Source organism: Narcine bancroftii, chromosome 3, assembly GCF_036971445.1.
Source record: "Narcine bancroftii isolate sNarBan1 chromosome 3, sNarBan1.hap1, whole genome shotgun sequence".
Taxonomy (NCBI): Eukaryota; Metazoa; Chordata; class Chondrichthyes; order Torpediniformes; family Narcinidae; genus Narcine; species Narcine bancroftii.
The window spans coordinates 176815862-176887950 of record NC_091471.1 but is presented as its reverse complement, the minus strand read 5'-3'; the positions used below and the strand labels follow the sequence as shown (position 1 = coordinate 176887950).

The 72089-nt window shown below is 40.3% G+C and overlaps 3 protein-coding genes across 4 annotated transcripts in view; all 3 read left to right on the top strand.

Annotated features, from left to right (window-relative positions):
• LOC138757886 (janus kinase and microtubule-interacting protein 1-like) overlaps nt 1–9419 on the top strand; it is a 255095-nt gene extending 245676 nt beyond the window's left edge. For both annotated transcript variants that reach the window (XM_069925953.1, XM_069925955.1), the window contains 2 exons: nt 2877–2939; nt 9098–9419. In XM_069925953.1, the coding sequence (XP_069782054.1) occupies nt 2877–2939; nt 9098–9271 (237 nt within the window). In that variant the 3' untranslated portion in view covers nt 9272–9419. The remainder of the gene's footprint in view (nt 1–2876; nt 2940–9097) is intronic.
• A 29244-nt stretch (nt 9420–38663) lies between these two features.
• On the top strand, nt 38664–60122 carry LOC138756730 (janus kinase and microtubule-interacting protein 2-like). The gene is made up of 5 exons (XM_069923117.1): nt 38664–38789; nt 39304–39381; nt 45628–45831; nt 59634–59699; nt 60018–60122. The coding sequence occupies exons 1-5, from the start codon at nt 38664–38666 to the stop codon at nt 60120–60122; spliced, it is 579 nt and encodes a 192-aa protein (XP_069779218.1).
• A 7004-nt stretch (nt 60123–67126) lies between these two features.
• LOC138756729 (myosin-11-like) lies at nt 67127–70176 on the top strand. The gene is made up of 2 exons (XM_069923116.1): nt 67127–69699; nt 69943–70176. The coding sequence occupies exons 1-2, from the start codon at nt 67417–67419 to the stop codon at nt 70174–70176; spliced, it is 2517 nt and encodes an 838-aa protein (XP_069779217.1). The 5' UTR covers nt 67127–67416.
• Nucleotides 70177–72089: the final 1913 nt, after the last annotated feature.

The window sequence follows — 72089 nt, the reverse complement described above, 5'->3', positions numbered from 1 at the left end:
GAACAAGTGACCAAAAACATAATTCTGTCAAGTTGAAATCAAAAGATTGTTCTTGTAAATGAGTGGGGACTAGTTAAATCAAAAAGTGAATGGGGGAAATAAAGTCTGTCCTTTCAAAAGCTGGAATTTTACGAAAAGTGTTGATTAGGGAGAGAAGATGCTCCTTGGTTGAAGTGTTCCAAGAAATAAATGGCCACCTGATAAATTTGAATTCCAGCAGTGAGGAGGGAAGGAAGGTGGATCCCTGATTTCTTTTTTATATTTATGATCATTCCCCACTCACTCAAGACAATGATTTTGTTTTGGAAGAATTGGGACAGGCATGGCACAAATTTGTGTGAGGATATGCTATTGTGCAATTCACTCTCTTCCACAACCAATCTCCATGTCCCAGTAAGCATACATAACAAGCACATCCATCATTTGACCAAAGGTTTGGGCAAAAGGTAACAGAGATGTCCAATTTGAACAGGGCCTTGAATGTAATGCATGTTCTGATGCTGTCAGAGTAGTCTCACACATACTTGAGAAGCACTGTAGCCCATTGTATCTATGCATACTACCTGGTATCCCTTGTTCTCATCAGATATACCAGTACTTGGCTCTGAGACTTCTTGATAGTTATCTAGATACATTTTGTGTATTGTTGCCTTCACCATCCACTCAGGAAGCCCACTCAGATATCAGTTGCCCTCTGAGTGAAACGAAAATTCCTTGCATCCTCTCTAGTCCTTACTTTTAACCTTTCGGTTACAGCCACCTCGGTTACTGAGAATACAAGAAACACTCACCTTTTCTTGGCCCCTCTTCCATACAGTCCATATAGTAATGGACACTTCATAACGGAAGTGTCTATCCCAGCAATATCCTGATGATAATCCTCTGCGTACTGCACACCAGAACTCTATCTGTGTCCGAAGCGATGTTTTATGTTGCTGTAACATTACCTTCCTGCTCTTATATTATTGCTCCAGCTAATTAATTCAAGTATCCCATATGCCTTCTTCATCATCAGCTTCAGAGATCTTTGGATGTACACCAAGATCATTCTGTTCCTCAGTACTGCTTTGGGTCCAGCCATTCATTATGTCCTGACTTTATTGGTTCTCCTAAAAGAAAGAAATAGTTGTTTCTGCTTTGGGATTCAATAAAGTGTGCATTTTACAATGGCCATATTTTATAATGCAAAAGTGACTGTGTTGATAAACTAAGAACATACACCTTCCATGTAGTAAATCATTGCAAAGTATAGTATAAGAGCAGCAAACAAGATTTGATTATCGCATAAGAAGTGTATTGTTGGCTGGGAAGCTATATAGTAATAACAATGAGTGTTCTCAACCGTCACAATTCATGTCCAAAATAGGGGATAGAATCCTTCCACTGCTCCTGTTCACAAATGTATTTCTGATCTATACATGTTTGATGAAGGAAATAGAATATTTATTTTAGTGCATGTAAACTCTATAGATTTAATTCATATAATGAGATATTTTATTGCATCAGTTCCCATGGTGGTAAAATGGAGATTTTTGTTTATTAAACTCTGTCATACTCTTCTCTTCATCAGCATGGCTAATCTGTTCCAGATGCTTGATGTTCATTTATGACATTTGCCACAGTAGTGATGGATTGGTATTGGCTGAATGGCAGCTTGGAATGTATCATTGCTATACAAAATGGAGTGCTTTTGCATCTTGGCATCGATGCCTTAAGTCAATAGGGACATGCATATTTAGCAGAAATTCTGTTGATGTTGTAAACTGTTTAAAATAATTATATTAATTAAGTTGCACATTGGAACCCAGTTTCCTAATTTTGTTGAAGTATCTTTAATTTTCTTTTTTTTATATTTTGATTTGGCTTGTAGAAACTTTATTTTGCAAATGTGTTAAATTATTTTGGGTTATGTGTCATGTTTTCTTCCTCCTCCACCTTCCTCACTACTCACATAATCCCCAAATTCTCCCTCTGTTTAATTGGATGTGTAAGTAGAGCTCTTCATTGAAACCTAAATAGCACTCAAGTGCCTCTAAAAATAGCTTCACTGATTAAAGTGCCCCTTTGTTATTTTCTTTCTCTAATTAAAAGCAATTTTAGTTGCAGGAATTGCAGATCAGGGCAATTTAACTGGTTGTAGTTACAGTGTTTAGCCATCATTTCTAACTCCAACTAGCCAGGTGTATTGAGCTCAAACTAATGTAAAACAAATGGATTTTTAACCTGCTTTAAGCCTGCTTTTAGCATCAAATGTAGAGTTTGCGCAAATTAAAGTTGTATGGTAAAATGATTTTCTTGTGATTGCTATACCTAGTTAGATCAACAAAGAGACTTATGTTCAGAATACAATGATGAAGTTATTCTACAAGTTCATTACGACCTGTTGTATTGACATTGTGCTGTGTAATGTTAACATTCACTGTTCTTTCAAGAAATTGCTATGCCTGCTAACATAAGTGAAAAGAAGCTTATGTCCAAACTTAAAAGTAAAAATACCTCTTTGGTCATAAGCACATACGTATGCATATTGGCACACTTTGTGCAAACTGTCCTCCACATGTCTGTTCCAACAACTCTGGTGGATAGGGCAAGAGCAGTCAGTCACATAACAATTCTCATGCACAGATAGCAGTCAAAGGAATCTATACTTCCCTTTCAATTTCTTAGATTTTGCATGTTAATATCACACAGCTCAATTTCAACCCATGAGTAGTTTGGGGAACTTCCTTACAAAACATAATGACCATAATTTTTTCTAATGTTTCTTTCTCTGCACCCACAATTATATACAGCTCATCTTCTAAGATTTTATTTTGTCGCACAGGAATTTTGTAATGCATTTTCTTTCTTGTTTCTTACGATTTTGTATATTTTAGGATTCAAAATGGGTGGAAGATAAACAGTTACTTTTTAGAAGCAACCAGGAACTGGTTGAAAAGGTAAATGATGCAATAGTAGTATTTTCACACATTTCATAAATTCTCCGTCTCTCCCTCCCCTGCCCCCACATAATTCCTTGTGTAAACAATTAGCATCATGTTAACTGCCAGAGTTAATTAATGGAAAAAAAAAGAGGGGATAATTTCTAATTCTGGCTGATGGAAAAAAATCAGCATGTTTTAGATGCTTACTTGAATCATCTCAGAATTTTTCTTGTGAAGATGATGCTTTGTAATTGTGAATTGTACTTTCTTAGGCAATGCTTTAATTAATCTGATAAAACATAAATCGTTTTGCTGACTTTCTCATGTTTGCCTGCTCCGTTAACTATTTGCAAATTAACTCTTGGCTTGAGGAACGATGCTGAGAGCTTTAGCATATGTATTTGACATTCAGTTGTCAATTATGTTAGCAGGTCTTAACCAATGAGCAGACAGCAGTGGTTTTTTTCTAATATTTTCCCCCAAACAAATCTGATGTCTCCTTGGTTTAGATCAGTGGTTCCCAACCTTTTTCTTAACACTCACGTACCACTTTAAGTATTCCCTATGCCATAAGTGCTCTGTGATTAGTAAGGGATTGCTTAAGATGGTATGTGGGTGGAAAGAAAAAGTTTGAAAACCACTGTTTTAATCGTACCTAATTGACTCGTTATGTGCACAGTTTCATAACTCCAAAGGAAATGGGCCAATGACAATTTTTCTCCTGCAAAATATTTCAGTAACTATTGGGTCTAGACCAGTGATTCTCAACCTTCTCTTCCCACTCACATACCACCTTAAGCAATCCCTAATCACAGATGGCATAGGGATTACTTAGAGTGGTATGTGAGTGGAAAGAACAAGGTTGAGAACCATTGGTTTAGATAAAATCAAGTAAATATGTTTCCCCTATATTTTATTCTTCTTGTTTTCTTTTCTGTTTCTCTTTTGTTGTGTTCCTTTCTCCTCTTATATGTTTTTGCTTTTCTTCCCCTTCCTTTCATTCCCTCTGCGCTGTGCAGCACATCTAAAAATAACCCCATGCTCATTTCTATTTGGCTGTAAAGCTATCAGCCAGGGTTTTACACACTGAATTTAGTGTGAATTTGGATTTAGTCATGTTTAAATTTCCACTGGCATTATGAACCCCCCCCATTTAGCACAATTGTGTAGTTATGGGGCAGAATGTTATTAGTGGGAAGAGGGTATGGGTGCTGAAGAGAAGGAGTTTTGAACTGTTATTTTTTTTCTAATTTGGCTGTCATTATGTAGAAAATCCTTTCAGGCCTTCCATTTATTCCTTCACAGCAGAGTGTATTTAAATGAATAAAGGTGTAGCCCTTCTCCAAACATATTAGATAGGCGTTTCAAAAGGACTGTTTCCGAATTCACTTTCTGCAGACCTGGATGTTCAGCGAGGTGACATTAGGGATATTTCCTTGCAAATAATTAAAGTGTGATTTATCATACAGAGGCAACTAGTTATGTAATACAAGTCGAGTACCCCTTACCTGAAATTCCAAACTCCTCTAAAATCAGAAACTTTTTTTTTCCGTGGTCCCAAAAGGTAATAGTTATAGAGTTCAGAAATCCCGATCGGAGAATGGAACTTGTGGACACAAGTAGTCCATTATTGAGTGTAGATTTTTCAATATATGTCTCCTTCAGTTAATTTGTACATATGTAAATATTTATATTGTAATGCGTATGCATGTATCTGTCTGAGTGAATGAGTGCATTTTTCAAATGGTGTTCCAAAATCCAAAACAATCCAAAACACTTCTGGTCCCATGCATTTCAGAGAAGGGGTGCTCGACCTGTAGTCCATGTCAACCTGAAATGATTACTTTTCTTTTACGATCTCTCTTCCAGATACATTCCTTCTTTCTTCCTCATCCTTCCCTCAGTTTCGACTTTAATCTGAAACTTTCAGAATCTTTTTTCTTCCCATCATCTTACTGGTGTATCATTCATTCCCAAAAAAAAAACTTGTTTACTTTTGTAAATGAATTTGAAATTGTCATCACTAATTGAAATAAGTGATTCTTTTAACCTTTTCACAGAAAATTCTTCAACTAAAATCTCCAACTTTAATTACAGAAAATAAAATGACGGCTTTGTACAATGAAATGCTGGTTTTGTTCTTCTCATATTAAGGGAAATTGAAGTATTTATTGTGAGTTGGAAAGGCGTGTTGGCCAGGTGTCAGTATTGTTGGAAAAGAAGAACGAATTTAAGTAGAGCTGTTGTGATCGAAGTATGTGTACCATTGTGTGGCACTGGAGCTGAAGAGGTCATTTAAAATGTGGCCTAATCTGAAGCATAATTTTGTGAATTTTTTCAGAGTAGGTTCAAACACTTTGTCTCTTTCCATAGAAATCATTATTCAGGTTATTTTAGGGGAGAGCAGACAAATTGAAGGACCACTGGCCTGAATTTGTCCTGTCAACACGCTCTCTCTTATTAATTTCACAATATATTAAGAATCCAGTGTCATGGAATTATACATCATGGATTATGCCCTTCAGCCAATGAATCCATGCTGAACCAGCTAGCATTCTAGGTTTGCCTCATTTGACTGCATTCGGCCCATATCCTTCTAAGCCTTTCCTATCCATATATCTCTTCAAATGCCCTTTGAACTTTGTAATTATATCTGTTTCTATACTTTTCTGGCAATTCATTCCAGATGAGAACCATTTTCTGAGTGAAACAGTTTCCTTTCTAGTTCCTCTTAAATCTCTCCCTCCTCACCTTAAACCTACCGAATATACGCGTGTAATAGTCAATACATGTACTGTAATAGTCAAACGCTCCCCTATTTTTGGCCCCAAAATCTGGTATTTTCCATATATCACATGTAAAAGTCAACTGCCCCCCCCCCCCCCAATTTTTTGGCCCGGCTGCCCACCCATCGGAGTTTCCAATGCCCCAGTTACCTGCGCATCAGATCTCTCAATGCCCCGACTGCAGGCTCTCGCCTAGGCCCCGGCCACCGCCCATCTGAGCTCCCAATGCCCAAATACAGACTTACCATCCAGTCCCAGCCACCCACCCATTCATGCTCCAAACGTTCCTACTGTGGACTCTCGCCGAGGCTCTAGCTGCCCGCCCATTGGAGCTCTCAATAAACTGAACGTGGTCTTGCCATCCAGTCCGGGCACCCTGCCCATGCATCTGAGCTCCTGATGCCTCGAATGATGCAAGTACGTACGCAGTTAAAAGTAGTATGCGTATAATAGTCGACCCCCTAATTTTACCCCAATAATTGATCCACAGAATTTGACTATTACACATGTTTATATATGTCCTCAAGTTTTAGAATTATTTACTTGAGTCACCATTTTCATGGAAAGTGAGTGAGTGATGCACTGTTTTTATAGTTGGTTTATATTTTAATGTTATCCTTAAGTGATTCTTAGGAGAGTTTCTTTTAATCCCAGATTAATTAGACAGTAACGAGATGACAAGATAGAGACTTGTGTATTGGAAAAAAATTCCAGTGACTGGAAACCCCAGTGATGATGGGATGCAACCCAAAATCGAAATTTTAAAGGACAGTTGCACAATGGACATTTTTACCATTGAATGGTTATCTTATAAATGTGTATCCGATTTGGTTTAGAACTTTTCTGTTGACAAAGGCTAAACAATCTTGTTCAGATTTCCAGATCATCATTAGATCATCACTTTAACAGCATGAAGAAATGCTTCTCAGCATCAGGCACATCTTTACATTAGTAACATAAAGAACAGGGCAGCAAGTCTGGTTAATGGAGTAATGATATAGGTCGAGCATGATGTTATTGAATGGTAGAACAGTAATAAGGAGTTGATTCATCCCTATGGCTTTGTTTGGAAATAGCTACTCCTCTTAATAATTATTAGGTGTATTTGGACAAATTAGAACCTACACATATGCAACATTCCTTTAGTTAAGGTTCCCTCCCAAAGTGGTGACATTTAAATTATGTTCCCATTGTGCATCACTGTTGAGCAGCTGTGAGATTATGTTTCCCTCACTGTTAAATTAGACCCCGTGACAGGGTTGACATGAAAACCCATCTGGTTCATGAGTGAACTTCAAGAAAATCTGACTTCCAACACACGAGTTCCCCTCCATTATGCCCTTTGAAATGGCCTTAGAAGCTCTCAATTCAGCAGGTAATCAAGGATGGCTTTGTTTGTGATGTCTAGAACCTGTAAATAAAGAAGGTAAAAATGAAGCATTTTTAATTTCCATAATAATTTCCCAGACATTATATTTCACCTATTTTTCAAAAGCTGAAATATTACTACTTTCAGATCAAAAGCCAACTTAGACCTTCAATTAAAAATTCCATAATAGGCCAGTATGAAATGGTGTTGGGAAGGTTTATACTCAGAAATAGACGCTAAAGTGGAACCTGCATGACGGCCAATGAGTTCTCAGCCAATTCCCAGTAGATCTCGTCATTTACTGTACAGCGATCAGAGAAGAACAAATACCTTTAAAGGGAAACATCTCCCATAGTAGCTTGATGGACTGTGGCTGTCATTGAGAAGACAGAGGCTGCATGGAAAAGGAAGAGATCTCTAACATTTACTCAGTGGGATGTACAAGGCTTGGTTAATGCCAGGAGGGAGGTCTTCCACTCTAAATGCTAAGAGAAGGTCTCTTGGTTGTAGAGCACCCTCTTAGTTTGCAGTGATGTCTGAAACTGCCTCATTAGATCTCAGCAGGCTGGCTCAACCTTCATGGAGAAGAGCATTCCAGGCACAAGAGCAAGGATGAAGGTCTTCCCACAGCATGCTGCTTACTACAAAAGCCTGAGCCAACAAATACAGAGTCCTTCAGTGTTAGTTTCTTATTTACTACATTTTCAGTAAAGTACCAACACAATGTGCTCCTAGTTTTATAAAGATGTTTTCACACTGACATAGTTTACAATTTAGAGCTGCATTTGTTTGGGTGCAACTGGAAACAGGCATTACATGAATAATGACATCATTTGATGTGTGCTGACTTCAGGATGCTAAATAGATTACAGACAGAAAGTCCCATTCATTTGAGATAGGATAGCGTTGTAGCAGTTAATGCTGCTGCTTCCCAACTCCAATGAAGGATGTTTGATCCATTTCTTGAGTTGCTTCCTGTGTGGAGTTTGCATCTTATCCCCTTGCACATTTGGGTTTCCCTGAATTCATTTCCAAAGGATAATTTGCCATTGGGAATTATGTGAGTAGACGGAAAGAGAACCAGGTAGGTGGTGGGGTTGATGAGTATCTGAGAGAACATGTTGCATGATTACAGAGAAATAGGAAGGGGAATAGGACTAATGGGGGTGCTTTATTGGGAGCCAACAGGGACAAGATAAGTCAAACTGCCTCGTGTGCTGTTAAAAATCAAGTAAATATTTGTATGATTTTACCAAGAAATAATTTCTAAAGTGATCAACACTAGGTAAAGCTTTGCACAATTAGTATATAAAAAGCAGGGACTTCTCAACACAAAACCTTTAAATATCTTAAGTTGAGCTTTTGGCACAGCTGACAGTGTAATTGCAAAGCCTGGCACAAATCTGCGCAATCAAGCAATATTTTAGAACTTTCATTTGTCTCAGTGCATGCTACTTGGTATAGTTAAGAGTACTAAGTTGTTGGAAGTTCATTAATTCATCTGAGAATATGTTCATCACAAAACACCTTGTGAGTAACTTGATTTTTGTGAACTGAAAATGGTTTCTATGTATCTATGGTGAACTTTACCACATTATAGCGGTGTAGAGTGATCAGTGTTTCTCTAAGTTATAGGGAAGTCATATTCACATTTTTCAAAGTGACACCAATGCCGATTGTCACTTCAAAGGTCCCAGCAAATTTTCTTAATGGTGATTGCTTCATTTTTGATGCAATGGTTTTTACATGAGCACCAACAATCATGGAAATTTGATTATATTAGATTGTACTGAAGTTAAGTATTATTGAACTAAATTTCCCAACTTTCTGTGAGTTGCACAATCTGTCAGCAGAATCAATCTTCAAAATCCTCCAGCCATATTTATCGCTGTGATTATGTGCGCAGAAACTCTTGAGGTTATGGAGTGTAACTGCTGGTGATCAATAAACTGATGTAACTTGCAGAATGCATTAGGCAGGATCCAATATAATTACACATGCTCCTAACTCTTTCACAGATTCATAAATTGGAACTTGAAGAGCTCAGACTGCAGAATGAGATGCAAGATGCGAAGGACCAGAATGAGCTGCTGGAGTTCAGAATCTTGGAGCTTGAAGTAAGGCATCCCATTTGTAAAGTGTCAAATGGAGCAGAAGTGTATGAAACAAAAAGGAGAACGTTGGTGCAGTGAACTCAGTGTGCAGCTACTTATCAATCCCATGCTATTGAACACTGCCATTTAATAATCCATTGCTATTTCACTTTGCAAGATATGAGAGGCTCTTTCAATGCCTTTTTTGATACCAGAGAAAGTATTTGAATACATTGCAAGATTTTATCAGTCCTTTGAGATATATAGATTATAATTTGTATAAATAGATTCTAATTTATATTGAATTTTTTTTACATTTAATAAAATATTTTGTTTTTGCTATTGCTCTCATTCTTCATTTATGTTTTGTAACCTTGTATTGTTCACCTTATTTCAAACGAATGGCTTTGTGTTCACTTTTGTTATCATGCCTCATGTACCTATTTTGTTTATTTTACTCTGAAGAACCTGGTAGAAAATCAGAACTTCACATCATAACTATATTGTTCTTCACATGAGTGAAGTACATTCCACATACATTCCAGTGCTGACACTGGAGATATACAGCAAAATAGCTTGGTGCCACTGTTTAAAAAATAATGACGATACTGAGATTGCATAAAGAAATATTAAGTTCCACGACAAAAGTACATTTTTGGATATTTGGATTTGATTGGATGAGTAGTTACTTTGCAGTATATTCATCGTGTTGTTCAACGTCATTATCGGTTTTCAAAGTACTTCATCTGGCCTTTGTTTTGTACTATTGTTGCTTTGTAAAATAAAATTAACATTCATATTGATGTGAACCACATAGTTCAAGGCTGTGCAGGATCACTAACCTGAAAGTTTTGTTTTATTTTTGTTGCATGAGCTTATGTGATCTATTATTTGGCAATCATTTCGGGAACCGCTCTGCTTTTGACCAAGATTCAGCTGAAATCTACTTAGTTCCAATATCCTTGTTTTTCCATCTGGTTCATTTCAGTAGCATCATTCTTCCATGAGGAAGTTACCAAGTAAGTATGGAAAAATACAAACGAGATAATAGATAGCACTGGGTTGTGGACAACAACTGAAATGGTATCGTTACCAATTATTGTTAAATTCACCAAAAGCTTATGCAAAAATCTTGTTGAGAGCTGTCATTTGCCCTTACAGTAATGTGAGTGATGTTTCTGTAGTGTTTATTTATTTAAAGCTGTGAGCTAATCTTTATAATGTCTGTTGTACAATTTTTTCAGGGAAACTGAGAGACCTTTTCAATAAATTAATATTACATCATGTCAAAATTAGTCTGAGAAATTGGAAAACATTGTTAATACATAATTTTTGAAGATTCCTAAATCTTGTGCATTAGTTTCTTTTTTCTGTCTTTAATTCTGTAGCATTAAACTGATGAGATGTACTTCATGCTTGTAGGAGCGGGAGCGAAGGTCACCAGCTTACAACTTGCACATGTCTGCATTCTCGGAAAATGGAAGTGCCCTTCAACTCTATTGTCAGCAAGAGGGCATTAAGGTGAGCTTGATAGTTATCAGAGCCTTCATTGTGCATGGTTTGAAAACATTAACCTTGATTACAAGTGGGAGCATGGATACAGTTCAAAGGTGGCAAGATGAAAGCATGCTAGCTGAATGCATTTACAGGAGCTGCTCTGCCCAAGAACAGAAGCAGCAAGAGATGATGAAAGCAGCTCAACATCGCATAAACCTCTCTCCCCCCTCCATCAACTTCATCAACACTTCCTGCTGCCTCGGAGATGCAGAAAACCGGATGACTGACCTGTCCCACTCCAGTCACACTTTCAACTACCTTCTCCCATTGGGGAGAAGATTCAGGTGCATGAACTCATTGACCAACAAGTTCAAAGAGAGTTCCTTCCCTGCAGCTATCAGGCTCCTGAATGAATCTTACAATAGTGATCTCATGATCTATTAATTGATTCCTTCACGTTAACACTACACATTGTAATATGTTCTTGGTCTTCTACTTTGTGTGCATGTTAGAGTTGATTTGCTGGACTACTCGCCAAATAAACGCTTCATCCTTCTCCGTTGTGAGGCACTGGCTGCAATGTGACAATGACCTTGAAACTAAAAGTGAAAAGTTGACTTCAAGTCAAGTTTATTTTTATTTGATTGTACAAGTACAACCCAAAGAAACAGCATTCTATGGTCCTCGAGGCAAAACACGCAGACACATAACCAGATACTGTATAACACACATACAGACAAATAATACATATTCAGGACAAGTATTCATCTATATAAATAAACATTGTTTCATGAATAATAGAGTCACGGATGGTTAGTGTGAGCAGTTCCTTTGGTCGTTCAGCATTCTCACTGCCCATGGGAAGAAGCTGTTCCTCAGCCTGGTGGTGCTGGCTCTGATACTCCTGTATCTCTTTCCCGATGGTATCTGATCTGGTATGGGGGAGAGACTCCAGTGATCCTCTCTGCCACTCATGGTCAGGTGGCAGACTTCTCAGTAGGGGAGGATTTTGGTGAGAGTCACCACAACTCCCTTAGCTTCAACATAGCTATGGAAAAGGATATAAACAGTCAAAATGGGAAAGTGCTTAACTGGGGAAGAGCTAATTATGAAGGGATGAGGCAGGAACTAGCAAGAATAAATTGGAAGCAGATGTTTAAGGGTGAAAGCACATAAGTAATGTGGAGGATGTCTTTGCCCTCAGACAGCTCCAAGAAAAGTGCAGAGAACAAAACAAAGGACTCTACATCACCTTTGTTGACCTCACCAAAGCCTTTGACACCGTGAGCAGGAAAGGGCTTTGGCAAATACTAGAGCGCATCGGATGTCCCCCAAAGTTCCTCAACATGATTATCCAACTGGACGAAAACCAACAAGGTCGGGTCAGATACAGCAATGAGCTCTCTGAACCCTTCTCCATTAACAATGGCGTGAAGCAAGGCTGTGTTCTTGCACCAACCCTCTTTTCAATCTTCTTCAGCATTATGCTGAACCAAGCCATGAAAGACCCCAACAATGAAGACGCTGTTTACATCCGGTACCGCACGGATGGCAGTCTCTTCAATCTGAGGCGCCTGCAAGCTCACACCAAGACACAAGAGAAACTTGTCCGTGAACTACTCTTTGCAGACGATGCCGCTTTAGTTGCCCATTCAGAGCCAACTCTTCAGCGCTTGACGTCCTGCTTTGCGGAAACTGCCAAAATGTTTGGCCTGGAAGTCAGCCTGAAGAAAACTGAGGTCCTCCATCAGCCAGCTCCCCACCATGACTACCAGCCCCCCCACATCTCCATCGGGCACACAAAACTCAAAACGGTCAACCAGTTTACCTATCTCGGCTGCACCATTTCATCAGATGCAAGGATCGACAATGAGATAGACAACAGACTCGCCAAGGCAAATAGCGCCTTTGGAAGACTACACAAAAGAGTCTGGAAAAACAACCAACTGAAAAACCTCACAAAGATAAGCGTATACAGAGCCGTTGTCATACCCACACTCCTGTTCGGCTCCGAATCATGGGTCCTCTACCGGCATCACCTACGGCTCCTAGAACGCTTCCACCAGCGTTGTCTCCGCTCCATCCTCAACATCCATTGGAGCGCTTTCATCCCTAACGTCGAAGTACTCGAGATGGCAGAGGTCGACAGCATCGAGTCCACGCTGCTGAAGATCCAGCTGCGCTGGGTGGGTCACGTCTCCAGAATGGAGGACCATCGCCTTCCCAAGATCGTGTTATATGGCGAGCTCTCCACTGGCCACCGTGACAGAGGTGCACCAAAGAAAAGGTACAAGGACTGCCTAAAGAAATCTCTTGGTGCCTGCCACATTGACCACCGCCAGTGGGCTGATATCGCCTCAAACCGTGCATCTTGGCGCCTCACAGTTTGGCGGGCAGCAACCTCCTTTGAAGAAGACCGCAGAGCCCACCTCACTGACAAAAGGCAAAGGAGGAAAAACCCAACACCCAACCCCAACCAACCAATTTTCCCCTGCAGCCGCTGCAACCGTGTCTGCCTGTCCCGCATCGGACTTGTCAGCCACAAACGAGCCTGCAGCTGACGTGGACTTTTACCCCCTCCATAAATCTTCGTCCGCGAAGCCAAGCCAAAGAATGTGGAGGATGTTTAGAAACCACCTGTGCAGGGTTCAAGATAGATTTATCCCACTGGGACAAGGAAATGGGTAGGAAAAGGGAACTGTGGCTGATGAAACAGTGAGGCAACAAGTTAAGAGAAGAAGGAACCATACATTAGATAAAGAAAGCAGGAAACAGAAAGGGCTCATGAGAAGTATATGGTAGCCAGGAAGGAACTTAAGAAAGGAAAGTTCACAGCGGGCATGAGAAGGCCTTGGCACATAGGATTAAGGATAACTCCAAGGAATTCAATGAGTATGAGAAGAACACGAGGAAGGTGGCGATGGTAAAGGATAAGTGAGGCAACATGTGCCTGGAGGTAAAGGAGGTTGGGGAGGTCCTAAGTAAATACTTTGCTTCAGTATTCACAAGAGAAAAGGACCTTGAGGTCGAAATTGAATAGCCCTGTGTGCTGGACAGTGTAGAGATTAAGGAAATGGACGTTTTGGATCTTCTTCAAAACATCAAGATTGATGTCTCTGGGTCCAGATGTGATCCACAGCAGGCTATTGTGGGAAGTGAGGGAAGAAAGTGCTGGGGCAGTAACTATGATCTTTAAATCCTCTTTGGCTGCAGGGGAGGTGCCAAAAGTTTGGAGAATGGCAAATGTAGTCCCCTTGTTTAAAAAAAGTAATAGGGAGAATCCTGGGAATTAAAGACCAGTGAATTTTACGTCAGTGGTGTGCAAACTAATGGAGAGGGTTTTTAAGGATGGGATCTTTGAGCATTTGGAGAAGTCCAGTCGACTCAAGGATAGTCAGCATAGCTTTTTGAAGGGAAGGTCATGCCTCACGAGTCTAATTGAGTTTTTTGAGGAGGTTACAATTGATGAGGGCATGGTGGTAGATGTAGTCAAGGCATTTGACAAGGTCCCCCACGAGAGACTCATCCAGAAAGTGATGATTCACGGGATCAATGGAAAATTGGCTTTGTGGATAAATAATTGGTTTGCAGGAAGAAAGCAGAAAGTAGTAGTGGAAGGAAACTATTCTGCCTGGAGGTCAGTGACTAGTGGAGTGTCACAGGGATCTGTTCTGGGACCCTTGCTCTTTGTGATTTTTATAAATTACCTGGATGAAGAGGCGGAAGGATGGGTCAGTAAGTTTGCGGATAACAAAAAGGTTGGAGGAGTTGTGCATGGAACTGAAGATTACAAGAGGATATAGGCAGGATGCAGAGTTGGGAAGAAAAATGGCAGATGGAGTTCAATCCAGATAAGTGTGAGGAGATGCATGTTGGAAGGACAAACCGGAAGGCTGAATACAGGACTTATGGATAGTTAATTAAGAGTGTGGATGAACAGAGGGACCTTGGGGTTCAAATCCCTACAACCCTCAAGGTTGCCGCACAGGTAGATAGGATAGTTAAGAAGGCCTATGGGATGCTGGGATTCATTAATAGGGGGATTGAATTCAGGAGTAGTCATGTTACAACTCTACAAATCTTTGAAAAGACCACACAGAGTATTGTGTTCAGTTCTGGGCACCTCTTATTTGGAAGGATGCGGAAGCTATGGAGAGGGTGTGAGGCAAGGTTAGCAGAGCTGGGACCTTTCACTTTGAGGGATAGAAGGTTGAGAGATGACTGAATAGAGGTCTACAGGATGAGAGGCATCAATAGGGTGGACAGCCAGCACCTGTTTCCCAGGGCAGGATCAGCAAACACCAGAGGACATGTGCACAAAGTAAAGGGAAGGAGGTTTAGGGTAGACATCAGGGGCAAGTTTTTTTACAGAGTGGTGGGAGCCTGAAATGCCTTGCCAGTGGAAGCTGAAACACTGGGGGCATTTAAGAGATTCTTAGACTGACACATGAATGAAAGAAAATTAGTGTTATGGGGAAGGGAGAGTTTAGTACTTTTTTTTTAAGGAAGGAATATATGGGTCACCACAACATTGAGAGCTGAAGGGCCTGTACTGTGCTATATTGTTCTATGCTCATGGTTCTGTTGATTGACCTCCATTCCATTTCTCTGCAGCAACCGTACCACATTGTGATGCATCATATAACCATATAACCATTTACAGCACAGAACAGGCCAGTTCGGCCCTACTAGTCCATGCCGTAACAAATTCCCACGCTCATAGTCCCACTCACCAGCACCCGGTCCATACCCCTCCTAGTCCCACTGACCAGCACCCGGTCCATACCCCTCCAGTCCTCTCCTCTCCATGTAACTATCCAGTCTATCCTTAAATGTAACCAATGATCCCGTCTCAACCACGTCTGCCAGAAGCTCATTCCACATCCCTACCACCCTTTGCGTAAAGAAATTTCCCCTCATGTTCCCCTTAAAATTTTCCCCCTTCAATCTTAAACCATGCCCTTTAATTTGAATCTCCCCCGCTCTTAATTGAAAAAGCCTATCCACATTTACTCTGTCCCTTTTAAAATCTTAAACACCTCTATCAAGTCCCCCCTCAATCTTCTACACTCCAGAGAAAAAAGCCCTAGTCTGCACAACCTTTCCCTGTAACTCAAACCTTGAAATCCTGTCAACATTCTCGTGAACCTTCTCTGCACTTTCTCTATTTTGTTTATATCTTTCCTATAATTTGGTGACCAAAACTGTACACAGTACTCCAAATTTGACCTCACCAATGCCTTGTACAATGTCATCATAACCTCCCTACTCTTGAATTCAGTACTCCGATTTATGAAGGCCAACATTCCAAATGCCTTCTTCACCACACCATCTACCTGAGTATCAGCCTTGAGGGTACTATTTACCACAACTCCTAAATCCCTTTGTTGCTCTGCACATCTCAATAGCCTACCATTTAATGCATATGACCTATTTAGATTTGCCTTTCCAAAATGTAACACCTCACACTTAGCTGTATTAAATTCCATCAGCCATTTCTCAGCCCACACCTCCAGCCTTCCTAAATCGCCTTTTAATCTACAGTAATCTTCCTCACTGTCCACAACACCACCAATCTTTGTATCATCCGCAAACTTGCTTATCCAATTCTCCACCCCTACTTCCAGATCGTTAATATATATAACAAACAATAGTAGACCCAGGACCGATCCCTGAGGAACTCCACTAGTCACTGGCCTCCAATTGGACAAACAATTTTCTACCATTACTCTCTTGGCACCTCCCATCCAACCACTGCTGAATCCATTTCATTACCTCCTTATTTATACCTAATGCCTCCACCTTTTTTCCTAACCTCCTGTGGAGAACTTTGTCAAAAGCTTTACTAAAGTCTAAATAGACAACATCCACAGCTTTCCCTTCATCAACCTTTTTTGTAACCCCCTCGAAGAACTCAATCAGGTTTGTCAAGCATGATCTACCCCTGACAAAACCATGCTGATTACTCCCTATCAATCCCTGTACCTCCAAATATTTGTAAATACCATCCCTCAGAACACTTTCCATCAACTTACCCACCACAGACATCAGACTCACAGGCCTATAATTCCCAGGTTTACATTTGGACCCTTTCTTAAGCAGCGGAACCAGATGCGCCACCTCCAATCCCTTGGCACTACCCCCGTGACAAGTGACATCCTAAATATCTCTGTTAAAGGCACCACTATCTGTCCACAAGCCTCCCTGAGTGTCCTTGGGAATATTTTGTTGGTCCCGGAGATTTATCCACCTTTATCTTTTTCAACACAGTCATCACTACCTCCTCGGTTATCCTTATATGCTTCATGACCTCCCCACTAATTTTCTTTACTTCAATTGGTTCAATATTTTTTTCCCTAGTGAATACCGAGGCAAAGAAATCATTCAAAATTTCCCCCATTTCCTCTGATTTCTCACTCAGCCTACCTTCACTATCTACAAGGGGTCCAATTTTATCCCTCACTAATCTTTTACTTTTAATGTACCTATAGAAATCCTTTGGATTTATTTTTACTCTGTCTGCCAAAGCCTCTTCGTGCCTTTTTTTGGCCTTTCTAATTTCTTTCTTAAGATTCCTTCTACACTCCTTGTAGTCCTCCTTCAAACTCTCAGCTCCCTGCTCTTTATACCTCTTGTACACCTCCCTTTTTCTCCTAACCAAATTTCCAATATTCCTCGAAAACCAAGCCTCCCTATGACTTCCAGCCTTTCCTTTGATCCTCACTGGGCCAGGACATTCTTGTATATAGAAGGTTGACATAATGGTGGCAGGTAGCCTTGCCCTCTTCAGTCTTCTCTGGAAATGCAGTCACTGTAGCGCCTTCCTGACAAGTCAAGTGAGGAGATGTTGAGTGTCCACGATAGTTCCCTGGTTAAATGAACTCCAAGGAACTTGGTGCTCTCCACTCTTGGTACTACAGAGATATTGAAGAGTAGTGATGGGTGGTTGTTCCTGGTCTTCCTGAAGTCCACGATCAACTCCTTCGTCTCATCCACATTAAGACTCAGGTTGTTATTCTCGCACCATTTCATGTGCTTTTCCACCTCTTTGTAGTGTGACTTAACGTTGTTGGTGAGGAGGCCACTACTGTTATGTCTTCCGCATACTTGATGGTACTGTTGGAGCTGGATCTGGTGATGCAGTCGTGGGTCAGTAGCATAGACAGGAGCGGGCTGAACACACAGTCCTGAGGTACACCAGTAGTCAGCGTGATGTTGCTTGACAATCTGCTACCAACGTGGACAGTCTGTGGTCTTTCCGTCAGGAAGTACAGGATCTGGCTAGAGAGACTTTTACATTAAGCAAGCTCTCAAGGCATTCTGGGACAGTGTAGAATCATGTTCATCTTAAAACGGAGATGGTTAGAACTTGTGTTCTGATAATGCGAAGAGCTTTAACCACGAAGATTCAATTAATTCAATGTCCTCACTTGATATTCAAGGCCTGAATGATAAAACACACAAATGCTGGAGAAACTCAGCAGGTCAAACAGTGCCTTTATGTAGCAAAGGTAAAGATTCAGAACCAACGTTTTGGGCTTGAGCCCTTCATCAAGGTGTTTTACCCTGATGATATATTTTGGAGAAATTTGTATTTGCCTGCCACATTTTGTTATGAGCCCAAAGGAGTCAAAACAAGCTGCAATAGAAATTCACCAGGACAATGGCTACTTAAACAAAACTGGTTTTATTTTCTTAATACATAATAATAAGATCAATATTTAATTTATTACTATTAAATTAACCTAAATTAACCACCTTCTAATTCTAAGTGCACGTGTATGTAATGTTTATGTGTTCAGGAAAATTATTTTTCACTGTCCAATCATTCATTTTTCATTTCTCCAAGTTCACTGGTATCAGGCAATTTTCCACACTGTGCACAGAATTAAACAGTTATTATATTCACCAGGATCTGGTACTTTAACTTAAGTTGTTTCCACTTAGAAAGGTCCTTGTTGGTTTCAGAGAGATATTCATTAGACACACAAACTGATCTCCTTCAATCAGCAACTGAAGTGTCTTACTGAAGAAACTTGCTCCCGTTGGTTTTTTTTTTCCCAGAAGATAACCCCTTCTTCCAGGTTACCACAAGGAGTTCTTCTTTTTCCCTTATTCCAGGAGAAACACAATAACCAGCCACAACCTCTGCAATTTTCTACAGCGATTTAGAACAGGCTGAACTCAAAACCTGTCTTGAAATGGAATTTTGCAGCAGGTCTGCCAACTTGTAGCCTTCACACAAACTGCTGCAGAATACTCTCACAAACAATGGATGTTTTCTCTCTGCAAAACCATATGGCCCCTCTTAGGACAACAGACTTCAACCAGACATTTAAAATTCTGGCACAGAGCTTAAAAACAAATGAATTCTCAGTACTTGAGCCTGGACACTATTCAAACATGTTGGCCCATTTACTCCTACTTTTGAAAGCACTTCTCATTGTCTCTGCAAAGCCAACTGTAGACACAAAGACTTTTCTTTTGCATATCTCTTACAGGGCAAATGAGATGTTTGTTTGTGAAATATGACCTGTTAACTAAACCTCAAAATCTTACCCTCTTAGATATATTTTATCATAATTTTATTAACTTATTCCATAACAATTTCCTCTATTTCATTAATAATTATAATTCAAACAAACTTGCTGCTTGAATGAGCCTGACCAAGGTCATGAAGGTGCTTCATAAATATAAGTTCATTTTCCTTTTCCAAACCTGATTGAGCGTCAGTAATGAGAGGTGGAGTAACAGATATACCTGGGGTTTGGAGCAGATTCCATTGCAATCAAGTGTAGGTTTTGGTTGACAACACTGCTGTAGAATGCCATAGTCTATTTTGAGAACCTCTTTAAAAAGTATTGTTACATCATTGATTCCACTAATGCTTCCTGCTTTGCTTTGTCCAGGAGGAGGGATGATACTTGATTCCTTCCCTTCAGGTCCTTGGGAAACCTGCTTTTTGTGTTCTGATTCTCTGGAAGATTTCACATCAACTGAGAATTTGCTGGAGCTTCTTTAAACTCTTTTAAATGCCCCCCAACTGTAACTTCTCGAGGGACAAAATTATTTCCATGAGATATTTCAATCCCTACAGGATTTATCTTGAGAATGATGGCATGACATGAAACAGTATTCATTCTTAATTGTGCACAACTCACCCTGTCATGTTAACAATGGAGCCCCCCACAGTTTGAAAGAAAAAAATGCATAAATCTAAGAAAAGTAATTAACATTGAATTTTCTGCAGCACTATAAACTGAAATCAATTACATTACTTAGTTTTAATAAATTGATCTGTTCTTTAGATATTCCAGTAATTGCAAAGATCTAATTCTTTATTAGTTATGTGAATCCTTTCTTTCAGGATGTGGTAATTCCTGATCTAATGAAGAAACTTGATATCCTTGGAGATAATGGGGTAAGACATATGCAGACAATAAAGTCAGCCTGGAGCATTCAGATCATCTCTATGTATCTCTGACATTGTTTGTGCTTTTCATTCTGCTTTGTTGGTGATCTCTTAGTTATTTAATCAAAGATAAATCATGATCAACGAAATTCCAATTCTGTCACCTTTAACTTAATTCTCAAGAGCTAAGTCAATGACTACACTTGAAATGAAACACTAATATTATGGCATTGAGTTTTACAGATCAAATGTTACATGGCAGGATTAGGACAGAATTCCTTTAATTTTTTTCCCCGCATTTTCATTTCCCTCTTTTATCTTGGGTGAATTTTCCATTCCTGTTAACTTCATCCCTCAGTCCCAATGATATGTTACGATCAGGCAGCCCTGAGTTATGGACCAATGCCCAAGGATCTGGATTGAGGACTTTGGAAACTGTATTTACAAATACCATGCTAAGCATTGTCAGGTTGGTATGAAGGATCAAATGATAACTTTATGAAGCAGTATCCCAACTCCCCTGATCTGAAATTTACCCCTTAAGCAACATCATGTGACAACTTTTCTGGTTGTCATCTCATTGCTATTTCCAGGACTTGTACAAAGTTGTTTGGGACATTTCCTGCAGTCAAAAGGTAACTGCTCTTTAGCTGTTCATTAGCTTTTGGGGTGGATTTAGAAACCTAAAAAGGCTATTTTGATATGTGTACATGTGTAATATTTATTTTAACTCAGTTTATGTACAGTTTATTCCAAAGGTTCTTTTTTATTATTTCATAATTATGCAAAAATGTAATATACACAATATACTAGACTTCAACTTTTGTCTGCCATAAGGCAAACAAAAAAGTCACTATGAGCATTATCCAATTCCCCCAATAATAAAAGAAAGAGAGGCAAAAGCGAATCCCTTCAGATACATTGAATGTCCATTCAGCGCTTCTACAGCTGCACAGATTCCCATTCAAAACATTGGCAATCCAAGCTCCAGATCCAAACCTCTGATTCGATCAGCAGCCTAGGCCCTTTGGGACCCTTTCTTGTCTTCAGTGAGGTTCCGATAACTATTTGCCATGAGCCAGTCTTCAGCAGCCCGCTGCCTTGTGTGAGTTTTTGACTGCAAGTTATGAGACAAAGCAATTTGGAGCATTCATTTTGTTTTATTTCCTTGGCAAGTCACAGTAGACTGCATCTTTAAAATGTAAATGATGTTTTGAATAACGCTATTTCAATATTTTGCCTATTTTTATATTTCAGAACTTAAGAAATGAAGAACAAGTTGCAGTAATTCAAGCTCGTACTGTGCTTTCACTCTGTGAGAAGGTACACATCCAAATTATGATTGTTCAGGGAAGCAGGAGGTGCATTCATCTCTTAAGACTGTACAACTTTGTTGATATGTTTCCTGAAATAAAGTTAATGATCCTTTATGTATGTCACTAATCTCAGCACAATATCCTTCCAGTGGGTTTCTCTTTCAGCAAGTACCGCTGGTGATATTGAATAAGGATGTAATTTTGTTGCCTTACATCCACTGACTAGATTGCTGAGTCCTCGGTAGCTATGAATTATTTACATGGATGGAAATTGTTGAGTGTTGACCCAGAGGCCCATTAGGTTGCAACATGGAGACCAGGTGGTCCACAGTTGAACCCTAGTCTATGACAAGGAGGCCTGAATTCAGGTTTGCAAGGGGCTATTTAAGTCCAGAGGATGCGGAGCTCAGCATGAAGTCCCTGGAGACTGAGTCATTTTTATCAATTGGTAGAGTCTCTGGTTCAAGCATAAAGTTTCCAAATTAGTAAGTGCAGGCTGATGGCTCTCTGGATTCTCAAATTGTGCCAAAGACTGTGTACAACAAATTCTTTGAACACTGTTGAGGATGTCACCTTCTGTCTGAACAGCAGCTGGCTGACTTTATTATTCACACCTTTTTTTTTACTATGTTTCAACATATGGATTTGCTTGCTTCATGGGGTGTGATTGACTAATGGGTCATGGATTGGGCTGGGATCCTTCAAGACCAACCACTGTTTTTATCATTTCACTTCAAAACATGATGGTGTGCATCAACTATGGCTTGGGAGGCTATGATAGAATAAACACAGATGATCCAACTTGTTGCAAATTGCACTGTTACTGAGTGTTAGACATTTCTCTTTTTTAAATCTATATTACGAGACTGTTCATTCAGCTCAACATGACTGCAGTTGGGGTTGAGAGTAATTGCTGCTGTATGATCACCAGTTTCTGCAGAATGTCAGTGAAATAAATTAATCTGAAAGGCTTTCTTAAAAATGTCATTTCACACACTACCAATATGGAAACTCACATGACTGTCTACTCTATGGGCATGTATTTTCATGACTGTTTTACATTTACAACTTCAGTAATAGAGCCTTCAGTGCAGTAAAACATCCCAAGCCACTTGACAATAGCATTTTAAACAATATCTTTCACTGACCCCCCCCCCCCCCATAAGGAAATGTTACTACAATTGGCCAAGTGTTTGGTAAAAGAGCTGGACTTTGGAGGAACATCTTAAAGGAAGAGTGAAGAGTAGAAGTGCAGAGGTTTGTAGGCACCTGTGGAGCTGAAAACCAAGTTGTAGTCATGGAGTGATGTAAAATGGGGATATTAAGTCCTAAATTAGAGCAGTTTAAAGGTTTTGGAGGTGGGGGGTGGTGGTGGTGGTGGAAAGAGTTGGGAATGGAAACATCATGCAACAGGTAACAGAGGTAAAGGGATATGAAAACAACAATATTTCTAAAAATAGAGCTGTTGCTGGTGGGGTTAATGAATTTAATGAGATTAATCGTTTAACTTAGGCTGCAAGCATAAGTATTTGAACTTCGCAAATTTTTTTTACACAGTTCATGGTCAGAGGCTGGGCAGCAGAACTGAGTAATAATTGGATCTAGACACATAATAAAGGCATGGATGAGAGCTTCAGCAACAGGTTTGGTGAGGCAGCCGCAGAGTTGGGCAGAAGAGCAGAGGTGTTAGAAGTCTTTGCAATTCAGTGGGATACGCGGTCAAAGGTTGAATCTGATCAGTAGAAGACTAAGAATGCCATCTGCCTGGGAAGAGTATTGGAACCCTGAGGACATTCAACAGCTTTGACTTTTGAAAGATGCTTTACTTCTACTTGTGTGATGTCAGCTGGGCAAAGTGCAGTAGAAAAGCAAGGTCACCTCACCCTATCCTTTTATTTGGGCTTTGTCTCCTTTTTGCTATTTCTGATGAAGGGTTCTGGCTTGAAACGTTGACTATCTCTATTGCCTTCCATGGATGCCACCTGATGCACTGAATTCCTCCAGCATTTTGTGCGTTGCTCCAGGTAAATGTATTCAGTTGTTAGTGATGCCCTGTTTATTAAAATTTTCTGTGTGGCAGAACAGCTTTGCTATCAGAGGGGATCATTTATTTTTCTTATGGTTGGTATAAAGTCTTTTCCCAAATAGAAACTAATGGCATTGTACACAAGTTCAACACCAATTCTCTGAGCAAAGCATGTTGATAATTCATCATTTGTTCACTAATACGTTGCAAGATGAAGTTCAGTGCCACAAACCTCCCTTGTGTGGAATGTCTCAAGCTGCTCGCATCGACATTGTACCTCAGTTTGTTAAAAGTGCATAAGAGGTAGTCGTAATTGCTAAGAGTACATCAGAAGACTTGGTTCAATGGTGCATGGTCGAACAGAGACCTCACAGCTTCAGAAACCCAGGATTCAGTGTTGACCTTTGCTGCTGTCTGTACAGAATTAGTATATTCTCCCTAGTTGACCATGTGGGTTTCACCCAGGTACTCTGGTTTCCCCTCCCCCCCCCAAAAAAAATGTGGGTAGGTAAGTTAATTGGCTGATGCAAATTTTCCCCAGTATGTAGGAAAGAGATCAAATCTGGAGTGATTAAAATGGGATTAGTAAAAATTAATGCTTGATGGTCAGCACAGACTTAATGGGCTGAAGGACCTGTTTCCCTGAGACGAAGGGAATGTTTCCTGTCCAGCAGTATTAATGTAATCCTTTTATTATTTCTAGAGAAACAAGGGACTGTTGTTGCTAATTTTATATCGAAAGCGAAAAACATCAAATTGCTGGAGGAACCGAGCTGGTTAGGCAGCATCTGGGGAGAGAAAGGGAAACTGTAATTGGCAACTTGGATCAGTCTTGATATCCAGTTGACTACCCTTTTCCCTCCACAAATGCTGCTTGTGTTACTGTGCAGGGCACCTGCTTTGGAAGAATATGCTATTTGGGCTGTCACAATACAGACATCCTCTGTAAGTTGCAGAGGCTTTTACAGCTGGCAAGTCTCCACAACTGATCCCTCCTCCTCCCCTTCATCCCGCACCTGCTCATCAGTCAATGGTCAGTGCAACTGAATGACTGTGGAAGTCTTTGATAGTAACTTGATGACATAGAAGGCATGTAAAAGCATTAACACTTTTTCATCACGTTGGAAAGCATGCGCGTACTATCATTAAACCATTAAAAGTAACAAACAACGATCTTGCGAGAAATGCCTCTCATTCATTTCCACTGGATCTGATCATGCTCATATCATGTTTAAATCAGCTGTGGAACTGGAAATCCTTTGGAGGATCACACTTCCCAATTGGACTAGGAATGATGTCCATTGGTGCAATGTAAGGATAGCTGCTGTCATCTCTGGTCAATGTCAGCTATGGGTCTATGAGATACACATGGGTAAGTCCTACAGTTTCCACCAGGCTTGGGGCAGAAGACATCCCAGTATTTCAAGGACAGTGTTAACATCAGCAGCCATTAGTCCTGATCGAGGGTTAGCACTGAAAACATGGACAAGATTCCTGATCAACAATAAAATGGCCGTGCTTACCGCTGACTTTGATAGAAGATGGAGTGGTGGAGATACAGCCATCTCTATTGCTTGGGCTTCTCATTTTTGAAAATCATCTGCTGCCTGCTACATGCTTAATAGGATCCCAAATGTTGAGTAGTGGTGATTTCATCATTTAACAGAGGAGCCATTCATGTTAAAAGAATTCATGCAAACAACAAACCTAGAATGAAAAGCACATGCAATGTGAAATTAATTACAGTAATTGTTTAAATGTTTTCACGTAGTGCAAAATAAAAATTGGAACATGCACATAGGATTAAGGTGGAAAGTAACATTTTAGAAACTAAATCCTGGAAGCCAAACTCTCAACAGAAAGTCGTGAAGGAGCCATAGTGGAACTAAGAGTGCAGTAGCAGTCCATATCGACAAAGATTTGACCCATTGTGCTCGCAATGACTCTGATAAAGCAACCAGTGATCCTCTCTTTACTGCTTTTGTTTTTTTCTTTACCATATATTTATCCAATTCCCTCTTTAAGACCACTATGGAATCTGCCTCAGAAAGCTATGCATTCCAGATTCCAGCCAGACACTGTAAAAGTAAACTTTTTGTTCATGTTGCTTTGAATTTTCATCCTCTTTATCTTGTATCTGTGGCCTCTCCTTGATCCCGTCACTAAAGTGAACAGCTTCTCACTAAACACTCTGCCTCCACCCCTCCTAATCTTATTTACTATCAGATCTCCAGTTGGTCTTGTCTTCAAGAAAGATTTTCCCAGCCTCTCTAATGTACAGTTGTTAGCTTATCCCAGGAACTATTCTTAAAAATCTTTTTTGGATTCTCTCTTATGCCCATATTCAGATACACTTCCTGTAATAAGGCAGCCAGTATTGAATACAAAACTCCACTTGCTTCGATGAGCCCCTTCGCTCTGTCCACCACAGTGACAGACCTCCCAGTAGCCAACTATTTAGTTGCACTCCCATTCTCATACGTCTGTCCATGACCTTATGTACTCTCCCACCCAGACCACCCATAAATTGGAGGAACAGCACCTGTTTTCCATCTGTGCACTCTCCAGCCAGATGGGATTAACGTCGACTCTTCTGGTTTCTGCAAACCTGCTCTCTTCCCCCTCCCTCCTTCCCTTCCCTTTCCAGTTTGCCTCACTCCCCTTCACCTAGCCATCCCTCATCCCCTTAATCACTGCTGTCTCCTCTCTACTCCACCTATTACCTCCTGCCTTTGTAACTACACCTTACCCACCACCCTTACTCTTTTGCTCAGACGTCTGCCAACATTTTTCCATACCTTGATGAAGGTACTCTTTTGCTCAGACGTCTGCCAACATTTTTCCATACCTTGATGAAGGGATCAACATTGGTTATGTATTCATACCTTTGCTAGATAAAGGATACTATTTTACCTGCTGAGTTTCTCCAGTATTGTGTGCTTTTACTTCAACCACAGTGTCTACAGATTTTAATGTTTTATTTTAGAACCTAGGAAAGACTTGGCTGAATATCATTCTCTCTGTGCTATTGATTTTATAAAAGAGAGAGCAGTAATTATTTGTAATCATAACTGATGTGTCTGGAGGATGTGCCAGTAGAAGGAGATGAATAGGGGAAAAAGAGGGAGTTAATTAACATTGAAAAAGTGAAATAGAGAACAGAGCAATTGATGGAACATTAGTGTATTTAAGAATGGTTCAATTCAGATTTGATTTGATATAATCTGTACTAAAGCTCAAGGAACAACATGGTTTCCATCCAGGCAGCATGCCTCGCAGAAGGAGTGTTGCTTCTTGACATTATATTGGACTTAATTGGAACAGTGTAGCAGGCCAAAGACAGAGTAGGAATGGGATATGAAGCTAGTACAAAAGGAAATGGACTGACTGCTGGAAAATGGAGCGAGTCCAGAATGTCAACCTGGTTAGGATGGAAGGGTTTTGTCGAAGGGCCTCTTGTGAGCTGCATGACTCTTTTTGAAAACAACACAGTGGTAAAAGATCAGCCGTGGTCTGGAACAGGAACAGCTGGTTGAAGGGCTTATTTAGTTTTTTAAAAAATATTTTATTTATTCAACATATATATCAAGTAATTAACAATAATATACTATAGTAACATAATAGAATGTTAACAAATATATGCTGAAACTATGAGAAAAAAAATAAAATCTAAGATCTAAAAACTAAAATTAAAAACAGAAGTAAAACTACCTACTACAAATAAAACAAAACCCCCTATTATAACCCCCCTCTCCCCTAAACTAGTCTAATCCCAAAACTAATATATCTATTTCATTATAAAACAATTACAAGTAATTAATTCAGATTGCATCAGTTGACACTCAGAGTCCTCAAAAACATCATAAAATTATTATACCTTCAGGGAAAACTTCATTGATCAGGAAAATTAAATTTTAAAAATAATAATTTAAATTTCATTATTTTAGCTTACAGACAAGGGCTTATTTAGTTTTATATTCTTATGATCCAAATGCACCATGGGATTTCAGTAGTAATGGACATAAATCAGTAAGATAAACACTTCTTAACAAAATAGGGAACAAATCACAAAGAATTCTCATTAACAGTTTTTAAAATTCTTCTCATTAATTTCCTTTCCTTCTCCTCCACTGAAGGCAATAGTTAATTCTAAATTACAAGTTATGAATGTTCCTTTTTTTTTTGAAAACTTTATTTAAGAAAAGCATTAATAGAAAAACAATATACAATTCAATATAAGTAATTTTATGTAATTATATATATATATATAAATTAAAAGCATAAACACAACTGAAAAAAAAATATACCCCTCCCACCCCATCAGCCAGCTTTCTTAAGGAGAGCTAAATAAAAAGAAAAATATATAATACATCAAAGTACATCTAAATGCATATATTCCAAATACAGTAGCCACTTATTGACAAAAAAAGAATAATTATCATGCAAATTATATGTAATTTTTTCCATAACAATACAAGCTTTCAATTCATTATGCCACCGCATTATATTAATCACTGTGTTATCTTTCCATGTACTTGCTACACATTTTCGAGCTACAGACAGTACTAAACATAGAAATGCAATTTCAAATTTTTCCAGCCCTAATCCCTTTAAAGGAACCATGTAACCCATTAAAAAAAATAGATGGATCTAATGGTAACTTAATGGTATATAATTTTTCCAAAATTAACCTAATTTCTTCCCAAAATGGTTGTACATAAACACAAGACCAAACAGCATGTAAAAAAAAAGTACCAGTACATACACCACATCTAAAACAAGAATCCAAGTTACTAAAACCATATTTTTTCAATTTCTCTGGAGTTAAATATAACTGATGTAAAAAATTATAATTAACCATTCCATACCGTACATTCGTCAATTTAGTTACACTGTCGTAGCACATATCTGCCCAATAAGCTTCAGGAAAAACAAAAGCTAAATCATTTTCCCACTTAAGCTAAGACTTCTCCCATTCTGGTTTATCCATATTGTCTTGTAACACTTGATACATAACAGAAATATATCCCTTTTTTGGACTAGAAGAAATCAAAGATTCAAATTCCGTCAATACAGGTAAAGTCATCTCTCTACCATACATGTCTTTCACCAAAGCTTGAAGTTGATAATAAACAAAGAATTTTCAGCATATCAAAACGTTCCCTCAATTGATTAAAGGAAAGCAACTGTCCTAAGTCATGGATGTTCCTGAATAATCTCAAAAGTCTCTGCGAGCCAATGCCCTTAATATTGGTAGGCTATCTAAATTTTTCGGGAATACTGCATTTGTCGAAATGTGACTGTTTTTACCGAGCTTTTAAAACCCCTGATATCAGGTGGGTGTGAAGTATCCCATGACATTATTTTGAGTTCCAATGTTTATCAGTCCAGCAACATCTTTGAAATGGATGATCTGATTATTAGTGCTCCTTGCTCTACTTTGGATGGATTTTCCTAGTAGGGATTAGGACTGTAATATTTTAATTATATTAATGATATTTTAACTATTTGCTGCAAGTGTTCTTTCCCATCTACAGGAACCAAGGAGGAAAAAAAAGGAAGAGAAATGGAAATCAGTCCATTAATTGTAGGAGATGTTTGGGAGAAATTTTGCTAATGACATTAATCCTACCCTGGCTTTAGCTATCTTCCTGATTGAGACTCATGACCAAGGGGAGTTAAACATGGGGAGGTTTGTCATGTAGACAGGGTAAGTGCAGTATGGTTGTGGTTGGATGAAATACCTATTCTTCCCTAGATAAATCACCTGCAATTTGGTGTTTGTATCAGGCACCTGGTTCTCCTTGCAACCAGAAGTTAAAGATTCAGATTGTCAGAGTACACAACCGTGAGATTCTTTTTCCTGCAGGTGAGGCAGAATTACCACTTAATGGAACTACACAACGCACACATGTAAATAACTAAACACATGTAAACAACTGTGCAGTTCAGAGAGGAGAAAACAAACAATAAAGTGCAAAAGTAAGAATCCTTAACTGAGTCCCTGATTGAGTTTGTTGTTGAGGAGTCTAATAGTGGAGGGGAGGCAACTGTTCTGATCCTGGTGGTACGAGTTCTGTGGCACCGATACCTCTTTCCTGATGGTAGCAGTAAGAACAGAGCGTTTGCTGGGTGATGTGGATCCTCAACAGCAGCGTTTCCCATTGATGTTCTCAGTAGTGGTTGGAAGGGGTTTGCCTATGATGTCCTGGGCTGTGTCCACTACCTTTTCCAGGGCTTTATGCTCGACAGTATTGGTGTCCCCATACCAGACTGTGATGGAGCCGGTTAGCACATTTTCCACCACACATCTGTAGAAATTTGCCGGGATTTCCGATGTCATACTAAACCTCCGCAAACTCCTGAGGAAGTAGAGGTGGTGACATAGTTTCTTCACAATGTCATTAGTGTGTTGGCTCCAGGAAAGTTCCTCCCAGGTGGTGACTCCCAAGAACAGAGGAGTTGTGAAGCTGCAGCCAGCAGCTTAGAAGGATCCACAAATAGTGTCTCTTTAAAATCTGACTTAATCCTTTCTGACATGTTTATACTGCAAGGAGTCCTATTATGGCATAAGAAATACAAGCAGGAATCGGCTATCCAGCCCATCGAACTTGCTCCACCATTTAATGAGATCATGTCTGATCTGATGATGGGATCATCTCCCCTACCTTCCTTTTCCTCATTCATTAATTCCCTTACAATGTAAAAATTTATCCTACCTTGTCTTAAATATATTTACTGAGGTAGCCTCCACTGCATCAATGGGCAGCAAATTCTGCAGGTCCACCATCCTAAATTTACTACCCTGAATTTTGAGGCTATGCCACCTAGTTCTGGTCTCCCCACCAATCTATGCCTTTCATAATTTTATATGTTTCTGTAAGATCCTTTCTCATTGTTTTAAATTCCAGCGACTGCAGTTCCAGACAACTCGATCTCTCCTCATAGGCTAACCCCTTAATCTCTGGAATCAACCTGGTGAATCTCCTCTGCACTGCCTCCAAAGCTAGTATATCCTTCTTCAAGTAAGGAGACCAGAACTGCATGCAGTACTCCAGATGTGGCCTCACCAGTACCTTGTATAGTTGAAGCATAAACTCCCTGCACCTAAATTTCATTCCTTTCGCAATGATGGCCAACATCCCATTTGGCTTCTTGACAGCCTGTTGTATCTGCAAACTAACCTTTTGTGATTGATACACAAGCACTCCCAAGTCCTTCAGAAAGGTAGCATGCTGCAATTGCTTCCCATTTAAATAGTATTCTGATCTTCCATTTTTCCTTCCAAAGCAGATAACCTCACATTTGCCAACATGGCACTCCATCTGCTAGATCCTTGCCCACTCACTTAACCTATCTATATCTATAGTCTTTTCTTATCCTCCGCACAGTTTGCTTTTCCACTCAATTTAGTGTCATCAGCAAACTTAAATACCAAGTAAACCTTGTTCCCTCTTTCAGATCGTTAATGTATATCATGGAACAGTTCAGGGCCCAGCACCGTCACCTGTGGCACCCTACTCAACACTCAATGCCAATCAGAAAAAGACCCCTGTATCCCAACTCTCTGCTTTCCAGTGGTTCACCAATCCTCTATCCATGCTAATACATCACCCCCCAAATCTAAGCATCCTTATCTTCTGTAGATCTTTTATGTGGCACCTTATCGGACGCCTTCTTGAAATCCAGGTAAACAATGCCCATCTGCTCCCCTTTATCCACCACTTTCATTATATCCTTAAGGAACTCCAGTAAATTTGTTGAACAGTATCTGCCTTTGCTAAATTCATGCTACATCTGCCTGATGGATTCATTTAACTCCAGATGGCATGGTAGTGTTCATAACATCATGTAACATTGAATTTTCCAATTTAAGTTTTAATGTTCATATTTATTCTCAGTGTAATGTGATCCTGTCCCAGTGATAAAGATATCACAACATTAAGGTTTTACCAGCAATTCCAGACTTGCAAAGTTGTTAAGCTGAACTTTTGCTTACTACCAACCAATTAATCAAATTCCCTTGGAGAATAAATAAAAATGGTAAAATATTAAAGATTGGTTTGATGTAATCTCTTTTGGTCTCTGAAACAATTACTCTTGGCTATGGAGTGATTTGGACACTTAAACATGCTGAAAATCAGAAATAAAAAGAGGAGATGATTTAAATGCTCAGAAGGTCAGGATGAGAGAAGCAGAGTACGTTTCAAGTTAACATCTCTAATTTTTATGAAAAGTCATCAATCTGAAATGTGAACTTGCATCTCTGTCCATAGAAGCCGAGTATTTCCAGCATTTTCTATTTTTATTTCAGCTTGTCAACATCATTAATTCAGCCCCAATTTAACTGGAGCCACTTTCAGGTGGAATAGCTGGGAGAATGCGGCTCCGGAGCCAGCTGCGGGTGTGTGCAAAGCAACATTCAGGTGGCAGCACTGAAGGCGCTGTTCTGGCACCTGAAAGGTCTGCAGCGGGGAGATACGCCGCGGAGCAAACACCAGCTCCTGTCAACTGTGGCAGTAGTCCTGCCCGCTTTCAGGTGCCTAGGGGGAGCCCTTGGAAGTAGAGAATACACCTATCTGAGGAGGGTTGGGTAAATACTTCTCGAGTCAGGATTCTCCGCTTTCAGGTGGCCTCTAAACAGCCGCTTTCGGGTATTTTAGGCGGCTTTATGTTGGGGTATTCTGGCCACCTGAAAGCGGCTTTAGGCTAGGAATCAAGCAGGATGGATCCAAGCCTATCAGCAAATACCTATGGCAACCCTACCCCCTCAACAATGTGCAACTGGAACCATTTTGCATTTGAATATCTCAGGAACCTACAGCATCTGGTGTTCCTAGGCAGTCTCCCCTGCAAGTATTGATCAGTTCTGTGCTTGCTTAGCTTCCAAGATCAGACAATCCAAGGTGTATTCCCTCTCTGTCTGCCTTATGGTAGACAAAAGTTAAAGAATCTCATGTATGTTACATTCTAAGTGTCATATTACATGACAATAATGGAACCTTTACTTTTACAGCCAACCCAGTGGAATCCACAACTAATTGGAGGTCTGGGGGGCGGTGGGGGGGGGGGGGGGGGTCAAGGAATGGCTTTGGCAGTCCTTGCAATTGAAAAAAAAGAGCCCAGAACATAGGAAACAAAGGTTTTTTGGGTGGCATTTGCTGAGCTTTCTGTGCCCCAGCAAGAAAGATTGGAAAAAATACATGCACATTTTGTGCCTTCTGCAAAAGACAGTTAATTAAATTGACCTCTTGTTAAGATAGCAGTTGACTCCTAATGACATATTAGCTCTCTTTTCTGCTTGCTCAGATACGAGCTAGAGCTGAAGATTGTGGAAAAGGGAAAATTGACATGGGTTAGCCCCTGGGTGGATTTTAAGGGTTTAGCTAGAGGTGAGCGTTCTAAATTATTGCAGTGTAACTGACAATTGCTGCTTCGAGCAATGTTTTCGCTTTGATTACCCATTTAATGGAGGTAGTATTCATGAAGCGATTCTTTTTTCAGCAAACTACATGGATTAATACCTTGGTGTGAGTTAATATATTTCTCTTTGGATGAAATGGTTTCTGTCACACATCTGAAACCAAATCAACAAAAGTACTATTGAAGTATTTTTCCATGGACACAGTACATCAAAGATACTGACACAATGTGAAACCATCTTTTAAAACGCACGATGTGAAACCATCTTTTTAAACAATAGTGTCTTGGTTTCCAGCTGGGGTTCCCACAAAGAGCAGATTTATGAAGAGGAGGAGAATTTGCAGCTCGACCACGACTGCCATTCATTTGGATCATTCATCATTTAAATCATTACATCTGCCTGCTTTAGTCTCATGCCCTTGTCTGAGAGACCAGGAGACAGAACTGTTCATGTTCCTTGAAAAGATGTTCCTTTAATTTCAATCTTTTCACTGAAATGAATTGCTCTCTTTATTTGATACTAAATGTGGTGCAGTGTTACAAAATGTCTCATCTCCCCATTAGCTACTGTAAAGTGTGCAGAAACATCTTTTTCACCTTCCCCAAAGAAAGTAAGTTCAGCCAAGCATTCTTCAAAGAGAAAACAAAAATAGGTTATATTTTATATGTATGCAACTTGTCTTATGTGACATGTTGTGTTATGTCAAAAGTTAAATAAATGTTTTCTGTCTGAAATTTGGTCCAGTGGAATAAAAATACCCAATGTAGAAATGAAAAATAGCAGTGTCTTTGCAACTATACAAACATCACCTCCTTTGTTTGGTTTTCCTTGACCTTTAGCTAATTATGTCCATTATGATTAACACTGTTAATGCACTGACTTATCTTCTTTGATGTATTTTCATGAAAAAAATACAGTGGCTGAAACAGATTGAAGGCACAGAGGCTGCTCTGCATCAGAAAATGTTGGACCTGGAGAATGAAAAGGTACATATCCATGTGTTAACACAGGAACAAGATGAAACTGTGTTAGAAATCTGTTGGATCACAAAGGATGAAGTGATAGGAGATAGCTAATGATTTAATACCTGTCAAATGAGTTAAATAACACCTCACCAAATGTGTGGTGGTATGTTATTACACCACTAGGTCACCAGGTGGCTCACCAGGTGACCTTGGATATATAAACCGGTTGCAGCCCATCTCTCTTCATTCTGGCCAAGGCTTGCACAGAGGCAAGGCCAAGCTGTATATATTAGTCTATTAAAAATAGCATTTTACCTGCACTCTGTCTCGCTGGTTGCCATCAAAATGATATTCCAGATAATTTCTAGGTGATGCAGGTACATCATTGAGTCTTCAATGGTGAATTAATTTAAGTGCTATGTTTTAGCTAACTGCACTGCTATCCTGGATATAAAATGATAATTCTATTCCTGACAAGTACAAAAAGTAGATTTTAGAAAATTCACTATATTTTAAAATGTCTTGTTAGCCAAAGCTCCATTGGAAGTCCACGTACTGAAGTTGAAGTTTGATCTTCAGCAACTAGAGCACAGAACTCTAGGGTGATTCTCCAGAGTGATACTGAGGGAGTTCTGGGCTTTTATAGAAGCTTTATTTGAATGAGATGTTGAAATAGAGGCCTCATGTAGCCTCTCAGATGATCCTGTAGCATTATTTCCATAAAAAGCAGGGAATTGGTTTACTTGGTTTCCTTAATTTGCTTTTCATACACCATTTCTAAAAAAAAATCTGGTCTTTGTGATGTTGCTATTTCTCAAAACTTCCCTTGAAAAATTGCTTCATTACATGTCAAGAAACTTGGAATGTTCCGAAAGTACTTTGCAAATGCAAGGCTTCGAAGGATTTGGTTTATATACACATTGAGAGAGATCAGTCAATTAGGTTACGTAATGATACTTAACCATATAGATGATTAAAATATTCTTAGTTGATTCAATTCTAGAGCAAATGTTTTTAATAAAGGCGATGAAAATTGCTGGGTCAACACTAATCCAGCACGGTTGGCTTAGCGGTTAATGCAACGCCAGCGATCAGGACCGAGGTTTGAATCCCGTGCTCTCTGTAAGGAGTTTGTATATTTTCTCCGTGCCTGCATGGGTTTTCCCTGGGGCTCTGATTTCCTCCCTCCATTTGAAGTGTACCAGGAGTTGTAGGTTAATTGGGTATAAATTGGGTGGCATGGACTCGCGGGCCGAAATGGCCTGTTACCGTGCTGTATGTCTAAATTTAAATTTTAAAAAATGTTTAAAAATTAAATTTATTCTTGGATGGGGTGACTGATTTAAATTGGCCTCCCATTGTACATGGTGCCCAATATTGCTTTCCATTGTATCTCTCGCCCCCGCCCCCCCCCCCCCCCCCCCCCCCCGCCCGCCAAAGTAATAATTCCAAACATTTGGGTTCAGAAATCTCGTGACATATTGTGCAGTATTTCCATGCAACATTGAGGTATTTATCTGGTACAAGGTTACTTCTCAGATTTTTCCATTACACTGCCCACCCCCAGTATTTTCAATGGCATTTAATGGTTTTTTGTGATCCACATGATCAGTTCACACAGCAGTTTACGAGAAAATATACTTTTTAAAAAATGTATTTGTTTATGGAGTATGAATATCACTGGTGATACCCAGCAGTTATCATCTTGCCCTTTTTGCCCCAAACCATTGAAGTATCTAGGAGAGAATCTCACTGCTCAAACAAATTAAGGATGGCAGGCTTTCTCCTCTGAAGATCAGTGAGCTCGGTAGATTTTTGCAACAGTCCTGTCATTTCATAGCTATTATAGCCAACTTTCATTTAAAAACTATACATTAAAATTGTCCAGTGTTTGACTCTTTATCTGTCGATCAGTAGTGCAGGACTTAACCACGATATTATCCTACTTCCATAACTTGTTAGCATTGTTGCCTTGAACTTCCTGGTTTCCCTCACTCTGTGCATAAAGAGTAAGACTGTCCAAATAGTGAAAGACTTGCTCAATGCAGCTGAAAGCATGCAGAAGTAAAGGGCTTGTATTGTAATAAGTGAAGCTGAAGGTTGACCATTTGGTTTTAGTGCAGTCCCTGCACAGAATGTAATGAGGTAAAGCTCAGAAGGGAATAAAAGACAAATCTATGGATATTTAAAGGGGAGGGTGATATCAACTCCCATGTGAAATGTATGTCTACATTAAAGAGACCTTTACACAGCCCCACCTGGGTTGTGGTTACTTCTCACTATTGCCTTCAGAAAAAGATGCTCTGACGTCCAGTGCCTCTTGTTCAAGGACAGTATATTTCCAGCAGTTATCAGGTTCTTAAATCTCCCCATTTCACCTGCTACAAAAACAAGAACAGCTCTGTTCGACTGGCAGCAGTCATTTTTGCACTATCAGCCTGATGTGAATATTTTTTTTATTTTTTTATTTTCTCTTTCATATTTATTATCTTTTTACCTCTATGGCACCTTAATTAGAATATGTTAGTTTGTTTTACGTAACTGGGAAGCTACTGCAAGTCAGAATTTTGCATCTGTGCATTGTACTTGTGACAATCTCATTCATTCATTGTATTCATTCAATCATCTCACTTATGGTTTTCTTTGTAGGTTGGAAGCTATGAAGCCATTTGGGCTCCATTTTAATGACAAAATAGTAAGGGAGCATTCCTTATAAATATTCCGATTTGGATTCCTGTTTGAATCTAATGGGAATCAGCTCACTGGACAAGGTAACTGAGCTGCAAGGTGTCAAGTTAGCAGGGAGGTAAACAGAATGGGTTGAAAGCAAGGGAGGCCTCGGGAAAGCATGCACACTCCTCTTCGGCTCGTCTATATACAGGTTGGTGTTTGACAGCTGGCCAGGTGGAGTCAGCCTCCCAGGTGGTCTTTCTGCAGGTACAGAGGTCGCCCCCTACAGTAGGCTGGTGGGCACGCGGCCCAGTGCTGTGGTTGTATCACTACACTCAGCAGTTTTTCAGTCCTTCCTGGTCTTCAATCAGGCTCGACCAGTCTGATGACAACAAGGGGGAGCATCCTGATTTAGAAGGACCATAAACTGACTTTATGGCGCTGAAAAACTCTCTGGTGCTATGCATGTCTGCGGAGAGTTCCACCTGCTCAGCCTTTCTGTCACCACTTGTCCCACATTTCTTGCAGTTCTGCCTGTATTTTGGACTGCAGATGTTTAGACTTGTCTTTCTTTGAGTGCTTCTACACAGTCATTCAATAAACACTTTTGCTGATGAATGTGCACTCTTGGCACACAAAGACCGTGATCTACAGTTAATGCTGAACAAATTCTCAGATGCTGCTACACTCTTGGGCCTGACCAACAACCTGAAGAAGACTAAAGTACCCCATCAGTCTGTTCCAAACACCAACACCATAGAACCAAAAATTACTGTTGACAACACCAAGCTGACATGTAAACAGCTTCAAATATTTGGGGAGCATCATCTCAAGTGATGGGTCTTTGGACAAAGAAATTGACTCCAGGATCAGCAAGGCTAGCCAGGTTCTGGGAAGGCTTTGTACAATCAACACAATGTCCGCATCTCCACAAAGTTGAAAGTCCACAGAGCTGTGGTCATTTTTTTCTCTCCTATATGGATGTGAAGCCTGGACTCTGTACATGAAACAACTGGAGAAATTCTACATGCACACCATCCGCTCCATCCTTGGCATCTGTTGGCAAGACCGTGTCTCCAACCTGGAGGTCTTGGGTCATGCAAAGTCCACCAGCATTGAGTCCCTGATCATCAGAGCCCAGATGCGGTGGATGGGACACTTCATCAGAATGGACAACCACCATATGCCTCGCCAGCTGCTCTATAGTGAACTAAAGACTGTAAGGGGACCTCCAGGTTGTCCACACAAGTGCTATAAAGATGCTGAGAAGGAACCCCTACACTACTGTGACATCCAGCTAAGAGAATTAGAAGCTGTGGCTGCAGACAGAATCCATTGGTAAGCCCTGTGCTATGATGAAGCCTACACCAGTTTTGAAGACAGGCGCTGCCAAAAACTGATGGAAAATCGTGAACGGCATCACAAAGCAGCAGCCACAGATACTACAAAAACAGACCCAGTACCCCCATTGAGCTAGACTTTGCGCTTCCAGACTGGGACTGCAAAGTCACCTTCGTATCCACAGATGAACTGCACAACAACGCATCTTCTTCGAACCGAAGGACGAGCTAGATAGAGCAAACTCGTCCTCTGCATTTGACTCAGCAGCATGAAAAATGCAGTTTTTTTGGGGCATCCCAATGAAATGAAGATTATCGAAAAGCAACAGTTAAAAAGGATAATAAGCAATATGTTCTCACTGTGCACTTCTCTAGAGCTTAATAGAGGAGCACACTGGGAAACACATTTACATGCTTCCAGGTGCAGTTCAAAGACTTGTCCAATGATTTTTTGTTAAAGGAGTGAATGTCCTGCTGCCCCAGAGCATGTTTAACAAGAAGAGAGTCAAGCTGCATGAGAAATAAGAAAAGAATGTTTGTTTACATGGTGAGACTCTCCAAACGTGTTAGCCGGTTACCTGATCAATTCTCCTGAGAGTGTGGTCAGCGGAGTGAGTTTGAAGTCCAATCCCATAAGAAGCATCTCTGCTTTTGTTGATGGTGAATTGCATGGGCAGCGCTACTTCCTAGTGCCATTGAAATAGGAGTGACAGAAAGAAGCAAGGTGTAAGGTGCGAAACAACCGACAGTATAATAGAGTGGCAGCAAAAATGTGCTCAGAACGAGCACTTCAAATAAGCAAAGAGAAAATGCCAAAAATGTTTCCAGATTTGGGGGCAGCATGGTTAGCGTACTGGTTAGTACAGCACCAGTGATCAGGGCCAGCATTCGAATCCAGCGAGGAGTTGTACATTCTCCCCATGGCTCTGTGGACCAGGGACACCAGTTTCCTCCCACCATTCAAAAAGTACCAGGGTTGTAAGTCAATTGGGTGTACTTGGGCAGCATGGGCTCATAGGCTTTACCCTGCTTTAAGTCTAAATTTAAATTAAATATTTAAATCAAACATTAAATATTTGTTTTATTTCAGATTTCTAGCAACTGCAGTGTCTAGGTCTCATGATTCCAGTGATGTTTCGCTTTAACTCTGCTGTCTTCTCATTCATCTTCTATTTTCATCTCATCCAGACAAATCAATTGTGATTAGTAAGCTTTCACCACTCATCCTCAGATGGCAGTTCCACCTTCTTTCTCATTCACTCTTCACCCGAACACAGATATTCCTTCCAGGCTTTTCCCCTTACAATGTTCAGGTTCTAATTTCAGATGAAAGATTGACCTGGAAAATGTTCCTTTCAACATTTTCTGCCCGAATACCTGCTAAATATTTGCACATTTTCTTTTTTTTTAATAAAAATTGGGCAATTCATTCAGATCAGGCTGTTTGCTGAAAGGTGAATATTTTTATTCTCTCTTGCTAGGAGCTGTTTAGCAAGCAGAAGGGCTATTTGGAAGAGGAGCTGGACTACAGGAAACAATCTCTGGACCATGCCTACATGGTAGGAACACCAATCAACATTCCTTGGTGTATGGCAACAGTGCAGAGTCTAGATGCAATAAGTTTGAATAATTTATGTCTAGCATTGGGGTAACAGAATGAGAAGGGGAGAGATTGGTTTGTTTGAACAATTAAAAAGAAAACTAAAATAATTTGGGAATTCTCTTACTCAAAGAGTGGTGGAATCATTCTTGAAACATTTTTAAAGACAAATAGATATATTCTTTGATAAACAGGGAGGTGAACTGGAATGTGGTCTTGATATTACAAATCAATTCATTATTGACTCACAGAGAAGACTTGAAGGGGCAAAGGTGTCTACTGCCTCACCTAGTTTGTATGTTCACTTTGTCACATCTGTTAGTCCTATGTTGTGGAACAACAGAAGATGGGAAGAAATTAAAAGCAAAAATTGCATGTGGAAATTTAACATTGCCATGCTTGTTTTATGAATAGCACATTAGCAGCTTTACCAGGAGTTGGGCCTATTCCTGATTTTTGGATAATTACGAATACTACTACTAAATTTGTTAGGGCCTCAACTTTTAACCCTTGTGCATTAAAAGGCCAGCATTATTTCCCATCCCTCAGTGCTTTTGATGAGGAGGTGGTGAAACGGGTTCTTGAAGGTGAAGGTGCTCTCACTTGGCAGAGTGAGCTGCCTCAAGGACTATCGTCCAGTCTCACATCTACCATGATTAACTGCTTTGAGAGGTTGGACATAACCAGAATTAACTTGTACCTGAGACTTGGAGCCACTGCAATTCACCATCTGCTTTAATCGCTCCACAGCAGATGCAATCATACGGGCTCTCCACTCAGCCCTGGATCAGCCATACAACAGCAACATGTACATCAGGCTGCTTTTAATTGATTGCAGCTCAGCTTTCAACACCATCATACCCTCAGTACTGGTCAGCAAGCTTCAAAACCTGGGCCTCTGCACCTCCCTCTGCAACTGGATCCTTGACTTCCTCATCAGAATACCATAGTCAGTACGAATCTGCAACAATGTCTTCTTCTCCTTGTCACAATCAATACAGGTGTGCCTCAAGGATGCATGCTTAACCCAGTGTTCTACTCTCTACACCCATGACTGTGTGTCCAGGCGCGATTCAAATGTCACAAATTTGCCGATGACACCACAGTTGTTGTCAGAATCACAGATGGCAATGAGGAAACGTACAGGAAGATAGAGTAAGATAGATCAGAGAGTTGAATGGTGTCACAACAACAACCTTGCACTCAATGTTAGCAAAACTAAAGAACTGATTGTGGACTTCAGGAAGAAGAAACCAGGAGAACACAAACCAGTCCTCATCAATAGGACAGCAGTGGAAAGGGTAAAGAACTTCAAACTCCTGGGTGTCAACATTTTCTGCCCGAATATCTCTGAAGATCCATCCTGGGGCCTTCATGTTTATGCAACCATGAAGAAGGCTCTCCAGTGGCTATACTTCATTAAGCATTTGAGGAAATTTGATATGTCACCAAAGACTTGCAAGTTTCTACAGGTGTACCATGGAGAGCATTCTGACTGGATGTATCATGCCCAGGATGGAGGTGCCAATGCACAGGAGAGAAAAGGTCGACAGGGTTGTGAACTCAGCCAGTGCCATCATGATCATTAAGGACATCTACAAGAGTGGTGTCTCAAGAAAGCAGTCTCCATCCTCAAGGACCCTAAACATCGAGGCCATGCCCACTTCACACTGCTACCATCAAGAAGGTGTTAGAGTTGCCTGAAAACTAACATACAACAGTACAAAAAAGCTTCTCCCCCACCCCCACCCCCGCCATCAAATTTCTCAATGGACAATGAACCACAGATACTACCTCACTTTTTCTCTTCATTTACACGAATTTATAAATGTAATTTATGGCATCTTTAATGCTCCTGCAAAATTAACCCATTTTCAATTTTTTATAAATTTAGACATACAGCACAGTAACAGGCCATTTCAGCCCACAAGTCTGTGCTGCCCAATTTCCACCCAATTAACTGCACCCCTGGTACCTTTCGAATAGTGAGAGGATACTGGAGGTTTTCCCTGGGGAAAATCCACAGGAAAATCCACGGATATATGAGGAGAATGTACAAACTCCTTACAGAGGAGTACAAATCTCCTTAGAGATTCAGATCCTGGTCCAAAGTGCTAGTGCTGTAAAAGTGTTATGCTAACCTCTATGCCAACCATGCTGCCCTCATGACAATAAATTCTGATTCTGGATAGAAAGTTCTGGATTTACATCCAGTGAAGGTGAAAACTAGTCTGCATGGGGTGCAACGTGAAGGGAAACTTGTCGGTGGTGGTGCTCTGCTGCCGTGGCAGAGCTGACGGATTTGGGCTGTGTCATTGGAATGACTTTGGCCAATACATATGGTACATTTTGAAAATTATGCATTCTGTAGTCACTGTCGGAAGGCTGTGGAGAGGATGAAGGTCAGGTGGGTTGAGGAAAGGCCAATCATGTGGACTACTTTTGGGTGGTGTTGAACTTCTTGATGGTGATTGGATAGCACTCATCCAAATGAGTAGAGACTATTCCAAGAAACGATGAATTGTGCTCCAATGAAAGAAGGGCCTTGGGGTGTCAGGAAGTGAATTGGATTCTTTTCCCCATTCCCCATTAGATACCAGTTTCTGACTCTCAAATTAAGTTATGTTTCTCCTTCGTTGAGCTTTGAGGCAGGATATTGATGGTAACAGTATTCCATTTAAAGGTTAAGGGTAGGTGATTAGATTCTCTCTTGTTGGAGGTTCTCATTGCCTGACACTATGGTGGCACTTGCCACATATCAGCCCATCCCTGAATGTTAATTTTAAGTAACATCCTTGTGGCTCTTCTGCACAGAACAACACAAGACATACATAGGATTGGCAAATCCTTTTATCCCAATCTGTGTGACCCTAAGGCTACAGACAGAATGGCCTCTCAAAACATTCTATCCTCTATCATGGAAGTCTTGGACAACAGCAAGCAGGAATGTCTGGATCAGCCATTTATTCTGGGGGAGCTGACGATCCCATTCCTTTGAGTTGCGTTAAGACTCTTGGAAGTGATGGCCTAAAGGCTGAGTTGTACACGCCACTATGGGCCCAGACCTGCTGGAAGTATACAACACTATGCTCCTGGCAGGCAGTATGTCAAACTCCATGAGGAAGGGCATCATTACCCTCATCTTCAACAGAAGGGGGAGAAGGAGGATATCAGGAATTGAAGACCCATTTCATTGCTAAATGTGGACTACAAAATCCTGTCCAAGGTCATTGCCAATTGAGTCAAGTCTACTGTGGGGCAGGTGATCCACCCAGACCAGACCTGCATGGTTCTGGGCAGGAAGATCTGGCAGCCTCGAGCTACTCAGGGACACTATTATGTGCAGGATAGGGGGATGGACATCTGCCTGGTCAGCTCAGACCAAGAAAAGCCCTTTGATCAGATATCACACACATACATCAGAAAATAGAAGAGCAGAAGTAGGCCAATCGGCCCGTGGGGTCTGCTTAATGCAGATTCGAAAAGGGTATGTGGAGAAGGATGCAAGGGGCTTTGTCATAGTTCATGCCCAGCAGCAGTGTGACAGAGGACTCTCTCATCTAAGGATTGTTCCTGGGGACACACTCTGAATCTGACATCCAGAACTGCTGGAGGACCATCAAATCAATGAAAGACATCCTTTGGTCTGCCTGAAACCTGTTGGTCTTTCAGCAGACTGAGATGTTAGTCCAGAAATACTGCCAACTGGCAGATTCCTGGCTGCAGGAGTATGTGCTGAGAAACACTCTGAGACTTGATGTGAGGGGGCTGTGCGGAAGAGTCCTCCCATTACTAGACACTGAGGGGGTGAGACTGAGGGGAAGCCCCTTCACCAAAAAAGGTGGAGGGGGGGGGAAAGAAATGACAAGGTGCCACAGTGGTGGTAACGGAACTGATGGATTTTGGAGAATGTCAACCCTTGATAAAAGGTCATAGGAGTTGTTCTTCATTATTTTGATCACTTGACTGAGAAGTCCAGAGCCAATCGTTATTCTCCACACAACCCTCCTGCTTCCTTGAATAATAATCTTATAACAGAGGTAGCTAAAGATCAACTTCAATGCAATAAAAATATAAGAATACTTCACAGAAAGGCATCAATCAAAATGACACCATGACAATAATGTGTCATGTGTCCAAAATCTTGGCTCCAGAGCAAAGCTTTAAATAATTGATAGGAATGAGATGTAAAATATAGTGAAGTTCTGGGAAGAAATTCTCAGTTTTAGGCCCTGAGAAGTGACGATTCAGGACTGATACTAAAATTGGAGAATGAATGATATAATAGGGAAGGAGGTGATTGCAGAGAATAGAAAAGATTGAAACTGAGGAAAGATTTGAAAACAAGTACGTTCTCTTTCCTTTCTCTCATATGCATTCACATAGTTGTCTTCTTCATGCCTCTGTTTACTTCACCTACTCAACATAACAGCAAGATCTACTGTCCCTTGCCCGCATTGTGTTCCTCATTGAATTTTTATTTGGTTAATGTTAATATATTTCTAACCCTTAGAAAAGAAGACATCTCTGTATCTACCCTATGAAACTATTCCACAATCTAAAGGATTTCATAGTCACCTTATGGCCTACTTTTATCCAAAAGCACTTCAGCCTATAATTTCTTTCCTGATTATTCACCCAGATAATCAGGAATAATCCTGATTATTCATTATAACATCAACAGATATTTACAGTTTTTCAAAGTAGTTGGTTCTCAGAATTGAACAACTTGAAGACACAGGTTAAAAAGAGTAGCTGTTAACAAACCCATCTGAAAACATTTGGCTTACAGAATTTCTTTGGTTGGTAATCTAAACAAGCTATAATGAACTGTGGTCTGCTCTGAAATTCATTCTTCTCGCCTGTCTAGAGCTGGACTTTGGTGGAAGAGGACAATATGCTGTCACTTCCACATTGCCGTTTATTGCTACTGATCAGGTGTAAAACTCAAGGCTGAACAGTTCAGCACAGTGTAGCCCGATTGGCCCATAATGTTGTGCTGACCCCTTATAAACCTACTCCACGATCAGTCTAACCCTTCCCTCCTTCACAATTCCCTTTGTTTTTCTTGCCAATGTTAGAGGCTTTTAAATGTCATTGTATCAGCTTCAGCCACTGCCCTATCAGTGCATCCTAGCCATCCACTACTCTGTTTTAAAAAAAAATCCTCTGATTTCTCCGCTAAACATTCCTGCACTCGCCTTAAACCGATATCTTGGGAAAGAGAAGATGGCTGTCTATGCCCCTCATTAATCTTTTCCAAAAAAAAAACTGGAGCAATGATATCATCACAAATTAAATGCTGGAGGTGTTCAGAAAAGCAATGGTGATTCCAGCTGGTTAAACTTGCAGTGCTCACAAGCAGCTTTTTCTGAATTCCCAAATTCTAACCAAAGAGAATACAATGCAGTTAGACGTGCTTCTGTCACGTTTACCAAGTCAACAGTGTTGACACAGCCACAAACACAATTAAATTAGCTACATTGACGTGTTTATTTGCTTTAATCTAAAATGGTAAGATTCTGATCTTGGTGAATTGCAAGCCTACAGGTTTGTTTTGATCAGAAACTGGAACTGTGTCTAAGAGCTGCAGCATCTCATCTTGGTAATGTGTAGCATTAAAGTGGGGCCTGCTGCTTGCAGATAACAGGGGTAGTGACTGTTGCCAAAGCATTCTTGCTGTCACTCTTCATACTGAGTTACTACAGCAACGTTGATGGAAACACAGAGACCATTGAGAAGCTTCAGGGCTGTATGTTTCAAACGAGTTTGTCGTGTATGGGTTTGCAGGATCCAATCTGCTTTTGTTATCAGTGGAATGTGGCGTTCTGGGTCCCAGCCTTCAGATTGGAATTGGATATGCTTGTTATCAATTGAAACGCTTCAACTGTTGTTATCAAACACCGGCTACCTGTGTCATTGGTTACTAATAGCAACTCGAGTGCAGCGTAAGCTTTCAAACAAAAGGCTGACATTCTGTGGGATTTTTGCTGTGTTTGACCCATCACGAAGTAGCCCTAATTGTTCTTGATGCTCATGCTTGATCAGAGTGTGGCAGCCTCGCAACTGAAATCTGATCCATTGGCCTGTGAGCACTGGTACAATGCTTTGCAATGACAGAATACAGTTTGTGCTTTCCTTCTGGGATGGTTGTTTTTTAATGGGTTAGCAATTTTTCATAAAATATGTATATTCTCTTCCTCAGCAAATCCAGGAGCTGGAGGCCACACTGTATAACACCTTACAGCAGTGTCCTGGGAACAGAGTAAGTGAGACACTGACCGAGAAGCAAAAGGAAGAGTTGAAGTTGGCGGTGGAGAAGTGGCGACGTCAAGTCCTAAGACAGAGCCGGGAGTATGATGGTCAAATCTTACAGGAGCGTATGGAACTGCTGCAACATGCCCATCAGGTATAGTGCAGGCCCCTCGGCTATCAGTGCTACTCAGTTCAATTAAACTAGACATTCCTCTAAATTAGAATTTTGATCATTGCAATGTCAATAGACTAACTTATTCCCTTTTAATGTTGATTCATTTTGATTTTTTTTTTGTCCTTTATTGCTTTCTTTTTCAGAATCAGTAGTGGTCTAAATGCATTTCCATCAGGTGTTTTAATCTTCTCATTTGGTGCAGTACTTGTTAACGTACCCAGGTTGCTTATAAGTTCCAAAGATAAATGTTCCATGTTAAAAACACAAAATGCACATGTACATTGCAGAGGATTTGTCTTTTAGTAGTTCAATAGAATAATTACTTGTTGCTACATAAAAATATGGGTTGCACAATTTGTCATTTCAGAATGGTTATTTCAGTATTGAATTTGTTTTAACACATTGAGCCTTAAAGGTAACACAAGATTCAAGGTTAGGTGGGGACTGTGGGCCTATTGTTAAACGTGCGGTTAACATCGGCTTCACCTCTTTGCAAATTACTGGTTTCCAGGATCAAAGCTAAAATTCAACTCAAGATGATGGATGAACACCCCTTGGCTTGTTTCACGGAGCTCATTGTGAGATGTGTTAAGATGGCCAGCTTCTAGTGCATGTGGCTCACGGCATAAAACTCATATTTTGTCAAGTTTACCCTGAGTCATTAGAATGGGTGATTTGCAGAAGTGAAATGGTACTTGTGCTCTTTAGAGTTTCAAGTGAGAAGGGAAGGGGGGAACATGGTGGCAAGACGGAAGGAACTTGTGTTCATCATTGACTTATGGGCACTGGATTTTCAAGCTCACTTTAACGATTTTAGGTGCACAGTTGGTTTTGATGTTTGTACTAATAGATACTACATCAAGTTCAATTTTTTCGATTAGACTTTGTTTGCTTCCTGACTAGAGTATTCCTGGATAAAATAATATTGGAAGTCCCTTAAATCAAGACAAACAGATTTGAAGGATTGATGAATATTAAATAAAAGCACAGATTTGATAGTTTTATTTTTTTAATTTTAATATACAACCATGGTAAAAGGCTCTTCTGGACCATGAAATCCATGCTGCCTAATTACACCCAGTAACCTATCATCCCTGTACCTTTTGGAAGTTGGGAGGAAATGGAAGCACCGGGAGAAAACCCACACTGGTTATGGGGAAAACATACAAACTCATTGCAGACAGTAAAAACACAATGCTGCAGAAATTCAGCAGGTCAAACAATGCATTTGATATACCTTCATCAAGGGCTCAAGCCCAAAACATTGGCAATGTATCTTCACCTCTGCCATATAAGGTTCACTCTTTGAGCTGCTGGGTTTCTCCAGCATTGAGTTTTTACTTCAACCACGATATCTGCAGACTTTCCTGTTTTACTTCTTTCCTTACAGACAGTTCTGGATTCGAACCCGGGTTGCTGTCACTGTGATAGCGTTGCACTAACTCTGCCATGCCCAGTTGTTCTTTCATTTCTGTGTACCCATTCAACTTTTGCTTTTTATCTTCCATGGAGAGCCGTCCATTCTTAAGTCATGATTTTTTTTCTGCGTTATTTGGAGAAGAAAGCAAAAGATCACAAATCCATGAATTATGGTGGAACCTGATTTGCAAAATCTCTCCACCAAAATCATTGTGTTGCTGATGGTCAAAAAGATTAAATCCCCCCGCCCCCCCACTGCAAAGACATAGGTAACAAAATTACTTGAGGCTGCAACAAGAGCCAGATGAATTAGAAACTGCATAAACCATTTGGCCTATCAAGCTTATTCTGCCATTCAATAAGCTTAACTTTGCATTTCTGTCCCTCCAGTAAAACCATTTACCCCATTGGTTCTCATGGTGCAGTCTGATGAAGAGCAAGGGCATTCTCTCTGGTGTCCTAGATAATATCACTAAAAGACATCACTTCAGAGAAAATGTTCTGGTCATGTGGCCATTTCTGAGTTCTTGTAATGGAACAGTGAAGTCCAGTGTGGGATCTATGATATTAATGAGTAAGGAGGAAGGCTGAGAACTGGAGCCCTGGCAAGTCATCAGTAAGCACACCCTAACTTTTAGAACTAAAATTATCGTGGTGATGGGAGGCAGAGGGTAATGGAGAAAGGATGCGTTTCTGGTTGGAAGTCCGTGACAAGTGGTTTTTGCAAGGATTGGTGCTGAGTCTCTTACTGTTTCTGACATTTATTGAAGACATGGCTGTGAATGTCGGAGGTATAGTTGATCAGTTTGCAGATGACATGGAAGTTGGTGATGTTTTGGGAAGTAAGAAGATCGACTAAAGCTACAGCAGGAGATTCAGTGCCCTCCATAATGTTTGGGAGAAAGGCACATTTTTTTCCCCCCTTTATTAGCCCCTGTGCTCCGGTTTTAAATTTGTAATTAAACAATTCACATGTAATTAAAGTGCACATTCCAGATTTTCTTAAAAGGTATTTGTGTACACTTTGATCTGACCTTGTAGAAGTTACAGCATTTTATATACTGGTAGTTCCCTCATTTCAGGGCATCATAAGATTTGGAACACAGCAATGGTATGTATATTAAAGTAGTCATGTTTAGTATTCGTTACACGTCCCTTGCATACAACGACTGATTGAAGACTGTGATTCATAGACGCCTGTCAGGTCTCTACTGCAGCCATCTTCAGCTCCTGCTTGTTTTGAGGGCTGGTCCCCTTAATTTTTCTCTTCAGCATATGGAGGGCGTGCTTAGTTGGATTTGAATCGGGCAACTGACTTGGCCATTCAAGAATTTTTCAGTTTTTAGCTTTGAAAAATGCCTTTGTATGGGATCATTGCCTTGCTGTAGAATGAAGCACTGTCCAATAACCTGAGCAGATAAGATGTTTCTGTACACCTTAGAATTAATTTTGCTACTGCCATTAGCAGTTACATCAAAGAAGATAAGTGTGCCAGTACCTGTAGCAGCCACACATGCCCAGGCCATAACACCCCCACCACCATGTTTCACAGATGAGGAGGTATGCTTTGGATCTTGGGTAGTTTCTTTACGCCTCCGCACTTTGCTCTTGCCATCACTCTGATACAGGTTAATCTTGGTCGCATCTGTCCACAAGATATTTTTCCAGAATTCTGCAGATTCTTTTAAATCTGGTACTTCTTGGCAAACTGTAATCTGGCCATCCTGTTTCTGTGGCTAACTAGTTTGCATCTTCGAGATTCAATTTATTGTCATTTAATAAAGCGTTGTCATATTACAAGGAATTGTTTTTGCCTACTGTAAGGCAGATAGAATTGCCATCTCCTGAAGTGCCTCTTACAGTCAGAGAAAGAGAAGCAGAGTCACCGAGCATCCGTAAAATTGCCTCCAGTGCTTTTGCAGCCACACAGAGCCCGGTCCAAACCATTGGCGACCGGAGCTCCAGATCTGAACCGCCAACACCATCAGCGCCTTTGGCACCCCCTCACGTCCCGGTTCCGACACCTGGTACCCCCTCAGCCAGTTTAGAGCCAGTCTCCAGCAGTCCACAGCCCGGCTGCCAGTTTCCAGCAGCCCACAACCTCCATGGTTTCCTCGCCTTGATTTGTTATCAGCCCACCATATGCGTGGATCTTTCAGCCGCAGGGCCCCCTTGCTTGTCCGCCGCCGAGGTCACCATCCCATGGGTCGACTTCTGTACTTCTTCTCAGATGGGAGATGGTCTCCCCGTTGTCTGGTCCCTGCTCCAATCCTCTGGTTTCCTGAAGTCAGCAACCCGTCGTGGCTGCTACCATTCATAAGTGCCAACATCTGAGGCGCAGACCCTACAGTTGCGGTATTTTAAATAAAACTACCATCAGCTTCTTTAATGGGCCATTCAAAACCTATGCAGAGCTGATGGCAGTTGGCTGGGCGGTTGGATTCTGCGGGACCCCTGTCTCCATGGGTCCGCACCAGCAGTAGCCTGTCGACAGGCATTTGGGATTTTTCTTCATGATGATGAGAATTCTTCTGTCCTCAGCAGTGGAGGTCTTCCCTTTGCAATTACTGAGCTCACCAGTACACTCTTCCTTCTTAATGAAATTCCAAACAGTTGATTTTGAACAACGTTTCTTACTGTTTTATTCTTGTTTTTCAGCCTGATAATGGCTTCTTTGACTTACATTGGCACAACTCTGGTCCTCATTTTGTAAAATGGCAACTACAGACTCCAAAGGTGATCAAAAGCTTAGAGGCAAGCCTAGCTCCCTTATACCTGAACCAATGAAGCAATTAAACATACCTGAGTATTCACAAACACTTGTGAAGCCAAATGTCCCAAACACTATGGTGCCCTGAAAGGGGGGAACTACATGGTCAAACCAAAATATATACAAATAACCTTTAATAAATTCTGGAATATGCACTTTCATCACATATGAACTGTTTGATTATAAATTTAAAACTGAAGCACAGGGGCAAACAAATGAAAAAACATGTGTTTTTGCCCAAAACATTATGGAGGGCACTGTAGATCAGACAGAAAGTTGATTGGAGCATTGGCAGATGGATTTGAATTCTGACAAGTGCAAGATAATGCACTTTGGGAAGCCGGGTAGGGATAAGATGTACAGAAAATGCTACAGTACTGTGGAATGTAGATAAACAGAAAAGCCTAAAGTTCATAATGGCCTGAAACTGGAAACACAGAGAAAAAGCGACGAAGAAGGTATATAGCATACTTGTCTTCAAAGGTCAGGTATATAAAAGTTGGGTCATTATGTTGGAACTTTATGAAACACATATTGTGCGCAGTTCTGGTTGTGAAACTGTAGCAAGGATGTGGAGCAAAGAAAAAAACAAGCTGTTAGAGAAACTAAGTGGAACGTGCAGCATCTCTGGGTGAAAAAGAATTGTTGACTTAATATTAAAACTCCTTTCACCTCTCTCTGTTTACTGCAGTCTCCTGTCTATTGGAAATATATGATTGCATTGGAGAGAGTATTGTATAGAAGAGATTCACCAGGATGTAGTCTGGATTGGAGTACTTTAGTCACAGGGAGAGATTGGATAGTCTGGGAATTTTTCCTTGCTGTTAAGGAAGTTGAAGAGTGCCCTGATAAAGGTATATAAAATTATAAGAGGCCAGAATTGTTATTACATCTAAATGTTCTGCATGGATATAATGGACCCTAGGGTTTCTGTACTGTATAGAGTGGTGAAATTTCTCCTCGATGGCCTGCTCTGTGTTTTGAGATTGTAATCCTTATTTCTATACTCAAGATTCACCAACCAAAAGGAACATCTTTGGTGTACCTGATGATGGCTCTTGCCGCTTACTCTGCAGTGTTCATTACAAACTGCTAATATCTCAGTGCTACAGTGGGAGTTGAGATCACTCTCATGCAAGATCTTATTTAATCTCAGCCAGCCATCCTGTGGTTCTGTGCTCATCAAAGGCTTTCAGGGGCTTTGAGAAATTTGTCCTTCCACAAAGACTCTGATGAGATTATGGGGAGAGATGGGGAAATTTTTTGGACAATCTGGTTGCTCTGTGAGACAACATAGTCATGATGAACTGAATGGCTTCCTACATGTTGTGAGGAAATTGGAGACAGTTGGTATAATTGAATGATCCAGTGCTGCTGGGAACGAAAGGACTGCTTTCCTTTCTCTGTGAGGCAGCAGTTGTGGTTGTGCCATCCCTGTCACTTTGCCATTGGGCTTGGCTTTCCCTGTTATCCTGCCAGCTCACACTGGCATTGCCCGTTGCACAACAGTGGACCCCACAGTCTGACCTTACAGGTATCAAAGGCTGGCTGGTTGTCAGCAGCCTACCACTGTACCTACTGAGGCAAAGAAAAGGTGCAAGAGGATTTTTATGTGGTCTCACATACTTTGGATCATAAATCAGGTTTGGAATGTTTATTTGGTCTTCCCAATGATTTCCAAGTTATGATCAGGTTAGCAAGGTAGCGATCAATGGCCAGAGAGGAAATGAAATGTGTGAGGCTTTAAGAATGTTCTGGGCTAGGGGGATAGGGACATGGAAGTAACAAAATAGGGTGGTTTTAAACCAGAAAATTTGCAGATGCTGTGATTGTAGTCTAAAATGCAAGAATGCTGGAGAAAATCAGCAGGTCACGTATCATCCTTTAAGATAAAGACACACAACCAACGTTTCAGGCCTGAACCCTTCATCAAGGTATGAGCAAAAAGCAGCAGGTGCCTGAATAAAACAATGGGGTGAGGGGCAGAAGGAGGAGCACAGGCCCACAGACAAGAAGTCATCAGTGGATATGGATGGGAGGGACGAGGAGAAACCAAGTGTTTTAGGGGGAGGGGCAGGAGTAAAGATGGAACTTTTCATCGCCTGGGTCTTCCCCTCCCCCACCCAGTCTCACCCCTACTTCACATTCTTTGGGTCTATATTCATTAAAAGCTGATCACTTCCAATGTCTTCTGTTTCTAATGTAATCTCAATGAAATGTAATGTTAAATCGATTCACGAGAAATACCTGTGACCAACGCCAGCCATGTGTTCTGTGACTTCGGCTTCACTGCATGATCTGTGTACCACACAGTGTACCACACAGTGTAGCACACAGTGTAGCACACAGTGTAGCACACAGTGTAGCACACAGTGTACCAGACAGTGTAGCCCACAGTGTAGCCCACAGTGTAGCCCACAGTGTAGCCCACAGTGTAGCCCACTGTGTACCCCACACTGTACCCCACACTGTACCCCACACTGTACCCCACACTGTACCCCACACTGTACCCCACAGTGTACCCCACTGTGTAGCCCACTGTGTACCCCACTGTGTAACCCACTGTGTACCCCACCGTGTACTCCACCCTGTACCCCACCGTGTACCCCTCCATGTACCCCACTGTGTACCACACAGCTTTTCCTATTATTTTGATTTCAGGAGCACAGAAACCAGGGAGCTCTTATCATTGTAGCTCACCTCGACAACTTATCCTTTCATGTTTATTGTACAAATGATAAATGACTGCGAGATCTCAAAGGGACTTGGCCAGTTCATCATTTGTCACATTGGTGACAGATCTTTATTTCACCCAAATAGAGCTGGAGCAGAGTCATTTTTCTTTCCACTGGCTGTGTTGTGCACTGAGCATTTTCATTGTTTTGATAATAAAAAATAAGGCTCATCAAAAATCATGGATAAGCAATTTTATCGCATCCACCACTGGAACTCAGGAAACCAGTGGAGTTGGATTGATTGCTCTGCCGCTTATCCACAATTAACGGGCCTCAAGAATGAGAGAGTGATTTGCCAATTCTGACAAGTTGCTCTCAGATTTGTCTTGGTAATCAACAATCGCAGATGCCTGAGACCATGAAGATTTCAAACGTAAATCATGTTTTCTCTCATTCTCAAATGGCTTAGTATTGAATTCAATGATTTGATCTTGTTTGAGGGCGCCAAGCATTTGCGGTTAATGTTTCTGAGGAAAGGTTGTCATTTTTGTACGATGTTAGTAAACACAATGCAGCAATTCAACTTAAAGGCATTTTGTGTCGCAGATTTGTGAAAAAAATGGAGGGAAAATGTTCACAAATCAATTCTCTGGAAGGTGGTACTCGTTAGAAGTGAGGTTATGGTCAAAATTAAATACATTTCCAAATCATTAAATCACTGGCCAAGTTTTCCAAAGCAATTATCCATGGGTGTAAGCCAGAGGTGCTTTTTATTTGGTGAATGATGTTGCTTGCTGTGCCACCCAGTGAGAATTAGGAAAAGCAATGGTGTCTGGGATGTGAGTGAAGGAACAGCAACTGTGCATCCACCAGCCAAACGAATTGAAGGATTGTAAATTTACATCGCAAGAACTCATCAGGGATTGTCAGTTGGATTGGGTGAATTCTATGATCTATCAGGCACAGACATAGAAACAAAAGGGGATAAAGCAATTGGGTCTAAAGAAGGAAAGGAAAAGTAGAAAAAAAATTACATTTGGTAATTCTGAAACATCCAGTGACAATTAACACCTGAAGGGATGAGGCACTATATTTATAATAGTTAATTATAAACCTTATTAAGATTTATTAGCAATACTGAAGACTTAAATATTAAAAACATGTTGAAACAAGATGGTTAATCTGCATGAGTTTAATTTGGCATTTGCTTCAAAAATACAGAAACAATCCCTTCTATTTATTTCACACAGACTGTACATTTGATTTTAAACACATACTTGCACCTTGTGTTGTCTGAAGCATCAGTACCATTTCTGCATTAATTGCCAGCAAGTACAGTCAGACTCTTTGTTATGCTGATATGAAAAGCAAAAGGGTATTATTTGTACTGCTAAATTGATTATTGGTTCTTCCTGTACTAATAAATAAATGTGTATTTTACCACACCAAGCCTCAATTAAGTTGATTGTGAAACAGCTGCTGGATTTTTTCTTGACAAATTACAAAACATTTTTTTCCCCTCGGTACAAAATAAAATGGAATAATTCTTTTTGAAGTTCCTTGCTATTTGTTCCCGATAATAACCTACATTGAGTATGGCCTCAGTGTGTCCTATGGAATGGACAGACGATATGCAGTTTGGATCACTGCATTGTGTTCAATCCGCAGATATGACACCCAGCTTCCAGTCAGTCATCTGTCATGTTAAATCTTCATCCCTCTCACTCAGTGACCTTTCTGCCCTTGCTCTCCTAAACTGATCCATCGATGTTCAACAGAAGCTTAGTCTCATCTTGTGAACAGCCACGTGACAATCCCCAGACTCAACGTGGACTACAGCAATGTGGGATAATAGGGCAAATCATGCTGAATGAAGCCCACCCCTCACGGAGGGGCACCATCTAGCATGGCTCACAACAGATTCATAACCATGCTGACCTTTGCGATTTTGCAGCTCCTACCGAGTTGTGCCCCCAAGGCCATCCTGCTAAGCTCTGGCTGTTGGTAGACTATTTCATTCTGGCGATCAGAGACATGGAAAAAAATGTCGAAATAAATTATAGGATTTACTTAAAAACCTGACAGTGTTGTAATTAAAACATGAATGTTAACTATAACAATAACCAGATGATTAGCCTCCACTTGTTACTGCAGGTTAGTTGTCCATTGTAGCAGCAATATTAGAGTTCAGATGCGCCTGCAGTGTTGTGGGTAAAATTTGCAAATCCAATTGCCTTCATTATAGTTAATAGTGAATCTTAAAGGACCTCTTAATCAGCTATCAATGTGTTTCTGTACAGGTGTACTATTTCCATGCACACCTTCTGAGAGTACCTTTTTTTATTTCCTATTCTAGTACCACCACTCCACCCTAAATTTTACTTTTGTTTGTCCCCCTCTCTTACCATTTCTCTGCATTTTAAAGCATTAATTTTTTTCAAGTTCTACTGATATATCCATCCATCTGAAAGACTTATTCTGTTTCCCCTTCCACAGATGCTAACCTTCCCTGCGGAGTATTTCCAGCATTTCCTGCTCTTACTTTCGAACCCTAAATCAAGACTTGCTAATGCTGAACTGACATCAGTTATTTCCAGTAACTGTACAAACAATTTCACTGAATAACATGATTACCAATGAAATGCAACGGAATTTCTCAGTCATGGAGCTGGGTGCCATTGATCACTCACACCAGACAACACCAGAGCTTCTCCATTGACTTCTGCAATTTTTCAAAATAGTTGCAGGACCTCTTCTCCTTTTCCCTGACATTCTACTATCTGCCCTTGGCTTATCAACATTTATTCCTGGGAAACATTCAGAAGGCCAAGCATTTATTACCCGTTCATAGTTACCTTGAAATTCCCCCATTTGACTTCTTGAACCTTCATGGTTCCTGGCTCCGAGGGGTACTTTTCTCATGCTGCTAAAGAACGAGAAGTTGCTCCAGTTCCAAGAAGAAATGGGACTGTTGGAGAAGTCAGGGTGGAAAGTGATTTGCAGGGGATGTTAGAAGCAAGGATGTTTCCATGCACCTTCTTCCCTTCGAGATAGTGGAAGGTGAGAGTTTTATTTGAATGAATTTTTAAAAAAAAGAGTCATACTATGCCATTGAAGATAATCTAAAGCATGCAAAGAACAGGGAGACTAGTGGTGGAATATGAGGTTGAATTACCCTTAACTAAAAGGTGCCGGAGCTGCTGTAACATCAGGGCTTCCGCTGGTGTGGAGAGTGGGGAGTGGCGACACAGATCTCCCACAGGGTCCAACTTCCCAGTCTGACTGCCATAAATCAATGACTTCAAGGTCAAGATGGGGAGATTTATGGGGGAGATCAGTATGGCAAAATGGCAGGCAAGTGGAGCAGAAACTAAGACCAGACCAACTATGATCCTACTGAATGTCAGGATAGATTCAAAGGGCCAAGTGGTCAACTCCTGCTCTGGTGTCTTATGTTCTTTTATCCCAATATCCCAGCATGCTTTCATCTTAACCCACAATTGCTGCACCTCAATAAACCCTTTCCTTCCAAGATACCTTCCAACCACCAATAATCTTATATTTATGTCACTGTTAATCCTGGCTGAATTGCACAAGATGTTTGCTAACTATAAGTGAGTGAGGGTTACACCTGCAGGTCTTGAATTGTTTAAGTCTTACTTAAGATTCATGGTAATCAGTGTATTGGAAAAAAATTAGAATCCTGTGACTGGTAGTTTACTGCAGGGTTCAGTTCTGGACCCCTACTGTTTTTCATTTATGATTTAGATATGAATGTAGGAAGTATGATTGATAAGTTTGACACAAAACTAATGGCATGATGGTTGGTGAGGGGTTGCTCTTAGAAGACAGAAGTGGTTCTCAACCTTTTTCTTTCCACACACACACCACCTTAAGTAATCCCTTACTAACTACAGAGCACCTATGACATCCTATGGCATTAGTGCTCTGCGTTAGTAAGGGATTACTTAAGGTGGTGAGTGCGTGAAAATAAAAAGGTTGAGAACAACTGTGTTACATGAATTGTAAAATGGATGATTGGAATTTAGATAAGTGCAAGATGATGCATTTTAGAGGACAAAAAATGTAGAATATAAGCAAAAAATTGTAGAGTCCAAAAGAGTATTGAGGAACACAGGGACATTGGTGTACAAATCCAAGGAACTCTGCAGATAGCAGATTGATGAAGATGGAACACTGGTCCTCATTACCCAGAGTAGAAACTGTAAGACTAGGGAGGTTATGTTACAGTTTTATAAAACATTGGTTTTATTACCAATAGAGCTCTACATGCAGTCCTGATCACTGCACCATAGGGCTTGATGGCACTGGAGGGTGCAGAGGAGAGTCACTTGTTTGTTGCCTGGGATTAATGTTTCTGTTATGAGGAGAATAAATTGGATGGGTTTGTTTTACTTGGTATGGAAGAGGCAAAGGAGATGGGGGTGGTGGGGTTCCTGATTAAGGTTAATGAAATTATGAGGAAACCTTTCTCCAAAATAAAAGTGTCAAAAACTAGCAGAAGGGGTAAGACATTCATAACAGATCTGTAGAAGAATCCTTTCACTCAAGGCAGTGGCTTGATTGTGAAACACTCTCCCTGAGTTGGTTGTGGTAACAGTTACCCTCACATTACTGGTCTATCTGTACAAGCACTTCAATTCCCAAGGATGGAAGCTTGCAACCAAATGCTGGTGAATGGGATTAATGTAAATGGGTGGACGTGGTAGGTAAGGTCCTGTTTTTGTCCTATATAACATCGTGTCTGTAAGAAAAGGAACAACAGTTATCAAACTCTGCAGCAGCATGATGAATAAAATAAGAAAATGGTAGGAGAGAAAGAAGGAAGTGGCTAGAGGCAAGTTGCACAAGAAATTAAGAGATAAGATGTAAGAAACAAATAAATGAATAAAAGAGAATTTCCCAAAGGCTGGTAGACTCAATTAAAGGTTAAATTTAAAAAAAATTTAGACATAACAGCATGGTAGCAGGCCATTTCAGCCCACAAGTTCATGCTGCCCAATTTGTACCCCATTAACCTACAACCACCGGTATGCTTTGAACGGTGGGAGGAAGCTGGAGCCCCCGGGAAAACCCACGCAGACACAGGTAGCACGTGTAAACTCCTTACAGACAGCATGGGATTCGAACCCCGGTCCCGATCACTGGCGCTGTAAAGGCGTTGCGCTAACCACTACGCCAACCTTGCCACTTCATTGGCCTCATCCTGTTTGGAAATACCTAAATAAATAAGGATTAAAAAGGGGAGCTTGAAGGAAATTGAAGAATTTCTGGAGTGTATGTTGAACAATAGAATGTGGAAGTGGTTAATGACAATAACGGCAAATAGAAATGGCCTTACTTCAGAATTAATGTAAATGGATGGTTGCTAGTTGACGTGGACTAATTGAGCCAAAGGGCTTGTTTATGATTGGAATAGTCAATGTTTGCTGGGCCGTGTAATTGTAAGGCAGACACTTGCTTTCAGAGTGTGCATCTGTTGATTCCCTTTGCTGAGCATTCATTTGCTTGTGGGTATTAAGTCAAATTGAGAAAAATTATTCTGTTACAACTTGTAGGACTGATTTAGTGGTGGCCTAAATAAACTCCAAACCATCATTTTTTGATTTATAGAAATAGTGCAGTGGCAAAACAATTAGCAGTGCCGACAAATACACACATAAAAATTTCACAAAGGAGTATTAAAAATTTCCATTTTAACTGTTTAAACATTGCCGATATTTTATGGCATTCATATTGCAACGTACGTATTTATTGAAAAGCTAATAGAGTTTCAGTAACGGAATATGCTAGAAGTATTGCTCCAATACAGATATGAAATATTATAAGCATGATACATTTATGCATAATACAATAGCTCTAGAATGTTTGTAAACATTCATCTGTTGTTGAATTGTACTCACCAATTTGCAGAAATATAGCTATAATGTTCCCTCATTAATCTCAATGATAGCCAAATGAATTCTTTGAATTTGAGAAAATGATAATTTACCTTTCCTCTAAGTTTGTGTTCCTATGGTAACTCTATGCATGAGCTTCCTGGTTTGAAAGTCCGCTCAGAGTTTGCGCTTATGTAGCTCCAACAAAATGCTCATTTGACACAAGACTTGGAAACAGAGGGAGAGGAAGCAGGCTCCAAGAAAGGTTGGTTGGTTTCAACTGTTTTGACAGACAAACCTTTCTCCTCTTGAAAAGTAATGAGTTTAGTTTGAACAAAATGTTCATGTGGTTATAATGTATTGTGTTTGCTTCACTTGCCCAGGGAAGCAAAACATTTTCTGGACCTGATAGTAAAAAATATAGGGACATTTGCATTTGAAATCCAATTGCATTTGTTTGTTTTAACACTTGAGTGGTTTGTAGCTTAGCAGCTGGCGACAACATTGGCCTTTGTCCTCAGACAGATTATCACCCTAAATCTCCAGTTGTCAGAACATTGCCCTGCAATCTTGGCACTAATGCCTTTTTGTGTCTGCATTTCCCTTAGTTGTATGTTCTGTCTCTTTTTAATAAAGTGGATTTCTTTTGAAGCTTGGTGTTATTAATTAAAAAGATCTTTATAAAGAAAAGTAATATTGAAAGCTAATTTACTGTACTGTGTTCCTGAACGTTTGATCATAAATGATTGGTGGCATTGAAAATACTGCTTTATTCATTTGAATGAGAGGTATTTCAAACAGATTAATATTCTACTGTCAAATAATATCCCACCTACTTTGCAGTTAATCTAAAAAATGGACCACATAATACATTTATTTTGTCTACACTATAACAAAATTTTCCCTGCGAGCATAGTGAGATTATGATGTAGAAATTGCATAGAGTTGTCGTCATGTTGGCATTTACAAATGATGGGATCTGTTGTATAGTTCTTAATAGGCTGATGTCTCTTTCAGAGAATTAGAGAATTGGAAGACAAGATAGAAATCCAGAAAAGGCAAATCAAAGAAATAGAAGAAAAGGTGAGCCCATGATATAATGGAAATAAATTAATATTTTATAATTATAAAATGAATTGCATGTTGTAAAATATATTTTTCAATTTTGATTTTTTATTGGAAAAGTATGTAATATTGAAAACACAGCATCCTTTGCTTATGTATGGAGATAAGAAGTTTAATTATTTATTTACATTAGCAGGCTTTCATCTCATACTAATATTTTTCTCTTCTTTAAACCTTTCCTCTTCTTCCTTTATCCCTATTCCCACTGGTTACCTTTACTTTACGATTTACATTTCTGTTTTCAGTTTTTGTTTTTATTTCTGTTTTTCTCCTTAGCTTTTATTCTCTGGCCCTGAAGGCCAGTCTTCGGAAGGACAGGTTAGTGGCCATACTTGTCTCTTGTCATTGACGCCTTATGAAAATTGCTGTTCTGGTCACTGAATTCATAAACTTGTTTGGATGGGTGTACTGGCTCACCAAATGAGATATTGATCGCTTTATAAATCTGTAGGCAGTCAACAACACTTAGGATATAAAGTTGGCTATTATTCTGTTGAACTTACGTACCGATCCACATTAAGCACAGGCAGACTAAATTCTTCAGTGGGGTCTAGTTTTGTTCATGGCATTTTAATTAAGTGTCCAGAATCCCCCTTCTGATGAACATGACAAAGTAGGAAATCCTTACATTTGAATTGATGTAGGGTGAAACCATCACATTGAGCAGGAGAAGGCCAGCCTTTGGGGGAAATTAATGGAGAATGGGGTGGTGATTAAATACTTAATTGTGAAGAATGTAGCTCCAAAATGTACAAAGGCATCCACGTCAATTTTTTTTGCCAGTGGACAATAGGGCATTTGAGGATACTTTATGAACATATTTTAATCAGAATTCCATTTTAATTGAGAGACCAATTTTGAATTCATTAGTGCTTGTGTCTATTCATCAGAAACAGATGGAGGAGGGGTAGGGGCAGGTTTAATGGAATGTGCTTTTTCCATCTCTTCTTGAGGCCAGTGGGAGTACAAGTGAATTGTGTGTTCTTAACAAAGCCTTCAGTCTCCCCTTTTCCAAACTACTTCCACTTCCCACCACATGTCTTGCCATCTTTTCCCCATGATACTATGTTAGTTCAGCTTAAATTGCTGGAAACCATATTCCTGGTCTTGCCAAATTGTTGGTCCACTCACCAGTTACCTGCAAGTATCAAGTTGTCTGTCCAACTGTTTTATATTTTCTTGATAACATTGCTTTATTCAGGACAGTTAAATGAATACATTAGCAGTGGACCAATCATGTTGCAGAGCATAAAAGCTACACCTAGGTCAGGGTGAAAAGTATTTGAATCAGGGAGCTTCTCTCGGGTCTTGGCGCATTAGCAGCAGACCAATCAGGTCATAGAGTGAGAAAGCTATTTGGGAGCAGGGCCAAATAAAAGTAAAGCAGGGACACAGTGGAGCAGCCAGTGTGTGAGTGGCTCAGTGTAGGAGTGGGAATTTGAGGCTTGGGTTTGTGAAGCTTTGGCGAACAGAATCTAAGGAGAAGGTGCAAGAAGGAATTGAGGCAAGGTAAGGACAGGTTTTTTTTAAAGTTTTTTTCCATATCATAGATAGTGGGAATGATAGCCAGGGTAGAGATAGTGGGAATGACACCCAGGGTAGGGACATACTCCTCTTTCAGAGTGTGGGTTGTCTGGGAAGTCAACCCTATCTCTGATGACTTCATCTGAGAGAAGTGCATTCAACTGCAGCTCCTTACAAACAAAGTTAAGGAATGGAGCTAGAGTTGGATGAACTCTGGATAATTTGGGAGGCTGAGGAGGTAAGAGACCAGGGTTACAGGGTTGCTAACACATCTAGGAAGAAGGTAGCTGCATGACAATCAGGAGAATGAAAGGGAAAAGGCAGGCAGTGAATGGCACCGCTGTGGTCGGTCTTCTCAATAACAAGTATACCATATTGGATACTATTGAGGGGAGGGGAAACGACCTACCAGGGACAAGCCATGACAATCACGTCTCTGGTATGGAGTCTGATGCTGTGGCTAAGAAGGGAAGGGAGGAGAAGAGATGAGCTGTAGTGATAGGGGTTTCCATAGTTAGGACAGATAAGAGGTTCTGTGGAAGGGATCAAGAATCGCAGATGGTAGGTTAACTCCCTGGTGCCAGAGTCCATAATATCTCAGATCGTGTTGACACCATTCTCAGAGGGAGAGTGAGCAGCCAGTTGTCATGATCCATATACGGACCAATGACATGATTAGAAAGGTCCCGCAAAGAAAGTCAGGGAATTGGGCACTAGGTTGAAGGACACGTCCTCCAAGGTTTTCTCGAGCTGCTCTGGGATGGTTTAAACTGGATTTGCAGAGGGATGGAAACTAGAGTGCCAGAGCAGAGAGTGGAGTGGAAGAGGAAAAAGATCTGCATGTAAAGTTAGGAATCAAAGGGTTGTACATGGTGAAATGTTCTCAGGTGCAGCTATTTCAATGGCAAAGGATATGGTTCAGAAAGTCATACGAGTTTAGAGTGTGGTTTGACAAGTGGAATTATTACATTGTGGCCGTTAGTGAAAATTGTTTACACGGGGGGCAGGACTGGCAATAGAATGTTCTGGGGATCATTTGTTTCAGTCGTAATAGAGGGTGAAGGATTGAAGGGGGGGGGGGTGGCATTGTTTGTAAGGGAAAATATCACATCTGTGTTCAGAAAGGACAGAGCAGAGGGTTCCTCTACTGAGGCTATATGGGTGGAACTGAGGAATGGGAAAGCTATGACCACACTCAACAGTATCCAAAATGGTATACTTGTATTATAGACAGCAAGTATTGGAGAAGCAAATCTGTAGAGAGGTAGCAGACAGCTGCAGGAACCTTAAAGAAGTGATATTAGATTTTAACCTTCCACATATTGACTGGGACTTCTATATTGTAAAAGGGTTGAATGGCTTGGACTTTGTCATATGTTTTCATGAAAATTTTCTAAATCAATATATTGAGGTACCAACTAGAGAGAGTGCTGTACTGGATATCTTATTAGAAAACGAGACAGAACAGGTGACAGAAATATGTGTAGGGGAACATTTTGGGTCCAGTGATTATAATGCCACTAGTTTCAAGTTAATTATGGAAATGGATAGGTCTGGGTTTCAGGTTGAGATTCTAAAGTAAAGAAAGGCCAATTTTGAGGAAACGAGAAAGGATCTAGAAAGGGAAGCTTGGGACCAGTTGTTTTCTGGCAAGGATGTATTCAATAAATGTAAAGCCTTCAAAGATGAAATTTTGATAGTACCGAGCATGTATGTTGCTGTCAAGATAAAAGGTAAGGTTAGCAAGCATAGGGAACCTTGGTTTTTGAGGGATTTTGGAGATCTGGTTTGGAAGAAGAGAGAAGTTTATAGCAAGTATAGGTAACAAGGAGCAAATAAGTACTTAAGGAGTATAAAAATGCAAGAAAATCTTAAGAAGAAAATCAGGAAGGCTAAAAGAAGGCATGAGTTTGCTTTGGCAGACAATGCGAATGAAAATCCCAAGGATTTTTAGAGGTATATTAAGAGCAAAAGGTTAATAGAATTTGTCCCCTTGAATATTAGAGTGGTCAGCTATGTACAGAGGAAAAGAGATGGGGTAGATCTTAAATGCTTTTTTTATATATCAGTATTTACTCAGGAAACAGACACAGAGTTGTTGGAAGTAAGGAAAACAAGCAGTGAGGTAATGAGAGGAGGAGGTGCTTGCTGTCTTAAAGTAAATAAAGGTAGATAATCCCCAGGACCTTGAGGGAGGCTAGTGTAGAAATTGCAGAGGCTCTGGCAGAAATATTTAAAATGTTCTTAACCATAAATGATGTGTGGGAGGATTGGAGGATAGCTCATGTTGTTCTGTTGTTTAAAAGAGGCTCCAAAGAAATTATAGGCCAATGAGCCTGACATCAGTAGGTGGTAAATTATTGGAAGGTGTCCTACGAGATTGGATATACACCCATTTGGATAGCTGGGAACTGATTAGGGATAGTCAATATAGATTTGTGCCTTGTAGGTCATATTTAACCAATCTTGTAGAGTTTTTTGAGGACCTTACCAGGAACATTGATGAAAGAAAGGCTGTGGATGTTGTCTACATGGAATGTTATTCAGGAAGGTTCAGATGTTTGGAATTCATGGTGAGGTAGTAAATAGGATTTGACATAGGCTATACGGGAGAAGCCAGAGAGTGCTTCTCAGATTGGAATCCTGTGACTAGTGGTGTGCTCCAGGGATCGGTGCTGGGACCATTGCTGTTTGTCCTCTATGTCAATGATCTGGATGATAATGTGGTCAATTGAATCAGCAGGTTTGCAGATGACACAAAGATTGGAGGTGATGTGGACAGCAAGGGAGGTTTTCAAAGCTTGCAGAGGGATCTGGACCAGCAGGAAAAATGACAGATGGAATTTATTGCAGACAAGTGTGAGGTTTTGCAGTTGGAAAGGACAAACCAAGATAGGACATACATGGTAAATGGTAGAGCACTGCTGAGTGCAGTAGAATAGAGAAATCTGGGAATACAGATACATAATTCCCTGAAAATGGTGTCATAGTTAGATAGGGTTGCAAAGAGTGCTTTTGGCATATTGGCCTTCATAAATCAAAATAATGTGTAGAGCAGTTGGGATGTTATGTTAATGTTGTATAAAACATTGGTGAGGGCAAATTTGGAGTATTGCGTGCTGTTTTTGTCACATAACTGCAGGAAAGATATCAATAAGATAGAAAGATTTCAGAGAAGATTTATTGGGATGATGCCCGGACTGCAGGAACTGAGTTACAGGGAAAGGTTAAACTGGTTGGGACTTTATTCCCTGGAGCATAGAAGAATGAGGGTAGATTTGATAGAGGTATACAAAATTATGAGGAGTATAAATAGAGTCAGTGTAGATAAGCTTTTTCTACTGAGGTTAGGTGTGAGATACAAACCAGAGCATTTGGGTTAAGGGTGAAAGGGAAAACGTTTAGACCAGTGGTTTTCAAATTTTTTCTTTCCAATCACATTCCACTTTAAGTAATCCCTATGCTCTGTGATTAGTAAGGGATTACTTAAGGTGGTAAGTGAGTGGGAAGGGAAGGTTGACTGCTCTAGACCTAATGGTTACTGAAGTATTTTGCTTGAGTAAAATTGTCATTGGCCCATTTCCTTTGAAGTTACGAACTGTGCACATAATGAGTCAATTAGGTATGATTAAAACAGTGGTTTTCAAAATTTTTCTTCCCACTCACATGCCACCTTAAGCAATCCCATACTAATCACAGGGCACCTATGGCATAGGAAATGCTTGAAGTGGTATGTGAGTGGAAAGAAAAAGTTTGAAAACAACTGGTTTAGAGGGAACCTATGCGGAAATTCTTCACACAGAGGGTAATGGGGGTGCCGATCAAGCTGTCAGCTGAATGCAGGGTCAATTTTCAAATTTAAGAAAATTTGACAGGTACATGGATGGGAGGGCTATGGTTTGGGTGCAGGTCAGTGGGACTAGGCAGAATAATAATTTGGCCAGACTAGAAGGGCAGAAGGGCCTGTTTTTGTGCTGTAATGTTCCATCAAACCATCTCTCATAATTTAAAGTTTGCTCTTCCAGTAGTTATTAAGAACATTCTTTATACATTGAAGATGTAGATTAAAAATATACTATTACTGCACTTTTATGAGAAGAATTTATTGCTGTACAATAACAGCATTTCTTTTTAAACATCTAATAAATATATTGCATTTTAAAATAAATATCTTTAGTAAATCTTTCTGCTGGTTCATCCAGTAAATGCAATTTCCAGTGAGTTAATTGGGTTAGATCATCATGATGGTTTCCCAGCTAAAGCAGTTCCTCTCTGGAAGGGATTAATAGGTAATAGCCCACAGGTCTTGATGTTATTCTCTGTGTGCAAAATGTGAACATCATTGTATTATGCGACTAGTACAGCTTTGAAGAGCTATGCAATTAATCTTTCCTTCCTGCTTTTTGCCATAGCTCAACAAAGTTTTCAATGTTTCGTATGTTATCCCCTTTGAAAGTTACTGTTTCAACATTGCTCAGGAAATGGAGTCCAGATTATAACAGCATTATAAAAGATTGCTCATCTTCCCCTGAGTCTTTTGCCAATTAAACTTTGAACCTATGTCATTTGGTTGGCTCACCCTTCCGCCATCAGAAATAGCTTCTCCCTGTTTACTCTTATCAAAATCTCAGTCAAATCTTTTGAACGTCTCTCTGAGAAAAATAGCTCCCAATTAATTTCCTAATGGTCTCTGCCCATTAGCTGGCATCACCATCTACCTCAATTTAATTGGTTTGGATGTGGAGGGACTGCCCCAGTAGCTCTTCGAGTCCAGTCTAGCTTTAAGAGCAACCCACTCCCTTGCCCTCTATCTTTCTTTTCCCTTTCAATACTTCTGCAATTCCCTTTTTAATGCCCTGATTAAAATGGCCTCTCCCAGCCTAATGGTGTCTAATTCTTTACAATGGAAACAAAAATTCTCATGTCACTTTTCGTTCTGATATCATCACCTTCATTCCACGTTCTTTGGATTTTGATCCTTGAAGAAGAGTTCAGTCCCAAAACGTCCATATTATATCTCTATCTCCTATGGACACTACAAGACCAGATGAGTTCCTCCAATATGTCTTTTTTTCAACTACAATCACAGTGACTGCAGTCTTTCATGCTTCACTCCTTCTGCCAACAAATATAGTTTCTCTCTGTTCTGACTTGACCCTTCAGAATTGTATGAGAACCCCTTTCAACCTCCAATATTCCAAGGGAATAGCTCCAGTTTCTCCACTTTGTGCATGGAACTGAAGCCACACATCCCTGGAATCATTCTGGCTGACTGATTTGTGTTTCACTTAAGGGTTTCATATTTTTCCTCACCTGAAGCATCAAAAAGTGGGTACAGTATTCCAATTGAATGTACAAAAGAGCTGGAGAAAATATTTGAGTTTCTCCAACATTTTTGTGTGTTGCACTGCAGTCACAGCGTCTGCAGGCTTTCCTGTATAACAATATTGCAGTTGTTGGTTTATACTCTTCACCTCCATGCCTCAATGCACAAAACCAAGGATCCCACATGCTATATGGCCATGGGGTCACACTTAAAGCTGGAATGAACTCAAATAGCAGAGTGAGCTTAATGAGCTGTGAGCTGAATGACTCCTGTGTCCCTATAATTCAATAGCATGACTATAATACTGACTCAGTGAAAGCTTGAAGAGTATTCCACATCCCTAAATCACCTGGCACTGTGTGTAGGCTTGGAAAAACAAAATGAATAAACTTTGTGAAAATATTTTCTGCTTGCTTCTAAAAAGCATATAATTTACAGCTTTGTTTAAAACAGTATTTTTCATAGTTTTTAACATCCATTTAATAATACTCCTCATTGTTACCTTTTAATTCTTTTCATTTTTAGACTACAAGAAAGCTCACAGAAGATAAAGCTAAGGTGGCAGAGCAAATCTCAAAATGTACAAAGCAAAACCAATACATTGAAGTGGAGGCATCGACCAAATTCCAAGCTTCCATTAAAGACAAACACAAGGAGATAATCAATACATACACTCATGCTAAATCCACATTGGACGATGCCATTCAAATTTTTCAAATGCATTTCTGTTTAATCAGGAGGAAGATCATTCAAACAAAGATTTGTTTTTTTTTTAACTACCAAGGAGTATTTGAAGAAAAATTCTAAATAGCTGATTCAGGTGTGATGGAGAACCAACTTAAAAAAACACAGAGTGCTGAGGACAAATGGCAAGATGCTGAAGATAAGAGGATACAATTACAGGACTCACCACCTTCAGAGGAACATGTGTTGTCTCCCCCAGAACCTGAGAAAAAAGGACATTTTGAGTCCTTTCCAGGGGAACAAATGACTGATATAAATATCAAAACTTTACAAGAGTACCTGATAACACTGAAAGAGGAAAACAAATGCAGAGGCAACAGGATAGCAGAACTTGAAGATAATATTTTAAAATTTGTCAATTTGCTAGCAGAGCCCAATTTCACAGGGAGTGAAGCTCTTGACAATCAGAAAATTCTTGAAGAGAAATTAAAGGTGTATGTAATTCAACAGGAGGTCAGAAAGGAAGAGATAGCAACTCTGAGGAATAAGCTGATTGAGACGGAAATTCTGTGCCATCAACTTCGTTTTGAGGGCGATGCTCTTAAAGGCAAGCTGGCCTCGGTGAGGGAATTAGAATCACTGGATTCCCACAGCAGTGATGAAGAAAGTGAAGGTAAACACAGTGCCAAAGCAGAACTCCTTCAAACAGTCAAAAATTTAGAAGGACTTTTGAAGCTTAAAGACATGAGTGAGAAGGAGCTGATTGAAAGAGTCAAGGGTCTTGAAGCTCAACTTCAGCAAAGCCAAGAGAATCAAAGCCTACTTAGCTCGCGCTGTGCCAAATTGGATCAGTTGGCAAAGCAGAAGGAAGATATTGAAAGTAAGCTGGAGGAGAGGTATAAGCAGGTGGAGCAGCTCCAGATGGACAAGGAAAATGCTGAGGAAGAGTTCCAGGAGCAAATGAAAACATTGCTTGATGAGATTAAGGAGCGAGATGAGGCTCATTCCCAGCTTGAAGAAATAAACAAAGATTTGCTTTGGAAAATTGATGAGTTAGAAGAATGCAGAAATGCTCTTGAATTAAAGACTGCCAAATTAAAGATGGACCTCGAAGAGAGAGTGAGCTGCGAGCTGAAGTTAAAAAAGCAATGTTCAGATCTGGAAAAAACTGTCCATGAGTGGGAGCATTTTGAACAGCAAATGAATGAGCAATTCAAGCGAGTGGAAGGGAAGCATTCTGACAAAATTAAGACTCTAAGGAAACAATTAATGGAGAAAGATGAGGCTTTAAGAAAGACATTGAAGACAATGGAAGAAAAGATGAGAAGTGTTAAGAATGCAGAGACCCTGGTGGACAAAAAACATGACACCTTTCCAGAGGCTGACAAGGAAAAGGCAGAATGTGAAGCTGAGTTGAGCCAAAAGACAGAGGTTGAGATAGGCAAAGCGGGATTCATTGTGAAAATGAGAAGCAGGTTTGAAATGGAGCTGAGTGCAAAGAATGAAGAACTGGAACACTTCAAAGATGAAGTAGAGTGTTTAACAGAGGAGATTGGTAGATTACAAGAGCAGCAACAAGAGTCTGAAAGGAGGTTGCAGGAACGAAGCAGGATGCTGGAAAAGCTAATCGAAGGGGTACAGGAAGGAGAGACCAGGAACTTGCAGGAAAAAATAGCTCGCATGGAAAAGCTCCTCATTATGAAAGAAGAAACTGTGGAGAAATTTCAGGCAAGAATTTCCAACCAGGAGTCTCTTCTAAAAGCAATGGAAGAGACACAGGGAAGGCTGGCACAACGTAATGAAGAGTTGGGTATCAAACAACGTGGGATGAGTGAAGAACTGCATCATTGGAAAGTGAAGTGTTCTGATCTTGAAAAATTTGAAAGGGAAGTTAAAGTCAAAACACAGTGGCAGATGGATAGGATAAATGAATTAGAAACTGCTAAAATCAACCTGGAAGCTCAACTTCAAAAGAAAGTCAATGACTTTGAGCTTGATATTTTGAAGAGAAAGGAACAAGTAAGTGTGATAGCAGAGCTCAACGAAAAGATTAAAGAGCTTGAGTTCAAAGAGTCCATCTGCCAAGCATCAAAGCAAAATCTCGAAATGCAATTGAAAAAGAGGATAAAAGAATTTGAAGTGTCTGAGGGGAATGTTAAGCGGCTTGAAAAACAAGTCGAGGAGGCAGAAGAAACACAGAGTGAAAGAAAGAGAGTAGAAATCACTCTTCGGCAGGAAAAGAAAACACTTGAAACTCAACTCACCAAAGAGTCTCAGTTGGTTGTTTCTTTGGAGGCCGTGGTGAATGAGGAATGCCAGCGGTTACAGATTCTGAAGGGAGAGCTACACAATAAGGAAGCAGCTTTGCGATCACTGCAAGAGCATCACTCACTGCTGCAGGTCAGAGTCCAGGATTTGGAACAGGTAGGCACAAAATGTTATGGGACCGACAACGGCTTAAAGAGAAGATATAATCTTTGGAGCCTCTGCTGCCAAGATAAAAACAAATCAGCATTGATTTATTATTGGCAGAGCAGACACAAATGAGTGAATGGCCTACTCCAGTATCTATTTTTTATGTTTTTTATATTCTTATAGGACTTCATTTGCTTGCTGAATAGGGGGGAGAACTGTGAATCTATTAAATGCATGAATCATTGCTTCCAGAACTTTGAGTCAGATGTTGGTGACAAACCTCAATCCCCTTATACTCAGGATCTCAGCAGTTTAAGAGAAGGGAAGAGTGAGGGAGGATTTCCAGAGGCTGAAATCCCCTTGGATGCCTCAGGGATGCAAGAGTGCTCACACTTTTCCTGTGACTGCATTGGTTTCCTCCAAGTGCTCCGCCCTGGTTCCAAGTTCCAAAAGCATGCAGCTTTGTCGATAAACTGGATGCTATAAATCAGCCCTTCTCAATGGGGACGACGGCACATTTAAGTAAAATCCTTGTTTTCCTTTCACCTCACACTAAGTAAATATTTTTCTTTTTTTTTTAATGAAGAAGTAGTCGGTAGGAGAGAAGTACAGAAGAAACCAAAACTTGACTGCTTCACAGTGAAGGGCACCCATCTTAGGGTAGCCATAGCCAAAAAAAAAGGTTTAGATTGCTTGCTTTTCTTTTGTTCCCATTGTGTAGAATTTGAACTAAGGGGGTGAGAGTTGATGAGTAGAATAAGAGTAAAAGTGGGTGATGGTCAGTATGGACGCAATAGGCTGATTGACCTTTTTCGCTGATGTATGTGCTTCCAACTTTGTTTCTTTGCTCATTCTGCTGAAGATCTTTCTCTTTGGTGTGAGATTCCAAGAATGAAATGATGAACAAATGGGGGAGGTGTCAGATGCCTATAGAAATGTGGGATTGTCTGCCAGCAACCAAAAGCATTTTAACATGATCTAACTGCATGCCAAACCTCTCCACAGTTTTGCAGAGCATCAGCTGAAGATCCCTGTAATTGTAGCTGGGAGGGGCTGAAAGTGGACAGTGGATGTGAGCATAAAATGGCAATAGTGGCAGAAATAACAGCGCTCGTAATCTCATCCGAGCTGAACCATTTGAACTCAATGTGCTTGTATGGCACAAAAGTACTGGAGAAACTCAAAGGATAAAGCAGCATTAAGAGGAAGTAAAAGGCAGTTGATGTTTCAGGTCTGAGCCCAAATTCCTAATGAAAGCTCAGGCCTGAAATATCAACTACTGTTTACATCCTATGGGTGCTGCATGACCTGCTGAGTTTCTCCATCACTTTTCTGCATTGCACTCAACCCCAACATCTGCAGATTTTCTTGTTCGACCCCAATGAGCTTTATTGGCTTGAAATCCACTCCTTCAAAATAGGCTGTCTAGTTTTGAAGTTCCACCTGCAAATGTGGGTGGATTATCTTTGAAGATGGTGGCGCGCATAGACACAGTGGCTCGTGGCGCTTCTTTGCAGTTTGTGTGTGTGTTCTTGAGTGCGTATTTGTTCGCGAATGTCGGGTTCGGACGGGAGAGACTTCTTTCTTGTTTTACTTGCTCTTGTTTGTTGTGAGTACCGTGGTTGGTTGCTTTTTAAAATTTTGTTGCCTTTTCTTACACAACAACAATAAAGTACTTATTTACTTACTTGTGTAGTCTTTCTTAAACAGAAGTATAAAACTGGGAACATGCAAACCTCTTCCCAGGAACATCTCTCATTTTCACAAAAAAATCACAGTTCCTTTTTATTTGCCAGAAACTGAAAAGAGCTTCAGTATTTTTTTTATCTCCATTAAATGAGGATTCCATGCTTTGCTTGAAGTAGTACTCATTCATTCATAATTATACCAACGTTATTCCTCTCTCTAATGTTTAATATGGTAATGAATTTACAAGGCTGAATCCTTAATCCAGAAAAATGTTGAAATCCATTCAAGGCAGCTGGGGAGCCTAAATTCAAGATGTTCTTAGAGTAAATAACCATTATCAACCATAGTGACCCTGAAACCTCTCAAATGTTGTAATGACCAAATTGTTTTACTAACATCCTTCAAGGAAATAAATGTTCTATCCTTGTCCCTCTTGCCACATGGAACGCCACATCAAATGGCCTAACAAACTCCTCAATTTGGGCGTAATTGGGAAGGACAATACATGCAAATTTTGCACGTGACATCCCTATCATAAAGCATGGCAGCATTATGAAAGCCCTTCTGCCCAAGATGTGGTGCTGACCTATGTAAACCTACTGCACAACAATCTGATCCTTCCCTGCCTCACACCCATAACCTTCTATTTTTCTTATATCCATGTGCCTAGGAGTCTTTTGGATGTGCCTCTGGCACCACCCCTGGCAATG

Coding starts and splice junctions, on each gene's coding strand:
- LOC138756730 (XM_069923117.1), top strand. CDS start 38,664: ATGGTTAGCGTACTGGTTAGTACAGCACCAGTGATCAGGGCCAGCATT. Junction 38,790..39,303: donor TTCCTCCCACCATTCAAAAA/GTACCAGGGTTG, acceptor CTCTCTTGCTAG/GAGCTGTTTAGCAAGCAGAA. Junction 39,382..45,627: donor CTCTGGACCATGCCTACATG/GTAGGAACACCA, acceptor TCTCTTCCTCAG/CAAATCCAGGAGCTGGAGGC.
- LOC138756729 (XM_069923116.1), top strand. CDS start 67,417: ATGGAGAACCAACTTAAAAAAACACAGAGTGCTGAGGACAAATGGCAA. Junction 69,700..69,942: donor GAGTCCAGGATTTGGAACAG/GTAGGCACAAAA, acceptor CATTGCTTCCAG/AACTTTGAGTCAGATGTTGG.